This window comes from Populus nigra, chromosome 1 (genome assembly GCF_951802175.1).
Source record: "Populus nigra chromosome 1, ddPopNigr1.1, whole genome shotgun sequence".
In the NCBI taxonomy this organism is placed as follows: domain Eukaryota; kingdom Viridiplantae; phylum Streptophyta; class Magnoliopsida; order Malpighiales; family Salicaceae; genus Populus; species Populus nigra.
The window spans coordinates 39,053,946-39,115,992 of NC_084852.1; the positions used below are offsets into that span (position 1 = coordinate 39,053,946).

Here is a 62,047-nt window from a genome sequence, read left to right on the forward strand (position 1 = left end):
CTTTATGAAACTGGACAGTAAGGGAGGTTTGATTGAGCATAAAATAGATGAACAAATCCAGGAGTTCTGATAGCATCGAGGAGAATTAAAATTGAAGGAATATAGACAGCTCCCCACTTATGAAATAATTACTTCAGGAACCAGAACAATAACAAGAAAAACAACATAGTAAAACACAAATCTGACAATGTGTGCTATGATATTTCTAACATTTAAAATCTTGTTTAGAAGTGTAGTTACGATTGTTTTTTAAAGTATTTTTAACTGAAAAATATATTAAAATAATATTTTTTAAAATTATTTTTGATACCAGTACATCAAAATGATATGAAAACACCAAATTTTTTTAAATTTAAAGTAAATAAAAAATAAAAAAAATTGATTTTTTTCAAAAACACTTTTGAAACATAAAAACAAACAAGGTTCCATAGTTGCACTTTCTATAATAAATTGTTTGCTATTACTTAAAACTAGAAGGTGGGTCGACTGTTTAGTCTTGTTTTCTGTTTTTTTATTTAAATTTCCAGATCAAAAAGAAAAAAAGAAAAAATAGTGTGCATGCATGCAAACAAATGGATTTAGAAGAAATAAAAGTAGAGGGTGTTTTTAAAGTTAAGAGTAAATACAGAAATAAAATTTCATATAGGTATACAAAAGAGAAGGACAAAACATGAGGATTTAGATCCTCATTCTATTTATTTTGGCAACCATTGTGCAGTTCCATTCCATAAGATGAGATATCCAAGTGAGAAAGCAGTCAAAAAGGAAGATGATGAGAATGATTGGTGTTTTAAATGCAAGATGGCCGAGTTATCGAAATTTTCTAAGAACCTCATCAACAGAGGCTTAGTTAAAGTAAAGAGCAAGGGGCAAGAGATAGAATGAATGTAAAGCCAACATTCACATTTAATTTCCACTGCATTTTTTTTTTTAGAAGGTAATTATGATATGGTGAGAAGCTGGAGAATTACAAGAAGGGAGGGAGGAAGAACTAAACTATAGATTTTCCCAAATCTTTTATTTTTTTCTTACACAATTCCTGATCTTAGATGAAAGCAGGGGAAAAGGGGAAAAATTACAAAGAAAGGCAGAGCAACTAACTAATGTCGCTGGGCTAGCAAAAACTGAAGGTGTTGAATAGTCTTATGGATATCTACCACGGCCAGACTATGCAGGTTTGCCATAAAAAAATACACTGACAGCCTAGTAGATGATTTCATGGATTAATGGTATAGTGTTAAATTTAAGAGAATATCTGATCGTGTAAAAGAAATATAGGGGTGGTCATTTTCGGTTCGGTTCGTTTTTTATTAAAAAAAATAATCAAATTGGTTTTTTTTTAAAAAAACTGAAACCGGTTCAAACCAACCAGTTTCGGTTCGGTTATTTTAGAACAAAAACCGGTTTTTTCGGGTTTGGCTTGGTTTTTTTGGTTTTAGGCTTATAAAACTGAAACCGAACCGGTTTTTTTTTTAAATTATAATAGATTTAATCGGTTTTTTTTTACGATTCAGTTTTTTCAATTATTTTATTTTTAAGTTTTATTAATTTAATTGATTTTTTAATTTTTTTTCTCACTCCTAGATAAATATAGAAGAATAACTTCTCATTCTGTTATTTGTTGGGCTCATATTTTTTCAAAAGATTTTTTTAGATCCAATAGAATAAAAGAATGGTCCTACTTTACCAAACCAATTTTGAAAGACTTCCAAATCAAGCTCTGAAGATGTTGTTTGAACAATTTTGTTTTTTTTTTATTGTTTTTGGATTTCTTGTTTAATTTTGAATTTTTTATTTTTTTTTATATTTATAAATTTTGATTTTTAGTACCTAGTAGGGATCAAGGAGTTTTTGTCTCATAGTAAGTTAGAATACATTAGACTATTATTTGAGCAATATTACTAGTAAAAATTGAGGTATGTTTGAGAAAATGGTGCAAATAATGTTTTTTAATTTTTTTTTTTTTATTGAGAATGAAATTTTTTATTATATTTTTAGATCGTTTTGATGTGTTGATATCAAAAATAATTTTTAAAAAATAAAATAATTTTATTTTAATATATTTCTAAACAAAAAATATATTAAACTACCACTACTATTACAATCCCAAACATGCCAATGTTCCAACCAAAATAATATTTTATGTGATTTTTCATTGTCTTGTGCTTTTGCCTTATCAGCAGCTCAACCCATATTTATAGTATATATAGTGAAAAACATAATTCGAAAACACCATCTTATTTTAGTTTTTGTTAATTTTGACATTTTAGTTCATGATTGTCCGTGTGGCAATGTTTTTTCTCATGCATTTGCAGGCGTGGGAGAACAAAACCATTTTCTAAAACTTTTTTATTTTTTGTTTCACGATAAAAGCATTCATTAAATCAGTTTTAATTATTTTTTTAACAATTTTAGCATACACACATTTTAAAAATAAATTCTTTTAAATATTAGTTTCATAATTTAAACTAAAAAAAAAAGACTTTCTTATCCGTTTTAAGATTTCACTACTTCAAGTTGTTTAAATTCGCATTTATGGAAAATTTCTTGGTATGTTGGGCACATTAACAGACTTTCTGCAGTCATCTGTGGTCCATCTCAGTAATTACCGGTAATAAATTTTAATTAATATGGAAAAGGTATGCCTACAGTTATTTCTCCTGTATCACCCACTGGTTTAGCTAATACTAGTTATTTAACCTGTATTTTATTGCAGATTGGATAAAAATTTTTTATAAAATAAAAACATGTAAGCTTTTTAAATGTATTTTTTTATAAAAAAAATTTAATTTTAAATTAAATAAATTAAGAACTATATATACCAATAAATATAAAAAAATATTAACACATTTACTCGCCTAGCTGCAAGTCAAATATTTTTTTTTTCTAATGCAAAATAATTAATGTATAAGTGTTATTAACATGTATTTGATATCGAGTAAAAAATATAATCATGAATCAAAAAATCGATACATACATATAATAAAATATAGTAAAGATCATATTCGTTAATAAAAATATGTAACATTTCAAGTTAATTTTTAACCTAGTAAAAAAATAAAACAATATTATCATTACTATAATGAAATATTATTTTCTTAGTCTTTGTATAATGAATTATTTTTTTAAAAAAAGATGTAAAGAAAAAAAACACAAATCACAAAAGAATGAAGATAAAAAAAAATGGTATAAAGTGATAAATAATCGAAGTGTAAATAATAATAAAAAATTTTTTTATTAAAAAACATGTAAAGGAAAAACAAAAAAAAAATATGAAAAAAATAAAGATAAGAAAATAAATTAAGAGTAAAATGATAAAAATAAGAAGTATAAAAAAATATAAAAAAATGAATTGTTATCTAAAAAGAAAAAAATTAAAAATTTGACACTGCTACAGTACCGTTACAATAACAAAATTGAAGAAAATTACAATTTTGTCTTTTCTACTGTGAAAATAGAATATTTTTAGTGCATGTATAATTTTTATTTTAAAAAATGGACTAAAAACTTTAAGTACACTAGCGCTATGCCACGTGACGTGACGTGGCCTAGACCTCAGTTGATAGAAATTAAAAGTGTGAAGGTTGACTTTTAGCTTTACCACATAAGGTGGGGAATGAGAATGAGCTGTAGAGGCAAGTGAACTGTCGGGCAACATTTTTTTAAATAAAAATTTTGAATTCTTTTTTTAAATAAACTTTTTTATATATTTTTTCAATGATTTTTAAGTGTGGTTAAAAATAATTTTAAAAAAATAAAAAAATTATTTTAATATATTTTTAAATAAAAAACATTTTAAAACACTACTATTATTACAATCTAAAACACACCATCAAGAATAATACGTGAAGTGAGCAATTCTTACTTTAAAGATCAAGTCAGCGATGAATGAGTAATTAAAAAACTAATTTAAAATAAAAAAACAAAAAAATAGGTCAGTGAGTCATATGCTATTCATTATATTTATTAAACTTGTCTGGGAGTTAACCCAATCAAAAAGTTAAGTTCCAGTTCAACCTAAAAAAATTAAAAAATATATATATTTAAAGTTTTAATATATATATTTATATAAACCTGGTCTTCTCTAGATTATACTAGTCACTTGAGTTTTGAATTAACCGGTCAAGTTATCCAAGTTTAGTTTGTTATATTATAAGCCTAGATTTTTTTTATTTAAAATCCGGTCAAGATCTCGAATACTCGGCTCCGAGCTCCACCGGGGATGGTCATATTTGACAACCATGCTATACAGTGCTGTGCAGGGGTCACGTGTACATATAATAGACTAGCATCCAGTCAAAAGCAGCATCATAGAGGGACAAATTTGATAGGCGGACATAGGTAGATAGTGATAACAAGTTGACGATCCATTTCAAATGATTCCTGCATTATTTCCATCTCTTTTTGCTGGCTTTCCCAATTTCCTTTTCAGATCGCCCTCGGCCACCAGGGCCACCACCACCACCTCTCTCTCTCGCCCTAAATAACAATAGTATCTGCTTGGAGAAGGGAGCTCAAGCAAGCACTAACTTTTTTTGGATCCTAATTATGCTCTTCTCAACAACAGAACTATAGCTTATGTTCTCGAAATCAATCATACCATCATCATGTAAGTACGTAAAAATTATATTATCCAATATACCACTGCACTTTTATAGTTCATGTACCAACGTGGTAACAAACAATTCAGTACATATTCTTTTTACTCTCTCTCTATCTCTCTCTCTCTTTCATTTTTCTGTTTTCATGTTTAGGGGAAATGCTAGATTTTGATATGGACTTTTTGCCAGAGGAAAGAAAGACGATTTTGCCTTCTGTTTTAATTTTGACTTTTAAAGCGGGATTGATTTTACCTAAAGTCTGATTGTTTCCTGAGAAAATTTCTTTCCTGAGTTATTGACAGGCTTTGCAATAATTTTTGTTAAGACTCGCATCGACAGATCTGCAATGAGCTGCCGTTTCTGTTTTCTCTTTGTTTATTTTGTCGAAAAAAGAAAATTATTTTGCTTGATTTTCTCGTCAACAAAACAGAGCAGACACGGAAACCCATTTTTATTTATCTACCGTGAAGAAGCTTCCTTTGCTTTGAAAAAGTCTTCTACGATGAAAATACTGTCATAGAAATAAACTGGGAAAAAGCCTGCTTTATTCCAAAAATACTCGAAAGTCTAAAACTCTTCTTTCTTTTCCCTCATTTTGAATCAGAACCCATTTGTTGAATCAAGAAGACAAACAAGTGGCAAAGGATTTCAGTGTAGTAGTTGAATAAGGAGAGTGGAGTGGGAGTCGCATTAGTACACAAAAAGGATGGGTTCTTTCAAGGGTCATGCTTTACCAGGAACGTTGTTTTTATTGGTTGGTGTGTGGCATATATGGAGCTCTTTGGTTAGATATTTATCGAATCCAAAGTCATTTAGAGTCAGGGTTTGGAACCCTGTGCCTGGTTTTGATGGGAAGCTGAAGTACTTAGAGCTGTATCTGGTGGCGGGCGGTGCCTTTATTGATATGTGTATTGAGCTTTTGTACTCTACACACCTCAAGTTTTTTGTCAATGGAGTCTTGAATCCTCATCATATGAATGATTTTGAGCACGGCGGAATGCTTCTCATGTTCTTTATTTTTGGGGCTGTCGGTTTGCTATCAGAGAAAACAAGGTTGGTCATTTATAATTTCAGTGTTTGTGGATTGTTTTTTACTTTATTAAAAAAATATTAATATTTGATATTAATAGCTATCAGTTTAATCTAGGTAAAAGAGATTTAAAATTTTCATATCTGGGATTGGTTGGTTTCATTCAATTGAATCCGAGGCAGAATAGCATAGGACTTCAATTTTTATTTTCTATGCATAAGAAAATGGTGTTGCATTAGGCCAAATCATATGATTGCTGTGCCTGTACCATAATTAACATTTAACTTCGTCATCCTCGTTCTGCATGCCCTAGACCATAGTGTTCTTGTGAGTCTGGTCTATACTCTGCAGCCATCGTGATCATTCATGTTGACTTGTCGTGAAGTTTGGACAGTCTGAACTTTAAAACGGTACATCCTGCTGGAGGCAAAACGAGGTCTAGATAAGAGCTTATTTGCACGAAGCAACTACTTTGTGAAAGCTAAATGTGTGGTTAGCAATAGTTCGATTACATACCCGTGAAGAGTTAAAGTGGATAATAAAGATGCTTTTGAATTATTTAGCAATCATAAGCTCACAAGAACTTTAAACTTTATGAATTTCTCATGATGTTTGTTATAACTTTCACGGTTTTGTTCATAGGATCATGAACACAGAAATACATTTCCTTGGTAGGTTGCAGTTACGGATAATGCAATAATGGCAAAAACATGTGCTTAACATTTTCTACACGGTTAACTTAGGTACATGGAAGACCACTTACAACCATACATAAGAGAGATTAGTTCTGAATGCATAGTTGCACACTGACATACACACCAGAAATTTAATTTCTGTTATAGTTCTCAAAGAGGAAAAAAATAATGTTCAGTAGACTTCTCTGAAGGAGCTTTCTTGCTGATTTAACTGTTTGCTCAGATTTCTACCCTTGCCAGAAGGAGTCCTCTGTTTGGTTGCTGCAGCAGCATTTTCTGCAGAGTATCTATTGTTTTACTTTCACTCAACAACCCATAAAGGTCTTGAAGGGCACTACCATCTCCTCCTTGTCCTCCTGATTGGCCTCTGTGTTTTATCCATTGTCACGGGGGCTCTTCTCCCAACCAACTTCCCGGTTGATTTATCTAGTGGCATTGCAATGACTCTGCAAGGCCTCTGGTTTTACCAGACTGCCTTCTGTCTCTATGGTCCCATGATGCCGGATGGATGTCAGCTTAAGGGCAATCAGATTATGTGTCGATCCTCGGAAAGTCAGATTCGAGGCGAGCTGCTTGCAACCTTTCAGCTCTTTTCCATGGTCTTTGGTGTCCTAGTTGCAGTTGCAGCAGCATATGGTTTCGCAGCTTCAAGATATGGGCATTCTGATCTTAATAGCTCGCGTGTGGTTCAAGATGGATTAGACTGAGGTAAAAATATGGGCTTCAATCTCACCCCATTTCCAGTTCCTTTTATTTATCTGCTATAGTTGTACTGCTAGTCATTGTTTTATCTGCTTCACGAGTAATGTGGATCTCCAGTGAAATGAAAGCATCCTATTCCGCTCTTATAATTTGAAGGAACATTTTCTTTCTAATTTGCCTGTACCCTTGGAGGTGCATATCTGTCATTCAGAATCCCATCAATGGAAACTAAGCTTTTTTTTTTTTTAAAAAAAAAAAGAAGTCTTCTTTAATGCAATGTCAAAATGCTACACAATGCAGCCTGGACAGGCTTTGGAAACAGATTCTCTTTGGATAAAAGGTTCCGGTGTTTAATGAGATAACAAAATGTACGCATCTTTCATTGATTAAAGGGATCAATTTTGTGGCTTTACAGGTTTCTAGCATGAGTGCTACCGGAGGTTAGTATGGTTGGAGGGTCTCTAAAAAGTACATGGCACCTTTTGAAGCTTTGGTCTTGGATTAGAAGGAAGCATCGCGAGCTCTAGTCTGCAAGCTCTGTACGTGACTTCGCATTTGGTGCATCAAAATCAGTGGTTAGAAAGGCAAAAAACAAATAGATTGAAACGGGGAGCATGGTGGTTCCAAGGAGGCACAACAACGACCCATCAACTTGATTTTTTTATTTTTTTTTTACAGTTTTGCCTTCCCTGCACCTTCTTCAGTTCATGCATCATTTGATTTTGAAAATTCAAGAATAACCTTGTGCAAATAAGTGCAATGTATTTGTCTCCTCCCTTCCCCTTTGCAGGGGAGAGTGGAGGGGGTTGAAAATTAACTGGAAAGACAGGTTTCATCCAAGAGAAGGGTTCAACATGATGCATGGGTATCGCAATGGCATTTTTCTAGAAACTAAAGGGTTTTATATATATATATATATGTATATATATATAAAGCCAGATCATACTAATAAGGAACGCCAAATTGGAGATAAGATATTCTAGAAATTAAAGTTATGTTTCTTATGATTTTCGTAAGTTGTGTTTTTATCTTTTGATTCAAGGAAAAGTTATTAATAAGTATGGTTAGAATTAATTTAAAGTGGATAAAGTCATGTCAAAATGACTCTAATTTATAGAATTTGTTCTTAACATCAAAATCAAAAACATTTAGAACTCGTTTACGAAACACCAACGACACAAATTTTCCTTACTAATCCAACAAATGGGAAATTTTGTTTTAGGTATTAGCCTCCCTCTAACTTGAAAAGTTAAACTTTTAGCACCAAAAAAATATATTTTCAACTATTCCTCAAAGTACCCGATAAACACTCCAGAGACAGAGACCTCAAGGAACTCATTTCTAAACTTTGATAAAAAATAATTGGTCAAAAACAAAAAACAAAAAACTTGAATCCAAAAAACTTTTGAGTCTTGGTCTTTTTTTTTTCAACAAGATAAAAGATAAAAAAAAATATCAGTGATATCAAAATTAATAATCATCTAGTTATTTTATCCTTTTCCTCTTATTTTCAGGTGGCTTTCTCTTCCCTTTCAAACTCAAGAGTTGAAAAATAAATAAAATGAATTTTTAAATTAAAATAAAATTTTTAAAAACTAAAAAAATCAAAAAAGAAATAAATGAGAAATAGAAGAATTAAAAAGTGCCTTTTCACTTGAATATGAGATTGGCCACACTATTTTCTAGCTTCATCCCTTTTTCTTTTAATTATATATTTTTACTATAAATTTAAACTTCGTGTCATTAAATTTGCACATTACCAGAAAAATAACAAATAACAATAAAAATATAGATATAAAATATTCCATCAATACTTTTTAACATAAATAAAAATGAAATTTTTTCGTTGATAATTACCAATAAATATTATCGGCGGAATTTGTTCTGCTACTAATTGTTAATTTAAATTTCAATGGAATAGAGAAAATAATAAAAATTATGTCAGTAACAAAATATTGAATTATGCCAATGTTTTAAAGAAGATAGGAGCTTGTTATGATTATATTAACAATTTTTTTTATGAATAATTATGTATTAGCCTAATGGACATCATTTTTAAAATAATTTGTTCATTAATATTGAATGAGAATAAAATATATATTATTTCTTATTATAAATTTCTTTATATAATTTTCTCATATTTATTTTTCTCATATAGGTGTGTAAAAATAATCTAATAATGATTTACTTTTCTCGTGTGTAAAAATTATCTAATAATGATTTTTTTAATTGAAACTTCCTTTCATGATCATAATAAGTATTTACTTGAAAAAAAATACATCTCATAAAAAACATGTTTCCATCAAAACCAAAAAGAAATACATGAATAAGAAATTAAGTTTTTGACTAAAAATATACATTTTTCCTTCTAATATTTTGCAAATATTTTTTTGTAGTTAAACCATTATAATTTTTGCAAATAATTTTTTGTAGTTGCCATTAATTTTTATTCAATAAACCATGTTGCTAATAAAAAAAACATATTGTAAAAAAAATCAAGAATAAGAAAAGCTAATTTTGACAAAAATATATATTTCCTCCATTATTTTATTTGTTGTCTTGCCTATGACAATATATGTGTGTGTGTGTTATATAATTAAATAAAAAATAGATTTCAGAAAAATATCTCAAGCGTGAGAAATATCAATAATTATATTACAATTATAAATAAACTAAGAGATTTGGTTTTCTTATTGTTCATCTACTATGACTTCTCTCTCATTTTACTTTTCACATTAATATTCATAGACAATTTTCTAGGTCCCTAAATTCCTGAGCTTTTTTCATTTTAATTATTGAATTTCATTTATTTTCAATTACATCCTTATAAGCTATGTTGACATAGTTCTATTGTGTTATTATATGTTTTGATTTGCACGGTCTCACATGCTTGATATGTCGTTAAATATACTCCAATGTTGGGTTAAAGATCAATTTTACTAAATTAAATTTCGTTCTTAAAACTAAAAGTGAAAGATCAAAATTGATATTTCAGAAAAATAAAACCTTTTCACGTGTTGGCATAGAAAAGTTCATTTTGGTCCATCCAATTTTATTTTTTTCATATTTGATCTTTTTTGTTTAGGATTTTTATAGTTTGATTCTTAAGTTCATTTTTTTATATCACTCCTTGAATATATGGAGAAGAAAGAAAAAATTATCAGAGAAAAAAGGAGATAGAACTATCAATGACTACATTTCAACTATCAATAACTACCATTTTGGTGTTTTTAAATTTGTTTTTAAAATGAAATTTAATAAAAATGGTTTTTATTTTCAACTATGCATGACAAAGTGATCAGGACTCAAATAAATTTTAAAATTTTATTTGATTTTAAGTTTTTTTATTTAATTAAAATGTGTTTTAGTGTTAGGAATAGAGTTCTTAGAGGTTCATACGATGATTTGTCCATGTTTCTGGAAAAAAAGAAGTTAAAATTTAGATTTTTTAGATACAAACACTTGAATCTTGATTTTTCAATTATGAAAGTCACCTTTAGTGATTGAAAAATATTGATAATGGATAGTATTGTCCATGCTATTTAAAAAAAATATAGGGATGAATAATATGTTATCTATTTTTTTTATATAAAAAAAAAACTAGGTTTATAAATTTAGTTTTCCAAATCTAAACACGCCTAGGCTTTATAATATTAGATCGAGAGCGCATGCCAATCTCTCTAATCGACGCATGCCTAGCCAAAAGAAAATTTTACCCTATTTTGTTTTTGTACATTTTATAACAAGATTGAATTTTAATAAATTTATTTAAATAATTATTTAATTGTGTCATAATTTTAAAATAATAAGTTAGCTTTTTATAATAATATTAACAATTACTTTCTTAATAATTATATATGAATCAAATGTGTTTATTAAAAAAAAGAGAACTCAAAATCATTTAATACAAATAAAATATCTATTTTATTATTGTAAGTTTTTTTTCTAGATTTTATATTTTTTATATATATTTAATGTATAAGTTATCTTCTAAGATTATGATAATTTTTAATTTAAAAAGAAGTATTTTTATAAATAAAAAACACTGGAATAAAACAAAGAAAAACAGTTTTCTTTAAACATATTTATTTTTATTACATTTTTTTCTAATTTATATTTTAATTGCTTTATTTCTTATTTAATAAACCACGTTGCTAATGTTTTGTTTTTTCTTAAAAAAATATGAACAAGAGGAGAGAATTTTAACTGAAAAATAGATTTATTCCTTAAAATTTAAATTGTTATTTTTTTTACGGATATCTATTTTTATTGTTACTCAATTGAATAAAAAATCGAAACATTACATTTAATTCCCTCCATAATATTCAATAATAATTAACAACTATTACTGTGAATTATGTTCAGTTCTCAAATTAAAAATTAAAAACTTTCATGATAGCAAAAGAAAGATCCAAAACAGAATTTATGACAGCTCTGCAGGTCGACTTTTAAAGCCGACAAGAGCATCCCATGCCATAAAGTAACCTTGAAACAAATCAGAAATTTAGTAACTGCTGTTTGCAGCTCTCCTGAATTTAAAAGGTGCCGATTGCCGGCAATAGAAGCTCCAACCAGTAATGCCTTTGTGGCTGGACATCCACCTCATGACAAGATGGGGCCTATACAATTTTTACCAGTCCCCTTCAGACAAAGGTTCTTTAAACAGTTTTCATATTGTACCAAAAAAGAGAACAGTTTTTCATGATACAGCCAAGAAGAGTTACTATGGAAACACTTGAAATATATAAGCATGTGGCACATGCAATGCACAATACTTGATTATTCAAAGCAGCAGCAAGGAGACTGTTACATCAATTTCTGATTAGCAGTACTTATTTGGTTTTACCATGCATCCTTGTGATAAAATCTAACACACCCCTTTTAGTACGGAACGATAATGGATTCTATAAGCTCTTGAAGGGGAGCAAGCTCCTTCTTGTCTATTAGCCCAAATTCCTGCACAAAAACAGTATAATGTAATATAAGAACAACTGCCTGACAACAAAGTTCTGCATGAAACTGGATTGCAGCTTTTTTTAAGAACAAATAGAACGGCAACTTGACAGACACAGTGATGCAGACAAAACAAGTAGAATTATTGTATTTTGCAGTGATTGTCAAAGATAGGGATATTTCTATGATTTCCAGATATGTTGGAAATTGTCTAGGTCCAGGTTTTTATTTCATGTTTCAGTGTTTTATTTGTCCTTAATCAAGTAGGTTTAATGCAGGAAAAGTAATATTTTTATTTTTTATAAAAGAGTCTGTATCCTTGTTGTTTAGGATCTAACTACCTAAAGCTTTAGGAATATGTTTAGTCTATAAATTACCTCCATTTACGATGCTTTATTTTGGAGAATCGGGTGTTTGAATAGATTCTCCAGCATTTATGCTTTAAAGGCTGTGCTTAGATGTGACTCCTCAGAACCCTATGTGTGATGCGTAAATTTTTCTTCCTCCATGTGTTATTCCTAGAAAACCTACTAGTAACTTTCATCCTCAAATCAAATTCCAAACCGTAAATCCCTTTTTTTTTACTTTAAAATCTTAACCCTTACAACCCCCAATTTCCATGCTCTGATCCTCCATAGAACCTAGTAGGGCAGACGTCTCAAATTTTTGCTGCATCACTAAGGAAGAGCATGAGGGGAAAAAACAGTACCAAGCAAACAGTAAATAACATTTTTTCAGGAAAGGAAATAAAGAATAAGATTTTTTTTAATAAAGAGGTTTAGAATATGTGCTGCATGGAAAAAATAATATCACATCAAGTTAATTGAGCTTGAAAAAAAAAATTCCCTCTTGATTAACAGAGCAATATAAAATTATTTGAAATATGCAGCAAGGAACTCACATGGGTAAATAGGATGAAATGCTTGAAGCACGTGTTCAGATGGGCTTCCTCTTTGAGGCTCACAATTTTCTGAAAATGAGAGTGATAAATATGGGCATATACACGGAATAGTCGTTTGAAGATCGTCTTAACAACCTCCTTGAAGTTGGGAGGAAATGGTGCACCTGCAAAATTGAAATTACGAGATGTGCTCTTTTTTATGACAGCAGGGAATTAATTAAAACATGCAGACTTCTACAGTTTACGATCATCCATGGCCCAAAAACACCATAAAATTATTAATATAGTAGTTGTAGACTTTCAATTACAGAGGCGATGGTGATGATGACATATCTGTAATGGTAATTAAACCAGCATCCCCAAAATCATTACCCTTGCTTACAATATCATGCATGAAAAACTCCAACCATTCTTATATTTATTATTAGCAAAGATTTGAACCCAATCCCCAACACAACCACAGCCTAACAATTTGTCACTGACCTGAATGTGTCCTAGGGCCAAACAAGTCAACTACGTTACCTTCATTTCGCAATAGTTTGGAAAAAAGTACAAGTCTAATGATTAATTACCAAGTCTTTGAGGAAATATGGATTCATCGTCAAGCTGAGCTTCAATCCAGTCCATTAAATATTCAACATATTTTGGAGCAGAAACCTCAATAGGTTTCTTGATCTGTACCCCATCAGCCCATCTATACTCATACCTGTAAAATTTCATATGCATCAAATCACATTTGAAATACAAACACATAAGGCTAAAACTGTTTGAATACACTTGGAATTAGCTTAATATGGATAGAAGCCAAATCCATAATAATCAGCTTGGTCAATTATCCTTTGTAAGCAATCTGGAAAAAGGTTGAAGAGAACTCTCGCCTTTCATTTCAATAAAGAAAAGTCAATGGTTTAATGTGCTATTTGCACATTCATTTGATTTATGGGAGCCCAAGTTGTAAAATTTAATATGCACTGGTGATCTCAAAACTTACAACTTAATCCATTGAAGATGAATAGTTTGACAATACATGAGTAGAATCCATGTGGAAGACTAGGTGATGTGGGAGCACTGGTGATAGAAAACATCAGGACTATTAATTCAAGAAATTTAAATATCTAATTATTTTAGATATTTTGAATAAATATCCTTTTTTGGCAATATTCAAAATTAACTATCACACTATTTTTGAATGAACTGCACAGTGACTGTGAATGGAAAATCACTTGCCTGGTTTTTCAAAATGTTGAAAATACCATATTTCCTAAAGTGCTAAAACAGAGGGGGTTTGGGTGTCATATAATTCTGGCCGTGTGAAACATGAGCCTTTTATGGTAACTTCCTAGGTTGTTAGTCTTAAATTTATTTGCTGCCTGACAGAAAAGGAATTCCAGCCACCAGAAATGACACAGAATTCTTCCCAAATACCCATCCAAGATGATATTTTGGAACATCAATACACATAAGCAAAACTAACAAGGAAGTACAAAAAATCCATACTTGGGGCCTGCACTCATAGTAGAACAGTTCTCAGGAGTACAGAACTCTGTGAGGGTACCAAAGAGAAGATTCACTTGGTTGAAGAAATCCACAGCTGAAATCAGAAAGCCAAAAACTTTTCAGATTTGAATTTACATAGAAGCTTGCACTAAATTAGCTCTCTAAAGAAAGAATAATACAACAGTTCAACTCAATATTGCAGTGCTTCAAGTACCACACAATTTCATTATCCACACTATAATAACTGATTGATGATGGTAAAAAGAAGGTGCCAGAACTTGTTATTCTAAGATCACAAACAGGCAGAGAGAGAGAGAGAGAGAGAGAGAGAGAGTGCAATTACTGTTGACAGCAAGCCATTCATTCAAATCCTCTCCAGGAGGAAGTCTTACTGCTTCCCTCAGGTTTCCACTGCCCAAGGTCGCATCAATGTGCTTTCTAAGTTGCGCACCCTGCATCATGACAAGTTGGAGATTCAACAAGAATATTGCCACTGAGGAGTCTGTTTATCCAAGGCCTAATATTATAAATAAGTGATAGAGGCTCAGGCCAGACCTAACTGCGCTGTATATTAATCATTTCAATGCTTAAATTGGTATGTGGTCTTGCCATTTTTTTGAGCAACTGGATATAGATGATATTAAACGAATGTGTTTCGATGTCTGGGATGCTCTTGCTATTATGTTAGCTTTCTAAGGAAAGTTTGGTGCGGACATTAACTTTCCAGTCTAAGATTGGTTTTGCTAATCATATACAGAAAATGCATCGTCATGTCCCAAAATACCTTCCATAAAACTTCTATTGCTGTCTTTGTTATTAATGAATACCACGTGTTGAGACATACACAAATAAATTTCCCTATATGCATGTCTATGAATCACTTTACATTCTCAATTTATTTCCTTTCTAAAGTTTCCCAGCCCCTGGAACAACCTAAATCACTAATTCATTGTAATCCTACTCATTCATATCAATTATTTTAGTACCAAGTAACAATTGCTTAAGTTATATAATTCCTAGTTTTACTCTAAAATCATAATTATTTGGTAAAACAAAAACTATCTCCTACACTTACTATTTTGCACGTTTTAGAATTGTAGTATGCTCTTATGTCTCAAATCTCTTTGAAATTGTTAATTTTCTTAAAGTTCTAGATTTCTCATTGATGACAGAAAGGAAACGTTCATCGACCAGAATACACTCTTCAAAAATTCATGTGCCTGTATTATATGCTATGTCTATTCTAGTCATGATATAGTTCATTTATTTAAGTATAAGATAGTGTTCCTTCGCTGTTGCTCTCCCATTCCTTCTTTAGCTCTTGTGAACTCCTCTCAACTGATTTAGAGGTCTCATACCTTTCAAGTTTCAACTCTTTGTCTTCTACTGTATATGCAGATAACATAACTCGGACCCATTGTTCTTTCTAAATCATATTTTGCATATAATATAATTTCTGTGCATCTTTACCACTCAATTATTCTTGAATTTTCATATTTGTTTTAAAAGGCCTAGATCTAGTAAAGACAGCGTGGAATGCCAAAACAAATAAAATCTAATAAGTGTCCCCATGTCATAAACGTTTAACAAGATATTCATCATATTCTGATGGGGAAGTATCAAATTCTAAACAACAATTTTTCCCCGCTGTCAAATGATCAGAAAGTAGAAGTTGAAAAAGACTACGCATCTCAAGAGACCGAACGGTGAAAATATCCTAGGAGCCAAATGTTCCCTCAACATCCGGTCGTCAAAGACATCTAAAGGCCATAGAGATTCAACATACCCTGGTATGAGGTCATACATTCATCACATTCAAAGACCATATTGAATATAAGCTGAATTATAAATCAAATGAAGAAAGGCAACCTTACTCCCTGATGGTGCACTCTTCTTTGGGCGGAATGTCCTTTGATTTCTGTTTTCAGGCAGCTTATTAGACAGATTAACCAGTAGAAAACGTAACAACGAAATTCCTATGGAATAAACAACAGCTTTAAATCCACGCAAAGAAACACTTTTTTTCACATAATTGGCATGTATATCAATCAATTAACAGCTAAAATCTGTCAATTAAAAAAGATCCATCCTTTTTTCACATTTCAATGTACACTCCATGCAGCAAGGGACCCAAAAAAACACATTCTTGTATTGATAGCTGCACATGAAACTAACTTGCAAGCTATCAAGGTTGATGCTTGAAGAGTAAACGAGTGCTAAGGGTGCAAAAAAATGGTGTCTTGATAACTAAAGTTAGGTCAACACAGGAAGAGAAGAACACGGCAGATCTAATTAATTAAAAGCGATCAAGAAATAAGAGGAACTAGTTAAAATGAACCCACCAAAGTAAAAAGGTTTTCACTTACCTGCCCAAACCAAAGAGACTGCTCATGGCTAGAGAGAGAGAGATTGCTTTTCTTTCTTCAGGGGTGTTTGGGCAATCAACGAAGAAGTAAACTACGGTTCTCTTTTGTTTTATAGCTTTTTGGGTTGGGGTTTCTTCTCAATTATTAATTATCATGGTGCGATGGAGTAATTGGGAGGTGAGAGATGATGGCATAGAAGAGAGGAAATACGAAGGAAAAAGAACTTGTACCTTACCTCCTTTCTGTAGATGTATGGTACCTTTCATTTATGTGTATGGGAATGGAAAGTTCTATTAAAGTTTTTCCGAGATTTTAATATGCTTTTTATCCATTCTCTTGTGTTTTTCATTGCTAATGATGATTATTGTTGTTATCACTGCCTCTCTCATTTGGGTTTGGAAATGGTGGGGTGGATTGATGATGAGTGGGGAAATCATTCTCGTTTGCCATCATCAACTCTAGCAGGATTTTTTTTTATTATATGAATAAAATCGAGTTAAATAAAATATATCCCAGAGAGAGTTTATACTTTATTTTGTTTTTTATACCATGATGAATAAGTTTGAGCTTTATATATTTTAGATGATTTCCCTATAATTCTAATAACCGAAAATCAACTAAAGAAAACATAATATTGAATCTCATTATTAGAAACGACAAATAAAGAAGGTGATGGTGTTTTAAAATCCAATATGCTAAAGAAAAAGGGTTTTTTAAGTGTTTGAATAAAAAGTAATCACATGTTTACGTTAATGTTTTCTTGACCAGAGTTCAAGAAGTTGATGATTGATGATAGAAGATCCAATACCTGCAAAATAGTTTTTTTATGGAATTTAGAGATCATTCGATGATAATGTCAGTGATTTTTAATTAAAAAAATACAATAAATAAGAGAATAAACTTTAAATTATTGAAAATAAGAATGTTTATTATTAGTTATGCATGATAAATGCTTAATAAAATAAGAGTATGAATATAAAATAAAAAAAAGTGTGAACCATTTACCTGATTAATTTAAAAAGTATATATAGTCTCTAAACTTCGTTATATTGCTTGAATAAAAGGGTTGGATCTTTATTTTATCCTAGTAACATTAATGAGAGATAAATATCTCTTACACAACATCAATGAGGGATAGATATCTCTTATAGAAAATTAATATTGATGGAAATGTTGTTAGTCATTTGGAGACTTTTATACACCTAGGGATATAGAGAGACAATCATTATTTTATGTTAAACGACATGAGAATAAACAAACAAATCCATATGACCTAACATGGGGTCTAAAAAAATTATCAACTTCATATGTATTTAGAGGGTGTTTAGCTTGGAGGTGTAGTGACTTTTTTGGTGAGACCCACATAAAAAAGCATGTAATTTTTTATTTTCGTGAGGTGTGGTGGCTTTTTTTAAAGGTACAACTCTCTTAAAGTACAAACCACACCTCACCAAAACAAAAAATACATGTTTTTATGTGGGTCCCGTAAAAAAATCAACCACACCTCTAAATCAAACACCTCCTAGTTTGTAATGATTCCAAACCCAAGGGTTATAGGTCAGACATCTTGCAAAACTCATATCTATTTGGGCTCTGCGTGTAGCTGAACCCAAGACAGTTGAGCCTAACATCTTGTTAGATCTACATACGCTTAGGCTCAATGCATAGTTAAACCCAATGATATTTAGATCTAGCATCTTTCTATACCCACATGTACTCGAACTCAATGCGTAGCTGAATCTAAGAATGTTTAGGTTTGGTACCTTATTAGATTCACATGTATTTGAGCTCAGCGTGTAGCTGAACCAAGGGTGTTAGGTCTGATATCTTGTCACACCTACATATACTTGGGCTTAACATGCAACTAAACTAAGGATACTGGGTCTGATATCTTGTCAAACCCACATGTACTTAGGTTTAGCATGTAGCTAAACCCAAGAATGTTGAATTCGGTACCTTGCTAGACCCATATATACTTGGGCTTAGCGTGTAGCTAAACTCAATGATGTTGGCTCTAAAAGCAAGTCGGAGCCATATTATCTGGGCTTGACGTTCTGTCAAGACTAGATACATTGAGTTATTACCTTTCATTTGGCTCTCATCATCATGAGCTTTTAAATTCATCTAAAAAAAAATAAAGAAGAAAATAGACAAAACATTTATTTTTCAACATATTCTTGAATTATTTTTTTCATGTTAACTAGAATTTGGAATAATAATAGATCAAGATGAAATTTTAACATACATGCACTTGATGGAGAATGCCCGACAATCATCAACTGCTCCCATAATGATCTAGGTGGGTTGGGATGAGTGAAGGGCTTTGTCAATTAATAAACATAGATATGAAACCTGATTTAAGGTAATGCCTGATTTTTTCTTCTTTTATTTTTCTTCAACTTGGACCAATTCAGACCTTAGAAAGGCCAATTCATGTCGGTCTAGGTTTTATGACTATGTTCGTGAGGGTATACAATCCAATGGTATTTTTAAAAGAAATTTTTTTTATTGCAAATCATATAAAATCATATCCTACAAAATAAAACATAAAGGTAAATAAATCTCAATTTTAAATCACAATACCATATGATGAATTTCCTCAATAAAACATAAAATAAAATAAAGTTATGAGCACAACAACATACATAAAATTTTATATAAAGATCAACAATTTTAAAAACTTAGCCTAATAAGTCAACATTAAAATCTCTCAACCCAACTCTTTGTATAATTTGGGTTTCAGTAAACTATGTGAGAGTTATCATGACGTAACACATTTGATTGGGCATGTCCAAAAATAACCTCGATGATCAGTAAAAACATAATTTGACTTAAAAATTCAAGATGACACCTTTTCAAAGAAAATACCCAGACGACAAAAAATATTAGATCAACCCAAGTTTCACAGCTTAACATGCCAAGCTCACAACTCGAATCATAGACTCCACTAGTTTTTTAAACTATTTTTTTTAATTATATGATTACAAAAACACATGCTCGTAAAATCAAGTATCAACTCAATGCCAGGATATTTGTTTGAGACCACGATAATCTCATGGAAGCAAACTGAAACATATTATAAAGCCCAGTTCCTAATAAGCTCAAGCTAACTCATCAAACTTGTGACTTGAGTTATAGACTCTATTAAATTTAATAACTTTTGTTTTTTGAAAACTATTTTTTATTTTAGTCTATGATAACAAAAATAAACACTTGTAAAATTCAATATTGACTTAATATCATGTTGTTTGTTTGAGATTGTAACAATCTCATAGAAAGCAAACAAAAAAAATATAAAACTCAATTTTCAATCAACCCAATTTAATCCATCAAACCTGTGATCCGAGCCATGAACTTCTATAAGTTTTAATAACTTTGTTTTTTCTGAAATTTTTTTTATTTAATAATACGATAATAAAAATAAATACAAGCAAAATTAAGCACCAACCAAATATGAGATAATTTGTTTGAGATCGTGATAAACCTAAAAAAAAAACCGAAATAAATTATGAAACCCATTCAAAATCAACCAAATGTTAACTAATGAAACTAAAAAAAAAAAAATAATAAAGAAAAATTAATAAAAACTCAATGTTGAAAGATGTAATTAAAAAGAATAAAAAAAAACTAAAGGAAAAAAATGTTATGTGCACGTGTCTAGGTGGCCCAACAGGGCTGGGGCATGGTCCACATACTAAGAACTTTTTTATTTTTTATTTTCTTAATAGGCAAATGACATGTCATCGGCCCTTTTTTTTTGAAAATGCAAAAATACATTAGCCAACACATCACTTGTTGTTCCATGTTTTTCTTATTGTAGAGGCACATGCAAAATCATGCGAGGTGTTCTTTTGATCTAAACATTCATTTTCAACCCAAAACATAATCCCGAAACATAAAATCAATTTGAAAAAAAATCTCTCCCAGCCCCGATTTACATTCTCTAGGAAGATGAAGGTTTAAAAACATCTCAATAGGACCCCTCATCGAAAGGAACCTTTTGACACCAATATTAATCTATTTTGTTGTCGAAATATGGCTAACTAATGGTTTTTTTTCTCGCTCATCATTATTCGACGATTTTATCTCTTCTCCCTGCAACTCAAGGATTGAAATTTTAAGAAAATATACTTTGTACCAAAATTAAAATTACAAAAACTAAAAGAATTGTAGAATAAGGAAACAAGTAAGTGGACTAAACATAACTTTTAATATATCATTTATCATCTAGAAAAATACAAGAGATGTTGCATATTTATTATGGCATTTTTAACTTGTTGGATATTTTCATGGTATTTAAGAAAGTGTGGATCTTGTAAAAAAAAAAAACGAGTCTCGTTGATATATTGAAGAAGTAGATTTTCATTTGTATTAGTGGCTTGTATAATGCTTCGGACCAGGTCAAATTTTTATCAACGTAAAAAATAGATGTCGATGCAATGCTAATATTTTTAAAGAAGTACAAAATTTTTTTATGAAACTTGAGTAATTGACTCCAGTTGGTTCAATAAACACAATTAACTTAATAACATGATTAAGAAATCAGGCAACAATAGTAAATAAACCAAACCAAAATAATATATAATAATCAAATTAAAAAAATAAATATTTTTCAATATTATGGAAATGTATTATCTCAATATTTAATAATAAAATAAAAATTAAATAAAAATATAATAGTCATATAAAAAATAAAATAAAAAAACTTAAAATTTAATTTTTAACCAATTAAATATAAAAAGATAAATAAACCGAGTCACAACTTATTATCTAGTGTCTCTATAAAGTTAATAACATTTTCACCTACCAAAAAATTAAGACACTTAATGCCATCCATGCATCTCTAATTTGTACAAGTGGACTAAAAATCTAATGAGCGCGTAGCTTGTAACCCCAAGCATTACTCAAATAAATAGATCTCATGCATTCCTCTTGGTGAATCCTTCTAACAAGTGGGGAAAAAAATCATACCAATTTTAATATTACACTAATGAATGAAACTCAAACGCATTGGATATTGTTGAATTGTATTTTTTTTTAATTTTGAATTTATTTTAAAATTTAAATTAATATTTTTTATATTCTAATATAAAAATATTATTTTAATATATTTTAAAGTAAAAAATAATTTAAAAAGTGCTTGCATCGTAATCTCAAACACCATGAATGTATTTGTTTTGATACTATTGTCGAGTATTTTTTAAAAATTAAATATTTTTTATTTTAAATTAATTTTTATCGTGTTTTTAAATTATTTTAAAATAAATATAAAAAATATTATTTTAATATATTTTTAAATAAAAATATTTCAAAAACTAATTATCAAGTACCATAATTACCAAGTACCAAAAGCATATGTACTCCACTTTCGTTGTCTTCCCAAAAATCGAAGCATTAATGCCCAAAATTCAAAATTCCAAAAATAAAAAGCCATTTCTCCACCGAACACAAAAATTTATTAGTTCTCTCTCTCTCTTTTACATTTAACTTTCCCCCAACTATGTCCAAACCCTCGTCTCTCATCTCCCATTCCAAGGTAAAAGCAAAAAATAAAATAAAATAAAATAAATCCTCTTTCTTTCTGATTCCTGGTAACACACATGCAAGGATATAATATCTCACAAACTAACCCTGAAATTTCCTTCCTTTTTCCAATATTTGTTGAACAGGGTTGCTTAAAATAGTAGCAGAAGAAGTCAGGACTCATACCCAAGTGAAGTTGGAGAGAAAACTGAAAGAAATGAGCAACTCATCAGTCACAGTGGCGGCGGTGGGGCCAAGGGCACAACCAGGTTTCACGGTGGCTCAGTGGCATGAGCTAGAGCATCAAGCTCTTATCTTTAAGTATTTAAAAGCTGGATTATCTGTCCCTCCTTATCTTCTCCTTCCTATTCGCAAGAGTTTCCAGCTTCTTTCCCCTGGTTTCTTGCACCCATCAAATTGTAAGCTACAAAAACAAAAACCCTTTTGGCTTTAGTTCTTTTATGTTTCATTTTTCTTGGATTTATCTTTTCTTCTTTGTTATTGTTAGTTTTTCTTTAGTTTCAATTAAAGTTGGTGTTTTTAAGATTTATAAAGTTTGGTGAATTTAGGACTTGTTTGCTTATAATGAACGAGGCAAAAAATAAGCTGGAGATGTCAATCTGATTTGTGACAAATTTTATTGCCCTGTGTGATGGTGGCTACTCTTTAACTGATCCAAATGTCAAGAAGGGCTTTTATCAGAATTGCATCTCTAATTTAATATCAATTGAAGTTTGTGTCTTAAAATTGAAACAGATTGGTATTTGTTTAAAATTAAAGTTGGCAAGGTCAGTCTAATTTTTTATAATTTTAACTGTTCACTGTGATAGTAGTTTTACTCATAAACAACCCATATGTAACTATGGATTCGTTCTCAAAATTTTTATCATCTTAATCAATTCAATGAACTGCTTATTCATTCAAATATTTTGAGACTGGTTAAAAACTGCATTTTGTTTCTTTTTGCTACCCCTTTTGTCACGTTCAGTAATCTGTTTTTATATTTGGACTGTTAAATGCTTTGACAATGAGGTGAGAAATAGTATGCAACGAGACATCCAAATAGCCTTCAAGTAACTGAATTTTACTCCAGGTAAATGGTTTGGAGGAAAATTTACTGGAAATGGGTAGTGCAGTTTTCTGACTTGTGAAATTATCTTAATTTGCAAGTCGTCCTGTGTGTGCTTGTGCTTGCATGTGTGCACTTGTCTTGTCAAATGTCTTGGTGATATCCAGTTAATCATATAATCTTAAAGTTGCAGGTTATGTTTTGTGTTTGTTACATGCTATATTGGTCTTCTTTTGCAGTGAGCTATTGTTCCTATTTTGGGAAGAAGATTGACTCAGAGCCAGGAAGGTGCCGGAGGACGGATGGCAAAAAGTGGAGGTGCTCCAAAGATGCTCATCCAGACTCCAAGTATTGTGAGCGGCATATGAATAGAAGCCGTAACCGTTCAAGAAAGCCTGTGGAATCACAAACTACTTCTCAGTCCATGTCAACTGCTGCGTCAGAAATTGTAACTGGGAGCAGCAGCAGTGGCAGCAGAGCGTATACGACTATGCCTTTACCCACCATTGGTAATCCTGGCCCCTTAGGCTTTGGAAGCAACATGTCACGTTGGCAGATGGAGTCTATGCCTTATGGTGTTAATAGTAAAGACTACAGGTGCGTGGTTGTTATTTGTACTAATCAAACTGCATGTCAAGCAAAGGTTGTATTAAAGTATTTGTGCTTGATAGCAATCTATATTTATATATTGGTACATCTATGGGTGATGCGGTATATCATTAGAGTGACATGTGATATTTGATGCACCCTGTATTTTTGAGTAACATGCTGAAGCCAAGCCATTTAAACATTACATAAAGCATTTGTCAACCCTTATGCTGCATTCAGCAAGCCAAGGTGCTCGAGTCATGATGTTCCAGTGCTTAAAGTTTATATTTGCTACTGTCAATATGTTTGCATGAATTGGTGGAAGCACCTTGGTCATTACAGTGAGACTGATAATTAACTTCATATTAATTATTAGCTTTGTAAAAAGAAGGGCTATAGTGATGGTCTTGCACATTAAGGTAAGCAATATATTACTGCATTCATTTAAGTGCTAAATGTATTGGATTAAGTGGTGAAATTGATGACTTGTTTTGAAATCATGCTCAGAAAGCACTCCAACATTTTTCATTAACCATTGACTTCAATGGAAACCTAATATCTCATTTTAACAAATTAGGCTGACATAACAAGTTGAAAACTTGGAATATGTTGAATAGGTTCATCTTTCCCATATCGCTCTTCGCTGTTGCTAGCTTGCTGTGGCTTGTAAGGAGTCTTGTTGTCATCAATAATATTTCTTAAAATATCAACTTTAGTTGGTTTCTTATCCTTTATTTGGAGCTGGCAGTAAGCATTTTTGGCAACCAACTAAAACCCATTAGCTGCATTGCTAGCCAGTATCCATACCATGACATACAAAATGTGGCCTGTCTTTGGATTGCCTCTATTCTTTCAGATTAATACTCAGATAATTTGGATGCTGTCACAACTTTAAGAAATATAGTTCAGACTTGTCTAGAATTCTTGTTTCTTTTACATCAAAATATAGTATCACATTTTCAGCCTGTCCAACGGGGATTTTATGAAACAAGTAAGAAATGAGGTTCAAACCTTAAAATCCCCTCCTTTCCCCACTCTAGTTTGTACAATTGCTAGTGCAACCAAATTTAGCTATCATTGGTGACGGGTGCTCATGTACACTTTATGGTCTATGATTGTGATCATGGATTGCTGCAGTGATATCTCATTTTGGTTTGCTATCATATATTTTCAAATCATAACAGTGATATATTCATGGTTTAATGATAGATGGAGGTATGCTGATGAGATTTGGACTTTTGGCTATATAAAGCTACACATCTGAAAGTGTTGGAGTGATCTATTCTTGTGTTACCATAATATTTTTCCTTTTTTTTCTTGCTGTCTCTCTCTCTCTCTGAAGTTTGCTGCACCAGTTTATCCATTTATACATATTTATCATTTGTGGATCTCCGTTTTATGATTTCTTAGCTTTCAGAAGATGGATTGAATTGTTCCCGCATCCCATTTCCATGCTTAGATGCAATGTGTAGGTTTGTTAATTAAGAAAGAAAATGACTGTGAATTTTATAATAGTTTTGAAGAGAATGGAGTGGGTAGCTTACATCTGACTTGCTCCCCACTAAACGACAGCATCATGATCTTTTTTCCTTTTTTTTTTAAATGTACTACTACATCGTGATCTTGGTTGCACTTGAATATGTAAAGATTAGCTTGGATTTCTTGGAGAGTTTGATCATGTGTTGCAAAGGAAAAAAAGGTGTCTGTGATCCTTTCAAAGCATACTCTAAGGCCATGGAATTTATTTATAAAGAAACCAACTGGGCATGTTCTTTCAAACTGGCATTGCAGGTCTCTCCATGGACTGAAGCTTGAAGCAGACGAGAAAACTTTCTTACCAGAAGCTTTGGGAAATACAAGGAGCTTCGGGATGAACTCTACTGTGGACAGCACTTGGCATCTCACATCCCAAGTCCCTGCAAGCCCTGTGCCAGAATCAAGAAATGATGCTCTGTTGCAAAACTACCCACAACTACGGACACTGCAGGATTTTGAGCCGCTAACTGTTGATGATGCACCATCAAAACAACAAGAAGAACAATATTTATTTGGAAGGGAGTTCAGTTCATCAGGATCTATGAGGCAGGAAAATCAGTCTCTTCAGCCTCTCTTTGATGAGTGGCCTAAATGCAGGGATATGGATTCCTATTTCACTGATCAAAGATCTAACAAGAGCTCTTCTGGTGTTCAGTTATCAATGGCCATTCCAATGGCTCCTAACTCTGCTCCGAGGAGTTATCATTCCCCAAATGGTAAGTGTGTTTCCCTCTGGAACGTGCTTTCCACAACCTCCCATCCTAGGCGACCCAAGACTTGATGGAAAACAAATAGACGATTTCTAATTATACTGTATGTTTTCATGCAGATGCTTAAAAGGAGCATGGGAATTTCTTGCAAGTTATTTTGATGGCTTCATCAAGAAATGCCATCAAAATTTCTCTACGTGGTTAGGAGAACATTCCTACTCTGGTAGTGGATTGACAATGTTGTTGTGTTCGGGTACTTTAAATTTACTACTATGGATGGTTCTTATGGTAGACTTGTCTGACTTCTTTGAGATTGCGTGCTTAAGTTCTCCCTGTCCAGCATAAAATCAGACATCATAGATGTCTTGAACCTTCATGGTTATTACTAATGTTAATGTTAATTTAGTGTTTGGCATGTTGATTTTGTTATGATCAAGTCGATCTCCACACAACTTTTTATGCTCGATCCTATTATATCTTTGTAAAGGTCTACTTATAAAATTGATAGGTTTGTTCAATTTGATACCCGCATTATAATTCATCACGTAATGATTAATCAAGTAAATTAGACTCGCCCTTGCAGTGTAGAACTAATAATCATTCAGAAAAGAAAATAAAACTTGAAACTAGTTAAAGATCGTAGATAACTAAATCCCACAAGCATCAATCTAAACCCTAAGCATTACTCTACAGTATAGCCCAAAGATGACCGTCTACGTCATCCTCACGTTGGAAAAGCTCGTGTTTGGATTCTTGTTGCCATGGTTTGGATGCTGAGCCATGAATTGCTTCACAAGGCCTTCATTCTCGATCTCTTTGCTTGTAGGGAGACCTAACTGCTTCTGTCGTTGATCAAACATCATCTTTTCCACAGTGGACCTTGTTTCTGGATCCAAATCAGACAGCTTGCTAGGCTCTGGTTCAGCTTTTTGAATATCAATCTCAGAACCACCCTTGAACAAGGACTTCCACCAATTCATCCTATCGCACTTCGTCAAATGCACAGAAACAGTCTTTTGGTCCTCCAAATTCCAGAGAGAATCATCAACCTTGATTGTCTCAAATAGTTCTCCTTCGAGAATTGAAGGCTGACCTTTGAGTCCAACTTTCGCAGATTTTTTCTTCATCTCACACACAACGTCCCTAGAGTTTGTTCCAGGAGGGACAGGCACAGTAATAGTAACCTCTTGAAGTGTCTGTGCCCATGAGTAATTGTCCATGTCAAGACCATTGTCTTTGTTTGGAACCCGTAGCCTTTTCTTCTCCTCCTCTCTCTTCTTCTCCTCGGTACGTCTTTTCTCTTCGGCTTTGATTGAATCCTCTTCAGCCTTGATTCTTCTCTTGAACTCCCTAACTAGGGCAGAGACATCGGTCTTGAGGACATCAGACTTTTGAGACAAAAAGTTGAGGGCAGACTCCAATAACCCTAGAGGGTTTGAGGGATCAAGTACTACGTTGAAGGACAACGAGGAAGAAGGAGATACTGGGGCTTGCTGGTTTTGTTCAGGCTCTTCGTAATCGGAGAGAATGGCCATGATTGAATTCCTAGATTTCTGCGCAAAAAAAGAGAATTTAATAGTTTTTTTTTTCGTTTTTCTTTATAGAAGGAATTAGTGAATATTACTATTCTTGTGAAATTCCTATCCGATTTCGTAACGAAATTCATCCTCAGTAAAGGACTCGGATTTTTTTTAATTATTATTAATTAAATGCCACATATATTTTACAATTAATAAACGGATTTCATGCTTGATTAGGATTTGATTTGATTTTTCCTTAATAATTTGTTTGGAACCCTTTTAATGATAGACAAAAAACAAAACAGAGGAGTGACTCTGATTTGCTAAAATAATTCCAAATAAATCATACTATTCCAAGAAAATCCTTGTGTTCTTTTTTTCTCAAGAACCCTAAAACTTTTCTCATACTCACCAAATCCAAGAACTTGTGTTTACTTGAAAAAGAAAAATGTAATGGGAAAAATAGACGTAAATAAATAAACTCTTGAGTCACACACACACACACACACACACACACACATATATATATACATGAACTGAAGCAATTCCACAATCTCAAATGACAATCAACCAGGTGCTATAAGAGTAAGCCCATTTCATGCTCAAGCTGGCAGTAGCACCTGAAGCAACAAGGACTAAACCTGGTTTTCCTGTTTCAACACGTGAAGAAGAAATATTGACGCTAAAAATTGTGATATTTGAAAGAAGCATATGCACTCTGCCAAGCAGTGAGATTTTGACAGATTTTTCAATATCTGGTAGTTGAAGTGGGATTATGGTGGATTCTGCCTTGTTTATGAGTACATATTTAGCAGAATCAGCTCTTTTGCTGGATAATAGTAGAGAGAGGTGTTCTTTTTCATTCATTGGATTGAAGATTATGGGCAGTTGCAGCTGGAATCAATACAAGACAGAAAACTAAGAAGAACAAAGGGTGTTTCATGAAATTAAGTGGAGCATTGAATGATTTTTCTATGGTAATCCTGCCGATTGAAATCTTTGTCTCTCTTTTTTTTTTCTTTCGATGACTTTTTATCTTTTCTTTCAAAATATAGTTATTAAAACACGATAAAAATAAGATTTTAAAACCAAAATATAAATATCTAAAACTACAGGTATTATAGATGTCAAAATTAAAAATTTTAGAGATGAAATTGTACATTTTTGTTACTAAAGATTGCACTATAATGAAAGAGTGCAAATGTGCAATCTATAGTGGAGAGCTGCAAGGAAAGTCCTAGCTTTCTTTTGAAAACAAATGTCGCGTACGTTAATTACGAGAGTGGTGCGGTGCTATGCTTGTTGAGTTTTCTATGTTTTTTATTTTTTATTTTATTTTTTATTGAAAGGGTTGTATAATCAAAATTTGATCAAATAAGATTTCTTGTCATTTATAGTACTCTTTTTTTTCTTCAATTTTCTCAATTATAACAGTTAGTTTCAAATTAATGATCTAGATTTCACAAACATGCTTTACCATATTTTTTTAGAGTATGGGAAGATCCAAATCTCTTATAATTATGAGAAATTATCAACATATGGAGTCATATTCTCCCATCTTATATAAATATCAAATTCATTACAAAATTATTCATAGATCTCACCTTTACATGAAACAAAACAAAAACAAAAACAAAAATACAATTTTGAATGTATGAATAATTCCACCCAAAAACGTAGCAAAATTCTCCTTTTCTTTCTAAGTACTTATGTAGTTGTACGATGTATATGTTATCAAGAGACAATTTCAATAATTCACATCCTATAATGAGTGTGGTAGTCAATTTGATAATGCCAATCATTGGCAATGTGTTCCTTGCTACTGGAATATAGATTTTACTTTGAGTTGTCATCCAATCAAATATCTAGGTCGTGAAATCAACTCATAGATTTTCACCAATCAATGGGCTGTCTAGTTTGATTATAAACCCAACTTAGTCTAAGTCAAGTTGCAATGTTTTTCAGACCAATTCAGGCTGGGCAAGGTTTGATAGCCACTAGTTATAACACATCCTGGAGACAAAGGAGAGAGTAGAATCAATCAAAGCACTACGAGAACAGTAAACCCACCCCACAAAACAGAAAATGAAGCTTTGCTTTACTGGAAATGTAAGAATATTCTGCGTTGGTTATCACACAAATCAGGTCTCTAACAAGCAACAAAAACAAGATGGTATGCAGGTCTTTTTTTTCCTGTTTGTTTAATGTTGTTATAGAAGACAGCTGAAGTAGTAATCTAGCACACGGCTCTAGCAGTAAACTTAGCTTGTGTGTTCTCGTTTGTCTGGCTGATACAACCTGCAAAATCCATAGAAAAAAACTGAAGAGAGCTAGCTTTTCTTTCTCAGTATCTCCTTTTCTTTCAAGAGGATATTGAGGCACAGGACAAGGTTAGGCACCCCTTTGAGCTTTTCAAAAAGAATATGACAAAAAAAGGGTTCAAATTTAGTATGTGAGACAGTTAATAAAAGAGGAAGGGGGGCATGATAGGACCTCTCATTTATGTTGCCAAAGCACAACCAAGACGAGCAAACAGAAAGGAGGGAAAAATTACTGTTTTCTTTTCAATTGATGGTAATGCCACTATGCTTATAATGGTAACAGCGCTTACAACTTTTTCAAGCCATTATGCTTATAATGGTCAAGCGCTCTGCCATGTCAATCTTCCGTACCTGCAGGAAACAAGAGATCGTTATTATAATAGAATCACTCCTACAACAGAAGGGGAGAGGGGGAGGACTTGTGGTCTGAACCAGATGGGCGCAATATAACACATAATGGACGATGCTGACATCACGGAACTCAATACTACAGTAGAGAAATGGCTCAATCCTGAAATATATCAGAGCATAGATGTTTAAAGTCTGATATTATCTCCAACAGCAATTAGCTGAAAGTAGCAGGCGTAAAAACTCTTACAATCTCGCTTTCCTAAATGAATTAGGCTAGTGAGAAATCAATCCTCCAGAACTTGTGAGTAAACCCTCATGAATGATTCCACAAAGTCCGTAGAGACGTAGAATGCAAAACAGAAAACCCGGAGTCTAAGAGACCCCCCCCTCCCCAAATCACCATCTCTCCAGGATTTGTGGGTAAACCCACTTCTAACCAGCGATTCCCCAAACCTCATAAAACTGGAGTTAAAAAAAGACAACCACGAGTCTAAGAGACATCCCCGCGTTAATTCTTGGAAACCTTAAAGCTTTGGAATTGGATATGATTTCAACTACTCTAAAAACCTTTTAATCTATCACTATTGCCCTGATACATTTTCCAAAAAATACAACGCAATACTTGTGGCAGCATATAGTAGGCTAAAAACGTGATGGAACTTAAAAATGCTCTTAATATCTCCTCGATGTCACATTGCTGCTAGATGTCAGCAATCAATACGACAACTATAAGATTTTACATTCACTGCTTCTTGGTTATTTACTACCAACCTTTTCCTCCTGATGAAAAATTACAAAAAGGATTCCTATCACCATAAGCAACAAGTCCTAAATATCCAAAGCCATTCCCATGCCAGCATATACACACATGCACTTTGAAGTAACATCAACTTCAGCACATCAATTTCAGTTAAAAAATTGTCAATACTTGATGCCAAGCCTAACACCAATCAATAATCCCCATTAAGCAGCAAGCCTTGATATTAAAAGAAAATAGCACCACTTCAAGGCCTTTGAGATTATGCTAGACATCAACGTTAATAAAAAAAAAAGAGAGAGAAAGAAAATAGCACCATTACATATAGCCAATTAAATACCAGAATGATGAAAATGAAAGTTTGCAAGCTACGAGGAAAAGAACAAGTTGGAAGTAGAAAAAGGTCAAACAATATAGCAAGCAGCAAAAATAAAGAAATAAAAATATCCAAACACTAAAATCATTACAATAACTTAAAAATGCTCCCACACCTTTTCCAGGAGGAAAGAATCGACTGGAAAATGTTTCCAAGACTTTCGACAACGATCCAGCATTGACAGACAGTTTGCTCTTCATGTCAACCAAGTCAACCCCATTATCCAATAAAAGCTTCTTATTAAAGCTAGACAACCTTCCACTGGTTTCTCTTTGCAATAGAGAAGCGCGAGATGCAACATTATTCCACCCTTCCCCCGCAACATCTCTGGCAGAAAGAAGACCATTTGATTTGGCAATCGCCAATGCGCCACTTCTTGTTGCCACAATAGCTTAAAAAAATAAATAAATCAAGCATTACATCAACTTCAACTGGATCAATTCCATTCTTTTTCGAAAGAATCATTTATAACTATCTTTTGGGTAAGAATAAAACAATTTCAATTACTAAGCAAAAGGGAAGGAAAATTTCATATGGTACCATTATAAGGGACTTGAAAGAGGTAATTAGCAGGAAGCCCGATACCAAAACCAACAAAAGTGATGCCCACACTAAATCCAACACCACAACCAGCACCAACATACCCAATTGCTTCTGGACCAAACCCAGGACCCCATCCAACACCACAGCCAATGCCTATCCCCATACCCCAAAATGCTCCAGATGTTGGATGCACTGGGTTCCATCTTTCATATCTCCTGCACAGCCCTTTTATTATCATTTTTTACCTGAGAAAAACACAAGGACAAACAATGAATCATTTTATGGTTGAAACATAAATAGAATAATGATAAAAGAAAAGGAAGAAAAAGAAAGAAATGATTGTCGTCACCATAGACAAACACTGCTTGCTGCAAGTATTGTCTTCCTCATCCTCTTCTCTTGATTCCGTGACCGTGAGCGAGTAAGGGGGTGGATTTGCGAGTTCTTGTGGACGGTGTTAAGAATCAGAGATGCCGTGGGCTCGTTTCAAGACTCAAGTTCGTTTTCTTTCCTTATGTTGGGCTACTGATACTGGGTTTTAAAATGGATTGGTTGCTGTTTCTTGAGCCACATCCTTTTGTTTTGTTTGGCCATAGCTTTTGATTATTTGTCCAAATTTTTTTCTTGAAAAAAAAAGAAGAAGAGTTGATTAATGAACTATATATTGTCCTCTTATGATGGAAGCTTGATAATTGCCAACGCAGGTTGGATTAAAATTTTGGTGAATGTTAAAAAAAACACCTAGGTGTTATTAAGGTGTTTTCTAGCAAAAAAAAAAAAAAAACTATAAGGAAGTTAACTCGACGTGATTTAGTTGATTTTGCAGGTTCAAAAATAACTTGAATGATGGGTAAACATATAATTTGACCAAAAAAAAATTAAAACAATATCTTTTATTAAATATTAAGGCAACGATATATTGGATAGATTTATATTTGCTCGAATCAACTCAAATTTATTTGATTAACTAAGTTTAACTTGCTATATCCCCGACCCAGTTTATGAGACCTTGTAGAAAGCAATTAATTTTTTTTATTAAGCTTAATTTTCAATTAACCTAATATTAAAGGATGAAATTAAAAATAAAATTTAATTAGAAAAAATAAATTGAGTTAACCCAGGTTAATCTGTCAAACCCAAGTTATGAGATTGGAATAACCGCGTATAAATAAAAAAATATTATGTTAAATTTTCAATCAACCTAATATTGAATGATAAAATTAAAAAAATAATAATTAAAAAATATATAAAAAACCACTTGAGTCAATCGACCATATTTGTTACTCCGGTTATAAGATTATAAAAACAAATTAAAACTAAAACTAAATGACAAAACATTGTTTACTAATCATTGTACATAAACTCACAAACACTAGTCTTTAGTTGTTCATCTTCACATTGTTTTGCACTTTAATCCATGTAGTTTGCAGAATTTACAACTTCGTCATAAAACTTTTTTTTTTTATTTCACATTGTAGTTTATGGAAATTGAAAGAAAGAAGGGAATGTCATTGAAAAGAGAAAGAAATATTTTGATCAGTCATATTACAACTACAAAAAAATCAATCTTGGTATTTATGGGTTTGTTTTGACAAGGAAGGTTCAATAAAGGTGCATGGTAAAAGTTTTTTCATTTTCATTTTGATTTTTTAGGCCTTTAGATAGTGTTTTAGGGTTGTTATTAAGGTTACTATGATTTATTAAGAATTGAACTTCATGATTTTTCAGATAGAATTTTTCGAGTCTAATGACTTAGATCGTAAGTTCGAAAAGTTAACACAAGTTTTTTTTCTTAAAAAATACTTTATAATTCTCTTTATTTTTTTATCGGGTTATTTCAATCTCATGATCTGAACCGTGGATTTGAAGACATATTCCAGATTAGCTCGACTCTAATACCGAGGTTACATATTTGTTACGTTACCTCGGGTTGATTAGGATTATTTTTTTATGTTTTTTTTACTATTTTTTGTTCTTTCATATTTAATATGCAGTAAACTAAGATACATTGTTTGTCCTATATTAAAAAAATATTTTTTTTCATGTTGTCCTGATCGCTTTTCTTTGTAAAATTAATATATTTATTATTTTTTTATTTTTTTATCTAATTAAAATAAAATAACTTTATTTAAACCTTATTAGGCCTATAACTCAAGGTACGTATTTTTTTTCTTTAATGCGCAGAAAATTAGTCCACCTTGGCGGCAAAACCGGACACCAAAGCTAGTTTGTACTATTCCTTTTGAATTATATAGACACACATGCATGCATATACACGTGTGTGGGTGAGTAATGTTTAGTATATTAAATTAAAATGTGAAAATCAAAAGAAAAAAAAGAAAGAAGCCCAACCCGTCCCATAAAATAAATAAATAAAAAATCCAACAGCACTCCACCGAATGTAAAATGACGGAGGGAGACTAACTGGGCACAAGTTTATTTTCACCTAAGCCAAGGAGACTATTTCGTCTAGGAGTCTTGATGGCATTGGCTGACAAATCGTACAACTCACTGAATCCAACGTCTGGTTGGAGTTGTACAAAAACCCCTGTAAACTTCTCGTAAAGTCATCAATTAATTAGTTCTCTTACCTTATTTTTCCATAATTTTTGGCTTGCTCTATCACTTTCTGAAAAATCCTTCCACGCATTAATCTATCGCAAGCTAAGAAGAATATTGACCATGTTGTGCCAATACCCTGGGGACAACAATAAAATCGTTCCTTCATCTCAAAAAACCAGTGTAAGCAAGAGTTCAGATGAAAAAAGCATGCCTTCATCTAAGAAGATTACACTAGGAAGTTCCGACGGAGAAACCTTCGAGGTAGAGGAGGCAGTAGCCCTCGAATCCAAAACCATCAAGCGCATGATCGAGGAATCCTCCTCGAGCAACCAAGAGGTCATCACGTTGCCTATTGTCTCCGCCAATATCCTAGCCAAGGTCTTGCAATACTGCGAGAAGCACATCGAAGATGACAGAAGCACCGCTAAGGAACTCATGACATGGGATGCCGATTTTGTCAAGCTCGATAAAGACACGCTCTTTCAGCTCGTCCTTGCTGCAAACTATCTTGGTATCGAGAGATTGGTCGATTTGGCGAGTGAAGGTGCATGGAGCAAGGTGAGGCCAGAGATCGGAGGTTTGCGTTTTCGCAAGATGTATGGAAACAACTGTAGTTCTTATGAAGATCAAGAGATTGAGATGGGGTACCTATGGGTTTCGGGTAGTTATACAGGGTAAAATGCCCTCATCATACTCTATCAGGTTACTATGAGAATAGTGGTTTTCTCTGATTTTGTTTTACATAACTTCTACACAACAACAATTAGTTTTCTTTCCTTTTCAAGCATTGTTATTATTATTTTTTTTAAAGAGAGCTTGTGTTTTTTTTTTAAAAAATTTTATTGTTATTTTAAAGAAAGCTCTTTGAATATTTGGGTTGGAATTGGATGATACCTGAGTTTTTTTTTTTTCATCGTACAAGATTAGAATATAAGAAGAGACAATGTAAAAGAGTTTTTTCGTACATTTATTAATTGAGGATTGAATAATTTAGCTGAGTTAATTTCTTTGATTTTTAATGGATATTTCACCCGAATTATACAGTCACAAATTTATGACCAACATAATAGGTCATAAATGTAAATTACATTTAGAAAAAAAAATTTCCGTGTCCTAATAAGAACTTCTTGATTCAGAATAATATATATTAAACTCAAAATATCTCTAAAAAATCCAGCCTTATCTATAATATATAGCTAAAAACAAATTAAAATTGAATTTGAAGTAGATTGTAGTTGAGGTTGTTTGTCAAAACATTTTTCATTTGAAAATGTATTAATTAAATAATATTATTTTTTATTTTGACATAAAAAATCTAAAAATAATTAATTTAAAACTAAAAATAATTTAAAAAACACAATCCAACCAGACAAATAAACAATTCCTTAAGAATAAATCATGCATGATGAACACGTCCAAGTAGAAAACCTATGCAAGCCACCAAATATATATTAAGTTGGTTAATCGATAAAATCCATCCTTTTTGTTAAAGGTATATGTATGAAAAAAGTGGTATATCAATTTTTCTAAAAAAAGAAATTACATGGAGTGTTTTAGATAATCATCCGTATAATTAATGATTAATCTGGTGCCCAATAATTAGGAATGCTCAAAACGGCGTAACCCAACACAAAACCAAGATGGACGTTTATGCATGGGAACAGAACCAAGATGGACGTTTATGCATGGGAACAGGGGCGAAGACAACGGGAGGTTGGCAGGGATCCCGACCCCTGTAAAGAAATTTTTTTTCATGTTTTAAGTTCATTCTCAGTATTTTTATAAAACATCGCACAAATCACAACATTTTAGCCCCCCTTAATTTTATGTTTTGGTTCCACCCCTGCATGGGAACCGTATGTGAAATCCGAATCCGAATCCAATTCCTAAACGAACATTAAGCTGGTCGAAGTCCGTACGTGTTCGAAAGTCATATATGTAAATCTCGCTTCTGCATATTCTGGGTTAGGGTTTTTTCAATCTCTACCAATATTATTTTGATCAAAACTCTCACTAAACAAAGAACAGAAACGCACACCATGTCTTCATCAAAGAAAATCGCCCTCGGGACTTCAGATCGGGAAACCTTTGAGGTAGAGGAGGGAGTAGCCCTAGAATCTGAAACAATGAAGCATCTGATTGAAGTTTGAAGACTGGGCAGCGTAATCCCATTACCAAATATTACTGGCATGATCCTTTCCAAGGTCATTGAGTACTGCAAGGAAGAACACGTCGGTAGTCAAGCACTGATGGTCTTACAAACGGGGAAAGCACGCCAAAAACAAATTCCTACTAGAACTTTACCGACGGATGTATTTCATCTGTATTTCCAATGGTAAATCACCGACGGCTAGTCCATCGGTGATGGTGGCATGTGCCGTAAATATTTTCAGAATTCTCTGTAAAATACCGATGGCTATAGTCTGTTGGCAATGTCAATGATAAATCACCGACGGACTTGTTGTCATTGATTGTGGCATGGGCCATAATTTTTTTCAACTCTCTGTGTAATACCGACAAACCTATTCCGTTTGGAAGGCTGTCGTAAAAAAATCATTTAGAATAAATATTTTTTTTTCAAATATTATATTGATTAATAGTAAAAAAATTAATTAACCAAATAAAATTGTATTAAACATTAAAAATATAAAAATAATGTTAAATAATATTCATCCAAATATTCATTACAAATTTAATGTGTTTCAAAAACAAAATTAAACTAGAATAACGACGGAGCTGGAAGAGGAGGAGGGTGTTTGTTCCCGGGACTGTACGACCAAAAAAGGGTTGCACATGTATCATCACCCATCCTTGATCTAATGTCCATGATCATTTGATAAAACTGATCATAATCCGTCGAGAGTCGTTCATATTGTTGTTTCCAGGCAATGAACTCCTCAGACTAGGTGCTTGATACTGATGGAGAGCTCCCAACGGTTGAGACACTACGGGTCGTCCGCAAGTTTTCGGCCGTAGTGATGGAGAGCCCATAGACCCGATTTTTCGAGTCCACCAGACAATCTTACCTCCATCCACAAATCCGGATTGAAATCTGGATGGTTCAAAGGATTGTCCTCATATCTCTCCCTCAACCGGCTATTATAGGTCTCCTAATTTTTTTTAAAAAAATTATCATATTCAATTTAAAAAAATAATAACTTACAAAATAAAATGATTGAACGAACATACCACGAAGTGCCTTGAATTTACAAACAATAAGTCTTAATTTATAAGCGAACTTCACTTCGATCCCAAACATCTGGCGAAATATATAGAATGGATATGCCTTGAATAATTGGAAATTAAGAGTGGTTTTGCGGACCTATGGATCTAATGGTTGTTGTAGAATTACCATGACAATAATTTAACATCGAAGGTAAGCCTCAAAGGCAGGTCTAATCTAATTTCTACAAGAGACATGCAATACTGAAAAGTGAAGCACACAAAGATATTGTATTTGCTATGAATCAGATATGGGCTAGATCTTGCACCGATTTAAAAGGGTGTTGGATATAGCATCGTTACTCGGAAGATGATCATGGATGAGCATGTTCGGAGACCTATGATAAAAGTTGCTGAAAACTAACGCTAAATATAAGAATGTAGTCGATAGATGCTATATATGCTAAAATATTTAAGGACAAAGATAGGGTGACAGTGTTTCTACACACACACAAAAATAAAATTCTGAATAGTGTTGTATAGTAAAATATAGTAGAAGATATATAATCCTTATACTATAATAAAAAAACTAACAATAATACTTATATTATTGATCTCCCAAATTATACGAGTATTTCCATAACCTTCAATGTTTTCAATATTTTATTTTTTATTATGTGTTAAGCCTTTATATATAGAATTTGGTGTTGACTTAAGGCTGGATCTTTCACAAGTAAAGGTAATTGATGTGCAAATATATTTATGGACTAGATAAGGCAAAGTTTGTGAAGAATCTTGTATTCTTCAAATGCACAATCCAACAAAAATAACTATAAATTTAGATTTAATAGCTGGATTAGGCTTAAATTTTATCAAATGAATATACTGATTCACTTATGTAAGTGGGCTGTCTGGTTATAGCCAATCGAGGTATGAAAAACCCTCAAATTAGCCCAAGAAAGTATTGCTCTTGCTATTATAATTATTTTCCCTGATAGTTTTTATTTGAATTATTTTTCTTGCTTAATTTTGAATTTTTTTTTTTTTTTGAAAAAGGTCGATATATTGAAAGGGCTAACCAAAAAGTAGCAAAAAACAAGATATACGGAAGAGAAACATAAAATAAAGATAAGAGAATCACAAAAAACAAAAAGCAAACACAAAAAGAAAGAAAAAGAATGCTAACAGATACATAACTAAAAAAGAACATCAAGATTGAAGGAGCTGATACGCCACACTTAACGCCTTGATTTGGTGTTAGACAAATCTATAATACCTTCAGGCCTCATAATTAAAGTAGTGTCAGTAGTTATAAAAAACTTAACTGTAGATTTGAGCCAATTTGAGAGGCGATAAAGAATTAAGAATAAACTGTCTTTGAACGTCGCAGTTTCATCATTAAAGATTACCTTATTCCTCATAAGTCATATACTCCAGCTAACATAACAAGAAAGCATAGACCAAGCCTTACGCTGGAATTTTCCAAACACTAGATAATTTTTTTTGATTAGTTTGATTTTAATTTTCATATAAATAATTGGTGTATTGTTTTTTATTAGATTATTGATATTCAATTTTTCTAAAAATTATTATAACTTTCTTTATCTATTTCTATATAGTTTATAGCCATAACTTTAGGGTTTTAAAACGCTAATTTTACAAGTTGTGTCCTGACTCTGTTTGGTTACATGGTAGCATCCACGTTTAGGTGCGTAAACAATCAACAATGTGTTTAGTTAACAGCGGACCACACTTTTTGATACATGAGTCCCACACAAATGTGCGTTCCAAATGCAGGAGTAGGAAAAGCAAGTCTGCTTAGATTGTTTGTTTTTATGGTAATTATTGTGGTTGTGGTTGACAAAAAATGATTTTGAAAAAATCACTTTTTCTATAATTGGTGCATATATAATGTGTGTTTGGTTAAAATTATGGTTTGATTTTTTTTTTTTGATAAAAATCATGACATGATATATTTGGTTAAAATTATGGTTATGGTTGATGTTATATATAAAATGACTAAAAAGAACATAAATGAATTTATTCTTTGTTTTAAAAGAAAACAAAATATTTAATCCAAATAAAAAGCACTAAAAAAATTATTTTTTTATATTAAAAAATAAATATTATTATCCCATCAAACTATTCCCAATGTTACCACCAACATAATCAAAGCTCTCTGTTATTAAATGCTAAAAAAACACACCAGCAAAAACTGCAAGCATTTTTCAAAAAAACTCTTAACATTAAAACCAAGTATTACAACATAGGTTTCTTTATTGCATGTTTTTTACTCCAAACGAGTGAGCCACCAGTTAGTCCCTCGAAGAAGATGGCCTGCATAATATCTTCTTGCGCAGCTCTTTCATCTCACTCACTTCTTTCCGCTGACTCACTCCCAACTAGCTCAACTCGCTAAATCATCAAACCCAATTCCCTTTCATGGGGCTTTTCATTTCCCACCATACACATCTCCATCAACAACAACCACCCATCCTCTCTCAACAAGGTTTGCACACACTCTTCTTCAATCTCTCTTTACCCTGGAAACTACTTTGAAAAGGGAACAAATTTTAAGACGATGGAAGCTTCGTTTTAGGAGGAGAAGCAGTGGAGGAGGACAGATGATGGAAGCCACAGTGGAGGAGGAGAAGCACTGGAGGGGGACAGATCAGGCTAATTATTTTTTGGATAATAAACATTAATTGTTTAGCAACGTTTTCTGAACAGCAGCCACGGCAAAAGAGACATGAGCAGCCAAGAGCTTAGCAAAAATTGTTTTTTTAGAAAAAAAACCTTGATAAATGTGGCACGAAACAAACAAGTGGCACGTAATTCCCATAAGCCAAAAATCTACTCGAGTATTTCCCCTATAACGCACAGAATTCCAAAATTCAAAAACCCCGCCACTATAATTTTCAAAATCCAAACAATCAACTTTCTCATTCCTTTACACTCTCATAAATTCTGATTTTTTTTTTTAAAAAAAGAAGAAACACTCATCCTTCCTCTCTCTCCCCCAACCAAGATGAAGAAAAAAATGAAAAGTCGAAAATCGCCATTGCCTATGGCATCGCCACCATCTCCATCGCCACCAAAATCTAGCATTCTCAACAGCAACAAGAAAAAGAAGCCGATCGCATCTGTTGCTGCCGCCGCTGGTGTTTTGAGATCATCACCACCGCCATCTCTTGATAAAACCCTAGCTTCAATCTCCGATCTCAAGGAGTTAGCCTCTTCTCGCTTCGACGATATCAAGAGCCGTCTCATCGATCGCTCTCACTCTGAGATCATCAAAGATCTCGAAGCCTCTCACTCTCGTCTCCACAAACGCTTCAAGGTCCTCTTCATTAGACTCTTTTTATTCAACCGCTCACAAATTTAGTTTTCTTTTAAAGAATTATATCTCCGTTTGGTTTAATTGTGCCACCTTTTATTGTTATAGTTTACAATTTAGCTCCAGTTAAAGGAATTCATCGCTTTGTTGTTGAGTTTAATTTTTTCCGATTAATGAACAGTTTTTTTCTTTTGCATGTTTTTTGAGGATCTATTTCTTTGGTTGCTGAGAAATCAAAAGAAAATGAAATTAGAATCCGAGATCGTATGTATCAAGTTCTGATTTGATCTGCTATAAACACAGCTATCTCTAGAATTAGACAGACAGTATTTCACCTTGTGTTTGATTTAAAGGCGTTTGCGTTTTGGCGCTATCAAATCCTTTTTCCGCCTTGATAAACTAACCGGCTGCTTCTATACGCATGCATATTCTAATTCACCAGATTCAGAGCCAAACATGCCAGCAGATGATGGATGAATCGGAGAAGGATTTTAAGAAGATGACTGAACGGGTTACTGAAACCACCGAAGCAATGAAGGTAAAGAAAGCTTTACTCCTTTGTTTTTTGAATCACAAAGTAACCAGTTCTATACTCCTGCTCATGGTGATTTCACCAGTTTTATGTGTGTGATGTAGTGATTCTCTTGGTCTCTCTTTCTGTCTGCAGGAGACATACACAGAGTTCATGGCAGAAGCACAAGCCACCGCATCTCGTGGTATGTTTAAGTATCTCATCGTTCTTGTTTATTGCCTGTGTGATAGACCAACTGTAGTTCTGAAGTTGAAGAAGACTATATAAACTGTATATATGATGTACCAAATCTCTTCACAAAGTGGCTGGGTTAGTTTTGCTACCAAATTTGCAGGTAATTCCCCAAAGCAAAAACTCACTTTCTTTGAAAGCGGTTTTAATTGCACTAAAAATATTACGTACTTACAAACACGGCTGCCCAGAACTTTTTAATGAGAGATTACTATTGACAATATTTGGTGTTTGTTGAAAGTAGCTTCTAGTTTGACATTGAATCTGATTACTTGAGTATGCACCCTGAATCCACTGACAAGCATGACATTACGAGTGAGTTTTGTTTGTTTATTTTTCCGTGTGTAATGAGACTTGCAATCTAGCACTACTATCTTTGTAGATCTAGCATCAAGTGAGAAGTTCCTACCATTTGTAAATATTAGTGGAAGTTTTGCAGGTTACTTGGAAGGGTCACACTAGTAGGTTTCACCAATGCATCACATGCCATCTTATTCCTTTTTACAATCTATTGATTTTTTTCTCAGTGTGCAAAACCACAATCCCTGAGCTTGCAAAGTCCTTGGAGAAATCCATTGGTGCTCTCCAAAGCCGCTTCGGTATTCCATCAAATTGATCATTTGCTGTGATTTTCTCGGTAATTATCCTTCGATTTTCTTTCTTTCTTTCTTGATGCCACTTTTGCTACAGGTAGATGATGAGCATTTGTTCTACTCTTGAAATACCACTTATCCTATATTTGTAAAAAGAAAACGATTTTTTCAGCAATTTCCAATTCGAAGAGAAGTGGATGACGCATTTTTTGGGGGGGAGTTACGCTACACTGGCGTGCAAAGAAATATTTTGTCATGTAATTTTAAGTACGAACCCTGGACAGACAATAAATCTACGAACACGTAACAGATTGGTGTGTTGGTTATCACAAATCATTTTGCTTGGCTGGTTGCTATAGCTATTATTAAAGCAGTTTTACTGCTTTGTTTAACTTATGCGGATCTTTTTCTTCAATTAACATCATCTTACTATTTTTGCAGTTGATCTTGTATTCCGTTTTAATTTTTTCTGCAATTAATATATCTGATGATTTTCATTTCAGATCGTTTGTTACTCAATTGGATGCCGTCATCAAACAAGTAAAGATGTACAGATTAAGCACCGTACCGGTGTTGGTTAGGGATGAAATTTAGAAGGACAATGATCTGCAACTCTCAGCCATTTCTTATCCTCACCTGATAACTAATGAATGTTACATTTAGAAAGACAAATCTAGCTGATAATGGCTTATAGTCTATAATATACCGGAAGAAAGGATTATCTTTGCTTTAGTGGTTTACCCATTTAAGATGAATCTACCAGTGCAGACTGTCAAGTGAGCTAGGCCTCCAATCAGTTTGTCGAAGTGATGTGTCTTTCCTTGTTTCCCTTTTCTCTCTTTTTCGTAGCTGTATGTGTTCCCTCTTGGCATTGTCGTGGTATTATTTGGTTTGGGAGTGAGATTACATTTTCAACTCTAGGGGAGATAATAGTCAAATAAACTATATACTTAAAACCAAGCAGAATAATGACTTTCCGATTCTGAGATAGATAAGTGAAGCCGGAAAGATGATGTCCAAGTCCGAGTGTTTGGACTTGTCTCCGGTCATATATCCATCTATCAAGAGAAAAATATTAAGCTCCGATCACTTTTACCTTTATCGGGGATAGGGATCTGGATCTTAAAGCAGGAGTTGCCACAGGATGGAAATCAGTTGTCGTTCATGAGCTGTTCGAAATTCAGACTTCGTCAGTGACTCAATTATTTATGTATTAAGGTTAATGAGCCAATGCATATCTATTTTTAAGCTTTTATAAAATGGAACCAAGTTTGGGCTGAACTCATGAGTTGATTTGATTAGACTTGTGAGGTACACTTCTAATTTAGAACCTTTGAGAAAGCCCACATAAAAACCTATGAACATTTATGTGAGATCTATGGGAGAAAAAGTTGTGTCAGATCTCGTACGTAAAACAACCTAATTCTACATACTACTAGTAGTTTTGTATTTATATATTATTAGCCTGTTTTTCAATTTAATGATTGCTCTATAAGGCGACACATATTTGAATTATAAGTTAAGCTCGTCCACAGGTTCATTCAATACCTACCGAGATCTCGGTCTTGGCTTTCTGCTTCAGTACTCTTTGAAAACAAACAAATCCTAACACTACTGTCTCCTTAGTTTCCCCCACATCTCCATAATTTTACGTTTTTTAACGACGCTGCGGGAACTCGGATCATGCTTTTACTTTTTGGATGCAGGTCAGATGAACCCTGAAAAGCCACGTAGGCAGCTCGGCTCGTTAGCTTAGCTAGTGGTCATGAAAGATGAAACTTGAAATATATATGGTCTCGTGAGTTCTTATCCCGTTCCCTATTCAATTAGCCACGCACTCTTATTAGTTACATCTCTAAGACTCTGCTCTCCTTCAAAAGAGTTCAACAACCTTTCCTTCAAGTATTTAAACCATGGATCATGTGACTTGCAAACTTATGTATCGAACTAAGGACCCTTTACAAGCTTTAGCAAGACTCTCAGTGTTCATTGGTTTTGCAGAGAAAACTTTCAGAGAGAATTTCTGGGAGCATGAAAGAGTTTATTAAAAAAATTATAAGGATTTTCATGTTAAAATAAGTATATATATATATAAAAAAAAGGTTTTTATGGCCCAAGAACCTGGGCACAATTGGCGGTGACCAAAAGAAGTTCCATCATGCGACAGGTCACCTGCCATAACTCATAAGAAAAAAACTAGAGCAGATGATGTCTGCTCTTGAGAAAAAATAAAAACAAATTCCATTTGCGCATGAGCTATTTGATTGTAGGTCAGGAGCTTAGGCCTAGCCTGCTACAGTACCCCTCAATGCCTGATTCTTCTTTTATTTTTCTATTTAAATATTTAGTAATGCCCTCTCCTTATTCTTTTAACTTTTGGGTTTAACTTTGTTTTTAAACAGTGATTAGCTTTTTACATGTTTTTTTTTCTCCGATTTTCTCCTCTAGTATTTTTTTATAAATTAGTTGTATTTATATAATGCAATATTTTGTTTTGTTATTAACAACAAAATTAAGCTCTAACATAAAATACATAAAAACATGTTGAATATAATGAACAATATGTGTCAAACATATATATTTTTGAGTTATCTTTTTTTACTAAGGAGGTCAGCTTCCCATTTTATTATTTAATTAGCATTAATAAATTCTTTTCTATTTAATTTATTTTGTTAAGCATGCATCTTTTTGTTTCCCAGTTAGAAAAATTATGATACCCATTTTTTTTTTAATATATATGTATACATACTCATCTTTTACTTGAAAATTAACCTGAAATCATGCCGTAGCGTAACGGAATATAAGGCTGGCGAGTACTATTTAGGAGCACGTACAGCAATAGAATCTGTTTTTTGTTTGGTTAAGGGAACAGGTATATTGGCATCTATTTTATTTTTTCTGGCTTGTGTTTTTCTTGTGTTAAACCGAAGCATCATCAATGTTACAAAAGGATAACATCTCGTAGATGCATCAAGACCCTCTTATATAATTTTTCTCCCCTTCAAAACTCTGCACTGTCTGCTGTTACAACCTTCAGATGCAAGAAAACATCCCAAAAAATAAAAACAAACAGCAATTCCTCTCTTAGATTAGATTAGATTATTAAATAAGGGCCAGGGTTTGCGGATCAGAAGAGGCTTAATTTCCAATTCTCTCTGCAAACCCATCTGGTAGCCCTGATCAAATGTCCTCTCAGACCCCAGATATTTCCCCTTCTTATGATAATAATGATGATATCCATGATCTCGCTTTTGCCAAAAGAAGGTGTTGTTGGATACCATGTTTAACCACAGATCCAGTACCGTCGTCCAGTGGTACTGCTGGACCAGGATTTTGGCAAAGAATCAAGCCTGTAGACCGCACAACGAGCCCAGAATCATGGTGGTTTCGGGGATGGATGAGAATCCGGGATTGCTCAGAACTACTTGCAGGCCCCAGATGGAAAACATTTCTGCGGAGGTTTAATAAGAAGCCAGGCGGTGGCACTCAATACGGGAGATTTCAGTATGATCCTTCGAGTTATGCCCTTAACTTCGACCAGGGTTCAAGACGACGTCCCGAGGATGATGATCTTATGGAGAGGAGCTTCTCATCCAGGTACTCCCTCCCGCCTTCTCGTAAGTCATCTATTGATTTCGACAAGGAGGGGTTGTTGATCACATGATCACGAGATATGTTGTTCACCTTTTATCCTCAAACCCTCATATTCAAATCTTGAAAAGGGTAGCATGGAAAAATGGGAGGTTTTTCTTAATTAATTGCTTTGTTTGATGATTTCTTTTAGTAATTTTCTTATATATGTTTCATTATATGTTTTCAGGTATTTTTTTTTTCTGGAATGTGAGGAAAATATGAAAATCTCGTCATGTTGTTAAATTTTTATTTCTCATAGTTGGATGATCACCAATCTTTTCTTCCAAACCAATCCATTCCTACTCCTTATGCGCTTCTCCTTTGTGTGCCCTACCTGTCACGGATATATATATATATATATATATATATATATGCGCTTTCTTGCAACCGAGTTGTGTGCCTTTCATATCATTTTGTGGAATCCAACAATTAAATATGTTTTGAAATTTGCAGCTCCTGCGTTGCTTTCATTGTGCTTTATGCGAATACTGTTTGCTTTGATACGCGGAGTGACGATGATAAAATTGTTAGAAATCTGTATACATTATATAGGAAACACAAAATCCAGCAGCTTTTAATGTATGCTGGACATGACTTTTGAATTATAACTTTAGTTTTGAATTATAATTCAAAATTTAAAAAAAAAAAATTGAGGATAAGAATAAGTTAAAGTGACATTCACGGACTTTGAAATCAAAATCATCACCTAATAATTAAATTAAATTAAATTTTGTAAAATAAATATTAGTCTTAGAAAATCAGGTAATGAATCAACGTTATCATTATCGCAGCCTTTCAAATGATAAGTAACATTTACTTAGTATTTTCTCATAAATTTATTCTATCATACTAAATTATTTCTAGGCTTATTTTGTGATTTATTTTTCATAGGACATCAAAGATTTTGATGTTAATATTTCATCGATATTTGATTTGGACAAAAAAAATTGACATTAATCCTTAATAAAAGGAGATTTCATTGATTTTTTATTTTTTACAAAAAAATTGATATTAATCCCTAGAAATATAAGATGTTGTTGATTTTTTATTTTTGACCAAAAAAATTAATGTTAATCTTTAAAATAAAAAATTTCATTGATTTTTTTATTTTTAATATTAATCCTTAAAATAGAAGATTTAATTTATCGTTTGGAAATTTTTATAATGGGCATGGACCCATATGGATGGTAAACATTGGATTTCGTAACTACTCTTTTAAATATGAAAATAATCCTATCATTTGTTTTATAAATTTTGAAAACTAGTTGAAAATTAATATCTAAGCACAAATTGTTTTTGGACTAAAAATTGGCATATGATCCTCACATAGAATCTACACATCCAATAATAAATAAATAATCCCTCGTTAAAAAAAATCCTTCCATAAAACTCAAAACTTTTATATATAAAAATCAAAACACCTTAAATAAGATTGATAACGTAGCACAAATCATTCAACACAAATAAGTCAATGCAACATATGTTATTTAACATAAATAAATCAACATGATCAAAGACGTCACACAAATCACACAATTCGTTGAGAATAGATAAGTTAATGCATTAGGGTTCGAAATCGACCTTCTAAAATTACAGGAATCGACTAGAGATTACTAGAATAGTGAGAGATAATGGTGGTGCGTGTTTGATATGTGCTCGTGATGGCAATCATAGGTGGCACATCATTGTATACGTTAGCAAGGGATAGAGACACGTGGATCACCTTGTAGGATGCATCTCTTCTTCTTCTTTCTTGTAGTAACAACAATTTCATCACCTTATAAGAGATCCTTTGTGTGAAACTTTCAGTTCTCTCTCTCTCTCTCATTCTTTTCTCTTTGTTTTTAGGTGGTAGAGGTTGGTCTGTCAGGTTAGGGTTGATCAATGTCGAGGGTTTTATGCCTACCATAGGTGATAGAAAAAAAAAGACAGAAAAGTTGTCCAAGTTTAATTTGGCTAAAATTTTCTATGTTTGCTGATGAGTAGATTATGCTATTACTATCGGTAAGATGAAGCTCCGGCAGTGGTGGTGGGTGTGGTTATTGTCTTAACCCAATCTTTTACTTCTATTTTTGTATATATTTTAAAAATTAGAAAAAAATTCCAAAAATATGTGATTTTAGTAAATTTAGTTAGTTTTTAATCGTTTCATCATTTTTCTTTGTGTTAAGAAAATAAATCATGAAAATAATAATAATAATAAAAGAAAATGGTTGGGGTTGAAATTAGACTAATAATTGAGCATCCCATGCATAAATGAAGTTTGAGAATCCTTAGGCAACAACTGAGAGTTTTAAATTGAAGAGGAAATTGAGAAAAAAATTTAATTTGATTTCACTTGGCTAAGAGTGAAAAAACTCTAAAGTTCAATAATGATTCTGAAATAAATTGCTAAGCTAGAAGTCAATAAAGATTTTAATTGAAGAAGAAATTAAAAATGGAATATTAGATAGATTTAATTATTGGACTAAATTGAATCAATTGAAAACAATTGGACAAAAATAGAATTAATTTGAGACTGAATTGAATTAAATCAATTCGATTGGACTTAATTGGAATTAATTGGATTATCAATGAATTAGTTGGACTAAATCAAAACAAATGGATTAAAAAAAATAGGACAAACATTTCCTCATTTCCAATATAGTTCTTAAGTTTTGAAATTTTTAATTTTAATCAAATTAGCCCTACATCACATTTTTCTTCTTATTTATACCCCTAATTGAATCAATTTAGGCCTCTATATTTAATAATTTATTGCAAATTCATCATCGGTTCTCAAAATTGTGCAATTTTGACCAATCGAATTCCTAACTTTGATTTTCTTCTTCGATTAAGCTTTTTATTGATTTTTAACTTGATTATTTGTTTCAAAATCATCATTGAACTTCAAACTTTTTTAACTTTTAGCCAAATTAAATCAAATTAAGCTATTTTCTCAAATCTCTCTTCAATTTAAAACTCTCAATCATGGCCCCAAAAACTCTCAAACTTAATATATGTTTGTGATGCTCAATTATTTGTCCAATTTCAACCCCTACTATATGTTTTTTTTTGTTTTTTTTTAATGATTTTCATGACTTGTTTTACACACAAAAATGATGAAATGATTACAAATTAACTAAATTTATGAAAAAGACATATTTTTGGATTTTGTTTTCTAATTTTTAAAATATATACAAAAATAAAGGCAATAAATTAGGTTATGACAATTTTCTTATCTTTACAATGTTTACAATCCAAAGTCACGTAAAAGATTTTGTGCAGTAAGTTTGCAAAGAAAATGGTGATATTTGAAAAGGATCTAACACCTATAGAAATCACATATTTGAAAGAAAAAAAAATGTGACAAGCTTAGAAATCATATTATGATCTCATTATAATAGACAACCTACCAAGATGGTATTAAATCTAAAAATGGTTAATTAGAGAGGTGACCTATCTCATGGTTTAGAAATAACTTACATGGTTATAGGATTAGGCCTGAGATATCCTAATTGCATGATTGAATATGAAACTTCTTAATAGTAGGGTTAGCTATTTTTTCTTGATCATAGGATCGAAACTGATATTTCCTGATGATAGGGTTAAAAAACAGAAATTCTTGAAGACAATGTTGAATTTTCCTGATTACAGAGTTTAAAATGAAAATTTCTTGTAGCAAGGTTGAATTTTTCTTCTCTAATAAAAATTATTGATGGAGTATTTTTCATAGGTATTTTTGTTGTTATTTGCGAATTTTCTATTAATTTATATCAAATTTTAAAAACAAAGAAAAAAAATAAAATTGATTAGAAATTATATATACAAGGCTTTCACTAAATTTTGTTTTGCTTACAACTGGAATTTTTCATTGAATATTAATAGATTATCTTTTGATTTACAAGACTCAAACGATCACAATTTACCCAATTCGATAGAATTTGTTTGCTTTCAAAGAGATCTTTTATGATTTGGCATATAATGAGTTGTTTTTTGATCTTTTAGAGATGTCTAATTAAGCTCGTGTTAGTTAGTTTTTGCACATTATTTCTCATGATCGATGCATTCGTGAGGAAATATTTTTTTGATAATTTTTTTCCTATATTCGAAATCTAAATGATAACGTTGGAAGCATAATATACACTGACTTCATATTTAATCCTTACAAACATCGGTTTCCTCGAAAGCCAAAAGAAGAACAATAGTGAAGAAAAATGGAGTTCTTAGTAAATGAAAATGAAAAGCCTATATAGTAATAAAAAGGGAAATATTTTAGTGGTAAAATTAAAAGAAACTTTGCAGTAGAGGATATAATTTGGAATTCAGAACACATGGGGGCCTTGGGGGACTGATTTGTAGTTCGCTCAGAAGAAAAATCAACAAGTGTTTGTTTCTCCATGAACATGCAAGTAACCTTATCCTCTCCCAACTTTAAACTACACTGAGCCCCTCTGGTTTTCTGAGGAAGAGCTAAATAATACTGCAAGCATGTCTCTACTCGGAAGTTAAGGTTTAGTGTTAGCTAAATTGCCTTATCTACACTCAGGACACAAAAGCAAGAAAGAGAAGGAGATAAAGAAGAAGTGAATGGCTGAAATAGCAGCTGGAGTAGTGAGACTATCATCCTCAACATCACCATTTTCTTGGCCTTACAAGCTCTCTTCAACATCTCTTTTTTCCAAGGTAATAACTAGTAAGTATTGAAATTTATCTTCCTGGCAATTCTATAATCTGTAGCCTGTAGAGAGAAACTGGTGTTATCTGTTTATCGAGCCCAATAATTGTTTTCGTCTTTATTGTTGGATACAGTAAAGCAATTTGAATTTTTGTTTTTAATTTATTGGTTAGAATTGTTACTAGGTTCATGAATGCGTCTCTTTCTTGTTCAGATCTGGTGGGATTTTATGAATTTCTTACTAGGAAACAACTTTTATTGAAAAGGCTTTGCAGTCATTCTTTTTTGCATTTGGGTTCTTCAATTTTCAGGGAAATGGTATCTTTAGTGAGTGGAAGAAAATACGCACATGTCATACTTCAGAAAGTCCAGGATTCTTAAGATATATAAATGTTTTTTTTAGTTTCTAAAAGTTTCTGTTTCTGCCTCTCTGCAATCCCGTTTGATTAGATTAGATTAGATCCCAATTTCCATTTCAATTTATACAGTGTATCACAATGAAATGTTAGAAGCACAACCAGTAATTGAGTTAAATAGTACTGCTAAGCATTTCAAGAATACTACTTTGTGAGAGAGGATAGAGAAAATGTTAGACAGCATTTAAGAAAAGACTTGCATGGGGTGCTTTCTTGGTTAAAAACTTTGGACAAAATTTGATATTACAGCTTTGGTTTGGTTGAGCTTTGTGCACCAAAAGTGTTCAGGGAATACAATTGCTTTGCATAAACTGCAATTTGCGAAATTGTGGTGGACATAAATGTTTGACGAGGTTTAAACAATTAGTTTTTTCTTCTAGGACAATTCAGCTCAGTGTGATTGAATTTCTTAATCAAACAGCAAGTTTCATGTTTCTTGTTTAATTGTTTCAAACATCACTTAGATTTGTTAGCCTGCTGATTTCTTTAAATCTGCGATGGTTTGTCCATAACAATTGTAGTTTGCATCTGGCTTTTAGATTGATCGTATTTGTGAACGAGCCTCAAACTCCCCTTCTTCGCTTGTTCCAGCCAAACAAACCTTGCGATTTCCAGTTCCCATACCAGGTTTTTTCCAAAATCAATCTCGCTTGTCACATCCCTCATCCCTATATGCAACCTTGAATAGCCCAAGAGGCTTTGGTCAACCTCCGAAGAGAAGCAAAAAGACCAAGAAATCAAAGCCAGGCAATGATGAAGATGACGAGGACGACGAGGAGGAGGAGCAAGAAGAACCAGATGCCGGGGTAATACCCGAAGTAGTGACTAACAGGATGATGACCAGGATGGGAATCTCGGTGGGGGCTCCCTTGTTTGTTGGAGTGTTGTTCTTCCCATTCTTCTACTATCTCAAAGTTGGTTTGAAGATTGATGTGCCTACATGGGTGCCTTTTATTGTGTCCTTCATCTTCTTCGGGTCTGCCTTACTAGGTGTGAGTTATGGCATTGTGTCCTCCAGTTGGGATCCAAAGAGAGAAGGATCATTTTGGGGTTGGAACGAGGCTCAGAAGAACTGGCCTGTTTTTTGGCAGTCTCTACGGGGGAGACCTGGCAAGCAGTAGGCTCTCTTATCTCTTGCCCTGTTTCTGCTTTCCTTGGATATTCTTGTGCTAAAAAAATAAAGACAATTTTGGTAGTCTTGAATGAATCTGTAAATTCTTACTTAACATATGCTTTCAAATAGAGCTTTTTATTTTTTATAATCCATATGGCCGACCACTATTTGAACTCAGCATGTGCTCTCTGGAGAGGCCTTATGGATTTGATGTGGCTTTCTGCAAGGCCTTTAACATATCAGTCATATCAAGCCTAGAAAATGGCCCACACGGGACCTTACCAGCATGAACCTCATCAATGTTCTGGCTTGTCATGAGCCCAAAATTCAATTTTATAATGCGTCCTTTCACGTCTACTTCTTCTCTTCAGACATGGGCCTCTCTCATCACTAAATTCCTCCACAGAGAATTTGAGTCGTCGAGTTTTATGGTGGTTCGATCCTTGGAAGCGATCGATAACCACATTACTTCAAACTTGTTAAAAGTTGTTTTTTTAAAATAATAATTATAAATAATCAGGGCTTTACAGCCCTAAAGATTAAACTAAGCTTGTGTTACAGGATCCAATTGGATCATAGTATAAACTTAAATACAAACTCATAGGAAGTGAGGTTAAAATCCAATTATTCTTATTAGGAGGATTCATTGATAAATTAAAATTAGCTGACTGAATTTGCTTCTCGATAAACACGTTGAATCTTCACCTCCCAGAATTACATTGATCATTATTAGCCACAAAAACCTTTTTTCATATTTTCAGTAATCACCTGGTTTGTATAATCAATTAACGGTCACAATCCTACTAACTAATTATCCATCCAGAATTGCGCATTTCTACCATTGCTAATTGACCATCTAGTACCTTGAATCACAAGAGACCATTTCATTAAAAACAACTTTCTAAAGAGGAGAGTCTCTCTCTCTCGCTTGAACCTGAGTAGTGGGTTACTGCGCTCTGATATATTTGCTTATCACAAACTTGTCTTTCGTGAATGGCCCCCCATCCAATCTTCATGATAATTTGCTTTGTTTACTGAGTGCATTTTCCTTATTCCTATACCACCATCCAATTTCGGTTTGCAGAGCTCATTCCACCAAATTAGATGGATCTTATTCTTGTCCTCTTTCTGACCCCAGATGAAAATTCTGCAGATTTTCTTAATCTCATAACGGGTGGACTTCAGGATAAGTGAGGATTGCATAGAATACAATGGAATAGCTGCTAGCACAGACTTGTAAAGAGTTGCTCTCCCAGCCAAGGATAAATGTTTTGCTTTCCGACTGGATCCAACTCCCAAACCGAATGCATCTTCTAACATCCACTAGCATGACTCTCACCTTCTCAGTAGCTGATATAACTTAATTGAAATCTCCCAATACCGACCATGGAGATGAAATGGACCAAGCCAAAATTGAAAGCAGTTTGAAGCATTCCCTCTTCAATTAATTATTTGAATTCACAGATACCACAATGCACAACCAAGTTGAGTCATCAATCACGTTCACCTTTGTATGGATGAAATGCTGTGAAGATTGAAGAATCTAAATATCTACTATGCCCTTGTTCCACAGTAACCATAACCCCTCAAACCTTCCCTGGGCTTCTATTCTAAAACAAGAATCAAACTTCAATTGTTCTATAACCTTGTCTGCTTTTTTCCCACTTATCCTTGGTTCAGCAATGGCCAATATATTGAACCCATAGATTCTCTTGTAATCGTGAATAATAGAGCTAAATTGAATATTCCCAGCACCCCGACGATTCCAGAAAAGAGCATTCATTAAAATAAATAGATAAAAGTAGAGAGAATTAAGACCAATATCATAATGACTTGGCTTAACTAAGATTTCAAGCTTCACCATCACCCATGGGGGTATCCTCCCTTGCTGCACTAGCTAGCCACGCCATCTTGCTGATTTTCTATGAAAATATGCTCACCATCTTCTGCCATAGCCTCCATATCTGGGGGCGGGTATCATGATGTAAAATATCACACCAGCTTTGAATCTGTTCACTAATTTCAATTCTGATGTATATGAATTGTCAATAATCTTATTCTTCTCCTTGTCTCTATAATTAATATTCAAAAGTCGGTTGTTAATTATTATTTTAAGATAAGTTTCTGGGTTCTGAAAAATTCAGTAACCGAGTTAGCAAGGGAAAACGAAAATAGGATGTTCGAAACTTCATTGAAGAAAATGAGAATATGTTCTTTTATTAATATTTTGGCCAAGGATATCTGGAAGGCGACTTTTATATGGAAGTTTCCTGCCTTGGCTTCTTGTAACCTCACCATCGTTAGCACGTGTTATCACAAGGATTCCACGGTAAGGGAATAGAGCAACGTAAGCATAATTCAGATTCTTGAATTTAGATGATTTTGCTTCTATGTTGTTAATTTGATATTATTTCTGTTTGTGTTTTAAAAAATTTGAAGATAAAAACAAAAGCTTGTTTTTTTTCTATTTTTTGTTTCCGAAATTTTTTTTAAATAAAAAACTGACAATTATTGGGCAAAATTTTTTAAAATCAAAGCAGGCAAGCAAGTTTTTTGTTTCTGTTTATATATATATATATGAAAGAAAAAAGGAACCCCACAAATGACACGAAACAAGCCTTGTTTTCCTTTTTCTTGACTTTGTATTTTCCATAACTTAAGGACAGAATGACCGTTAGTGAATCCAAATATACTTTTTTTTTCGTTTTTCAGTAGCTTGTGCGTGCAGGGAAGACGTACGGACATGGTGTAAAAAGCTTAGTTTGATGGAAACAATATTCAAGATGGTCTCTTCTTTTAACATGCAGCATGGGTTAAGCAAAGCATATGTTTTGATCTCTGAAAAAACAATAAATCAAAAGAATCAAATGCAGAATCAAAGTTAATCAAACATTGGAAACAGGGAAAGATCACTTGGTGATTGAGAGAGAGCTTGCTTTAGGGAGAGTGGATCGCTGAATTAATAGCTTTATAATATTGATCACTTTTCAAAGTACACATCAATATTTATATGATCATGGCTTCAACGCCCCATCATTCCTAACGTTAGAACAAAGCCTAAACTCAACCTTACCTTTCATGTTCCCCTTCTTTCCTACAATTTTTTTAATGCTTTGGAAAGAAGAGATTCAGGTGCCTCAGTCGTGATAATTTCATTTTGGGATGGGAGGGAGACTTCTCCATACCTTCATCATTGACTGGTTTTTAAATATATAAAACAGGAATTACATCAATCGTCCCCTTGCATAAATTGACGGTTTCGATCCTTTCCAGCAAAAAAATTGTCCTCCTTAATTGGAAGATTTACGTGATGCCTTTTTGTTCTCAGAAAAGAGAAAAATGATTTGTGTCTCGAATATAAGAATCGCTACATAAGTTGGCAATGTGCTAAATATTTCTTGGGGAGGGCCGGGGAGCTTAATTATACATCGCATGCCAACCACCTTTTTACAGTGTGTTTATTCTTAGACATGGAATGTCGACTCAAAGTACAATATCCATTCAGGTATAAAACTTTCGATTTGAGTTTCTGTATTCAAATATTGGATGAGAATGATCATGGAGATCATGATTATTGAAAAAATGTATATAACACTTGAGGATATATATTACGCACGAAAAACATAAGAGCAACTCTTCGATCTATGAGGGATCAAATGAGAACATCATGGTATATATGATGCATGCATGTGTTTCTCAATTCTATTGTTCAAAGGGGTCTCGCCTACTGTACTAGTAAATTGGCATACCTTTGTTTTCCCAATATTCATCTTTTTCTTTACACATAGATACTAGATAAAGATATGTGAAAAAATAAGAAAGTTGTAATTAAAGCGCTGGGTTTTTGAATTTGTTTCCAAGCCAAAAGAAAAGAAGAAGAAGAAAAACAACTTGCGTGTTCATGGGTGGGCGGGCATGAGGGGGTGGAATGGAGTGGCTTTGGACCTTGACTATGCTTTTCTTGCTTAAGAAGATCTTGCAGGAACCTCTTTAGGTAAAGGCTATCTCTTCATATCCTACCACGTGGCAAAAACACACTCATTATAGTGAGAGAAACCATATTAGCAACCCTAAAAAAACAAAATAAAGAAAGAGAGGAAGCCTGTTTTGATGACAGTCTAGCTAGAGAGAGAATGTTGTCTAAGAGTGGTTTCTTAGGGAGAGAAGGAAGAGATTGTGAGACGATAAGGGCTTGTTTTGTTGTCCCTCTATTCCAGGCATTCTTTGCTTAAAGACAAGTTAGCCCCAGCCCCAGGACAGGAATAAAGCTATGGACAAAAAACAGAAGGGGGTTAAAGTTAAAGCGATGGAAGCACAAGCATACAGATAGAAACATTGCACAAATTAACATACATGCATACATACAACATCCAGTAAACATACATACATACATATGTATATGTATATATATGTATATATATGTATATATATGTGTGTGTGACAAAGCAGCAAATAGCCAGTACGTACTGCTGACAACCGACAACAGCCAGTAAACATCTCCCTGAGGTAGAGGGCACTGCCCAAAATATACAAACACAACGCCTTATATGTGTAGTCACCGCTCACAGCCAGTTTTAGTCTGTGACCAAATGTTTACTGACCGTACTAAATTTCACTGTCCAAAGATTTAGACTTAGAAAGCTGGTTCTTTGAGTTGCATGCACTGACCGTATTATATTGTAGTCAGATTTAGAGTACAGTCAATGAGACATCTCATGGCAAGCTAATACTTGATCTTTGCGTATTCTTTTATTTTTCTCTCTGTTTTTTATTTGGGCCTTAGATTCTCGGAATCTGCTGTTTGTAATCCTTTTACAGGATCACAGATTCTGCATGGTTACAATTTGGATGTTTTAACGGTGTTGATTTCCTCCCCTGTGCTGCACAATATTGTGATCATGAGTGGACTTTCTTGAGATTTTAAGGGAGTTAATTTTTATAGGAAAATAATTTAACTTCAATCTAAAAAATTAACCTATCGTGACCGTTCATATTTTGATAAATTGTTTGCGTGCCAAATTCGAGTGGCGACGACAGGAATAAAATAGAGAACTAATAATAATTAGGACTAGACACATCATTGAATTGCTTCTCTTTCTAGTGTTTCAGCTGATAAAAAGTTCTCTCTGATCAACAGGCGTGCGTCCCCATGGTCGTCCTGTCCTCGCCTCTCCCAGACGGAAACCTACTCTTCCTCTCCTTTCAGTACCCCTCCATTGTACGTACGAAGAGGAGCGTCAGCCTCTACCTTGCAGGAGAGGATTCTTGTACGTGCCTGGACTTTTCCTGTATCTCACTCCTCCATTGCTGATGAATTTTCATTAGGGACCGGTTTTTGGTGTGGATTTAGGTGGAGGTTGAGGTTGGATGTGGGACCTATTAAAAAGCCACAAAAAACAAGAAAAATTAGTTTTTGTGGTTGAGTTTTGTTTATAAATGGGTTGTACCCTACCACAACCTCAACCACAAAAGCTAAACCAAACACACCATTAACTTCTCTTACAAGCCAACTTTTGCCCCTATTATATGCGTGGTATTGTGATCGAGGTGCTTGAGATCATTTTGATGGATCTCTCTTTTTTCTAATCAATAAATGAACTAGGAACCTTTACGTGAGAAATCTGTCAACAATAAATTCGTGAAAAAACTTCACATGTAAATAAGATTTTCCAAGCCTCCTTCTAGATTACCATTGGTCCGCAGGCTTCTTTTTATTTTGTCAAAATAAGAGACTTTCTTACACTTAAATGAACAATTATAAAAAAAAATATAGTGTGTATAGAATAGAATGCAAGAAAATTATATATGTTAGAAAATAATATAAATCATATTTTAGAACATCACCTAATAGCTTAAGCTTAGGGTTAAGATAGTTTTTTGATATGATATCATAGCCTTAGCAACCAAGCGGTCACGAATTTGAATCTCATCATTCTTATTTATTTAATAAAAATTAAGTACAAGGTAGTGTGAGTTTGTGCAAGTTTTAAGACCAAGGGGCTTTCACTTGAAGGTGTGTGTTAGAGAATAATATAAATCATATCTTGGGACCTAACCTAATAACTTAAGTTATTGGGTTGAGATGGTTCTTTAACAGTATTAAAAAGAAAAAGTCTATATGCTTTTTGGTAACTTTTATAGCCTAAAATGGCATGCTAGCTTTAGCTAGCTTCAATTAGCTTTTATGGAACTTAAATGGCATTTATGACTTTTCATTGGTTCCTATAGCCTAGAATGGCATGTCTGGCTTTTATATCTAGCTTTTGACTGGCTTTTATAACATAAAATGTAGGTTTATATTGTCAGGTTTTCTATGGCTAAGTGGAGTTCTAGCCATGGATCATATATTTATTTTTGCCTCGTGACTAAGTGTATTTATACATTGAAATTATTTAAAGAAGAAGAGATCATATCATTGGAAAATAAATTGGTGCTCAACCTTGGTTGTGGAGCTAGTAATCAATTTGAGGAAAAAATAATACTTTGTCAATGTTATCTATATTTTTGTATAGAAAAAACCAATAGCTAGTCATTGTTGTTTGTTGATTAATGTGTTATGTCATAGTTATTAGTTCAACTATTGGTAACGGACAATATCATTGATATAGAAAATTACGCTTACTCTGCATAGAAAAAGTCATGTATGTGTAGAAAATAATATGTTGCTATGAACCCCAAAAAAAATATAAAATGGTGTGTCAGGTAGGATTGGATAGATCAAATCAACATCGGGTCTACGATGGAATTTTATGCTGAAATCTCAGCCCAAATGGCTGAAAAAATAATTTTTCTTTTTTTAAATGTTACATTTGTGACCTTTGTTAACATGAGAGTTTTTCCATAAGGAATATGAGATTTTATCAAGTTCTACTAGCAAACATTTTTATCTAAAAGATGAAAAGTACTTTGGAATCATAAAATATTTACTAGGGTTTCTTGTGTTTGAACCATTTTTCATAAGAGATGGGTATTATATGAAGGTTTTTTTTCCTTGATGACAACTAATACCTCATCACATGTGGAGTTGAGAGGTGTGGTAAGGAGCTCAAAGAATGTCAGGTTATCACAAATATTCCTCTTGATGTTTTTTTTATACTATGGTAGGAGACTGATGGTATGTTGTGAAGATTTTTTTTTATTTGAAAACAAGTGTATCCTTATTTGGTGGCATTTTCTTCTTTTACTTGAATATGATTCTTCATTACTTGTTTTACATTAAGAAGAGTCATGTTAGGGAGTGTATATAGGCGTTCCCATGATAAATAGTTATAAACTCCATTGATTAAAACCTTAATGACAACTGTTTTAAGAAGATTTTTCATATCTAACATTTCCTTATTAAATATATAAAGATAAGTTATGGTGCTTTCATCTTTTTATTAGGTGATGGAAAAAAGTTTAGCCATACTCTTTTTAGCTAAAATGTTAGTGCTAAAATGAGAGATAAGCTTCACCCATAGATCATGAAGGCAAAGAATAGAGTTGGCTTCAAGGTTGTGATATTATAGCTTAGTAGATTCGCAAAAAGTTATTGTAATATCCCACATTAGCGGGTGAGAACTTGGGGAAGTGCCTTATATGAGCATACTCACCTTGACTAGTAAGACGCGTTTTGAAGCCATGCATGGCTGCCAAGAACAAATCTGTGAGACCACGTAGGCCAAAACGGACAATATCTTGCTAGTGGGGTACAACACCCCACCCCACTATACCCCACTAGCAATGACACAATCTTTGAAAAGATGAGTGTGTAATACTTTATAATAAAATGAAGAGTCTTTATAATAAAGTAGAGAATCTTTCACTTGGTGAAATGGTGTTCATTCTTAAGATCTTGTCTTGTCTTGCATCCAAGTCTTTTTCATTAGGGAGCATGTGAGTGGGAATCATAATAGGATTGATAGATATAGTCATACTTGTAGCTAGGATCTCGTTTCGTGTCTAGGTCTTTTCATTAAAGAGCATGCGAGTGATAGTTAGGGAAGAATTGATGAAGATGGCCAATAGTCATGCTTATGGCTAGGGATCTGTGGAGGAGTGTTCTTCATGGTAAGAGTGATTTCTTTACAGAGTTGAAGTGACATGCATACTTTGCACATTATTTTTCTTATTTCTTCACGAAGCTAGAGTTGTCTTTATGCATCTAATGCATATAATAGAGTTGTGTGTTGATTTTTTTTTATTAATGGAATGGAAGAGAGAGTGGCTATTCTTGTATGACTAGAAAAATATTGTTAATCACTTGCACTTGATTAGTGAGTTGATGGAGATGTACAAAAGTTTGAGTTGTTATGGTAAGGAGATTAGTTATTCTTCTTGTCTTGGAGTTTTGTTAGCCATGAAAAATATTTTTAATGAGATGTGAAAAGAAAATGGATTAACTTTTATATTGTTTTTCATAGACGATGTCACTGATAAAGTCATGAGAGAACTTCACGTAGAAACTAGGTTTTTCATGATTGCATCCTGAGATGTTGGTATGATTGGGCTTGACTACGAGTCCATGAGATTTCTTGTAAAACAATTCTCTTTTTGGAACAAGGGGCCCTCCAATACTTAAGTTAGCAAGTGTAAGAGGAGTTTAGTGTGTATGAAATGAAATGAAAGAGAAATGTGTGAACGAAGATAAAGAGTCTATAGCCTATGATATTCCTGGCTTTTATGACCTAGAATGGCATGTTGCCTTCGATTGATTTTTATGGTATTTGGTTGGCTTTTATTTCATGAAAATAGAATGAGTTAGCTTTTGTTTAGTTTTCCATAAATGATGTCATTAATGAAGTCATGAAAAAACTTCACATATAAATTGATTTTTCCATGGTTACATCTTGGGTTGTTGGTGTGACTAGATTTAAATGAGTCCACAAGATTTTCTATAAAATAATTTCTATGTTGGAATAGGGTACCCTCTAATACTTAAGTCATCAAGTGTAAGAAGAGTGTAGTGTGTATGAAACGAAATGAAAAGGAAATGAATGTATGAAGAGAAAGAAGCTTATGGCTTGTGACATATCTGACTTTGGCTTACTTTTATAGCATAAAATGACACTTTTATGGTTTTTTATTGGCTTTTATGGCATAGAATAACATGGATGGCTTTTATGTTTGGGTTTTTTATTTGTAACGGTTTCAATAGTTAAGTGGAGCTTTAGACAAGGGTCAAATCTCTATTTTACATAGTGATTGAATGCATTCAAGCTTTGAAATTCCTTTATCGGGAAGGAGATCATATAATTGATAGAGAAATTAATGCTCAACTTTGGTTGTGTAGTTGGTTATCAATTGAAGAGAAAAATAGCTCTTTGTTAGTTTTATCTATGCCTTTTGTATAGGGAAAAATTGTTGGCTAGAAATAGCTCTTTGTTAGTTTTATCCATGCCTTTTGTATAGGGAAAAACTATTGGTTAGTCATGGTTACTCGTTGATTAATGTGTCATGTTATGGTTGTTGGTTAGAATATTGGTGATGAATAGTGTTATTGATGTAAAAAATAGTGTATAGTCTGCATAGAAAAAGTAATGTGTATAAGATAAATTATCCACACAACTGATGAAAACCTGAAAAAAAGAGCATAAAAATGTATGTTAGGCAGAATTACATAGACCATATCAAAACTTAATCTAGGATGAAATTTTAGACTCAAAAGCCTATTTAGTATTATGGTAACGGTTGTTTTTTAAAGTGCTTTTTCTTTGAAATGTATCGAAATAATATTTTTTTATTTTTAAAAAGTTGTTTTTTACATTAGCACATCAAAACAATACGAAACAC

At 32.9% G+C, this 62,047-nt stretch overlaps 9 protein-coding genes across 12 annotated transcripts; 6 read left to right on the plus strand and 3 right to left on the minus strand.

The window, feature by feature from the left end:
• Positions 1 to 4,263: 4,263 nt before the first annotated feature.
• On the plus strand, positions 4,264 to 7,883 carry LOC133680957 (uncharacterized). Of its 2 annotated transcripts, none has more exons than XM_062104022.1 (4): positions 4,264 to 4,613; positions 5,206 to 5,654; positions 6,550 to 7,034; positions 7,444 to 7,883. In XM_062104022.1, exons 2-3 carry the CDS (start codon positions 5,308 to 5,310, stop codon positions 7,031 to 7,033), a joined length of 831 nt encoding a protein of 276 aa, XP_061960006.1. In that variant the 5' UTR covers positions 4,264 to 4,613; positions 5,206 to 5,307; the 3' UTR covers position 7,034; positions 7,444 to 7,883. The 2 variants fall into 2 exon arrangements, with proteins under 2 accessions (XP_061960006.1, XP_061960005.1); XM_062104021.1 differs by having other exon boundaries at positions 4,267 to 4,609.
• A 3,799-nt stretch (positions 7,884 to 11,682) lies between these two features.
• LOC133675481 (MOB kinase activator-like 1B) lies at positions 11,683 to 17,005 on the minus strand. Its single transcript, XM_062096877.1, has 7 exons — positions 16,746 to 17,005; positions 16,249 to 16,297; positions 14,723 to 14,831; positions 14,380 to 14,473; positions 13,455 to 13,588; positions 12,883 to 13,046; positions 11,683 to 11,984 (listed from the first exon to the last, which is right to left on the minus strand). The coding sequence occupies exons 1-7, from the start codon at positions 16,769 to 16,771 to the stop codon at positions 11,910 to 11,912; spliced, it is 651 nt and encodes a 216-aa protein (XP_061952861.1). The 5' UTR covers positions 16,772 to 17,005; the 3' UTR covers positions 11,683 to 11,909.
• A 5,149-nt stretch (positions 17,006 to 22,154) lies between these two features.
• LOC133692481 (growth-regulating factor 4-like) lies at positions 22,155 to 26,586 on the plus strand. Its single transcript, XM_062113468.1, has 5 exons — positions 22,155 to 22,281; positions 22,415 to 22,687; positions 23,577 to 23,934; positions 25,717 to 26,177; positions 26,291 to 26,586. The coding sequence occupies exons 2-5, from the start codon at positions 22,486 to 22,488 to the stop codon at positions 26,296 to 26,298; spliced, it is 1,029 nt and encodes a 342-aa protein (XP_061969452.1). The 5' UTR covers positions 22,155 to 22,281; positions 22,415 to 22,485; the 3' UTR covers positions 26,299 to 26,586.
• A 156-nt stretch (positions 26,587 to 26,742) lies between these two features.
• LOC133692487 (protein BOBBER 1-like) lies at positions 26,743 to 28,135 on the minus strand. Its single transcript, XM_062113480.1, has one exon. The coding sequence runs from the start codon at positions 27,704 to 27,706 to the stop codon at positions 26,885 to 26,887; it is 822 nt and encodes a 273-aa protein (XP_061969464.1). The 5' UTR covers positions 27,707 to 28,135; the 3' UTR covers positions 26,743 to 26,884.
• A 1,632-nt stretch (positions 28,136 to 29,767) lies between these two features.
• LOC133690686 (cadmium-induced protein AS8) lies at positions 29,768 to 32,563 on the minus strand. Its single transcript, XM_062110935.1, has 4 exons — positions 32,389 to 32,563; positions 32,037 to 32,284; positions 31,612 to 31,887; positions 29,768 to 30,363 (listed from the first exon to the last, which is right to left on the minus strand). The coding sequence occupies exons 2-4, from the start codon at positions 32,275 to 32,277 to the stop codon at positions 30,350 to 30,352; spliced, it is 531 nt and encodes a 176-aa protein (XP_061966919.1). The 5' UTR covers positions 32,278 to 32,284; positions 32,389 to 32,563; the 3' UTR covers positions 29,768 to 30,349.
• Positions 32,564 to 34,808: 2,245 nt separating this feature from the next.
• On the plus strand, positions 34,809 to 35,279 carry LOC133681830 (SKP1-like protein 1A). The gene has a single exon (XM_062104991.1). The coding sequence runs from the start codon at positions 34,809 to 34,811 to the stop codon at positions 35,277 to 35,279; it is 471 nt and encodes a 156-aa protein (XP_061960975.1).
• A 4,789-nt stretch (positions 35,280 to 40,068) lies between these two features.
• On the plus strand, positions 40,069 to 43,376 carry LOC133702389 (uncharacterized). 2 transcript variants are annotated; one of them, XM_062126728.1, is made up of 5 exons: positions 40,069 to 41,103; positions 41,543 to 41,638; positions 41,768 to 41,816; positions 42,391 to 42,500; positions 42,960 to 43,376. In XM_062126728.1, the coding sequence occupies exons 1-4, from the start codon at positions 40,792 to 40,794 to the stop codon at positions 42,477 to 42,479; spliced, it is 546 nt and encodes a 181-aa protein (XP_061982712.1). In that variant the 5' UTR covers positions 40,069 to 40,791; the 3' UTR covers positions 42,480 to 42,500; positions 42,960 to 43,376. The 2 variants fall into 2 exon arrangements, with proteins under 2 accessions (XP_061982712.1, XP_061982721.1); XM_062126737.1 differs by lacking the exon at positions 42,960 to 43,376 and adding an exon at positions 42,629 to 42,896.
• A 2,264-nt stretch (positions 43,377 to 45,640) lies between these two features.
• Positions 45,641 to 46,120, plus strand: LOC133681839 (uncharacterized). Its single transcript, XM_062105003.1, has one exon. It carries the CDS (start codon positions 45,641 to 45,643, stop codon positions 46,118 to 46,120), a length of 480 nt encoding a protein of 159 aa, XP_061960987.1.
• Positions 46,121 to 50,405: 4,285 nt separating this feature from the next.
• On the plus strand, positions 50,406 to 52,424 carry LOC133691199 (protein PAM68, chloroplastic). 2 transcript variants are annotated; one of them, XM_062111613.1, is made up of 2 exons: positions 50,406 to 50,764; positions 51,754 to 52,424. In XM_062111613.1, the coding sequence occupies exons 1-2, from the start codon at positions 50,659 to 50,661 to the stop codon at positions 52,281 to 52,283; spliced, it is 636 nt and encodes a 211-aa protein (XP_061967597.1). In that variant the 5' UTR covers positions 50,406 to 50,658; the 3' UTR covers positions 52,284 to 52,424. The 2 variants fall into 2 exon arrangements, with proteins under 2 accessions (XP_061967597.1, XP_061967589.1); XM_062111605.1 differs by having other exon boundaries at positions 50,417 to 50,754; positions 51,702 to 52,424.
• The last annotated feature ends 9,623 nt before the right edge of the window (positions 52,425 to 62,047 follow it).

Bases quoted from the DNA above. Each gene is read 5' to 3' on its own strand.
- LOC133680957 (XM_062104022.1), top strand. From the start codon at position 5,308: ATGGGTTCTTTCAAGGGTCATGCTTTACCAGGAACGTTGTTTTTATTG. The intron at 5,655-6,549 runs GTTGGTCATTTA...CTGTTTGCTCAG, and splicing joins TTGCTATCAGAGAAAACAAG to ATTTCTACCCTTGCCAGAAG.
- LOC133675481 (XM_062096877.1), bottom strand. From the start codon at position 16,771: ATGAGCAGTCTCTTTGGTTTGGGCAG. The intron at 16,298-16,745 runs GTAAGTGAAAAC...GCCTGAAAACAG, and splicing joins AGTCTCTTTGGTTTGGGCAG to AAATCAAAGGACATTCCGCC. The intron at 14,832-16,248 runs GTTGCCTTTCTT...GTCATGATGCAG, and splicing joins GTGCACCATCAGGGAGTAAG to GGTGCGCAACTTAGAAAGCA.
- LOC133692481 (XM_062113468.1), top strand. From the start codon at position 22,486: ATGAGCAACTCATCAGTCACAGTGGCGGCGGTGGGGCCAAGGGCACAA. The intron at 22,688-23,576 runs GTAAGCTACAAA...CTTCTTTTGCAG, and splicing joins TTTCTTGCACCCATCAAATT to TGAGCTATTGTTCCTATTTT. The intron at 23,935-25,716 runs GTGCGTGGTTGT...CTGGCATTGCAG, and splicing joins GTTAATAGTAAAGACTACAG to GTCTCTCCATGGACTGAAGC.
- LOC133692487 (XM_062113480.1), bottom strand. From the start codon at position 27,706: ATGGCCATTCTCTCCGATTACGAAGAGCCTGAACAAAACCAGCAAGCC.
- LOC133690686 (XM_062110935.1), bottom strand. From the start codon at position 32,277: ATGATAATAAAAGGGCTGTGCAGGAGATATGAAAGATGGAACCCAGTG. The intron at 31,888-32,036 runs GTACCATATGAA...TATTTTTTTAAG, and splicing joins CTTTCAAGTCCCTTATAATG to CTATTGTGGCAACAAGAAGT.
- LOC133681830 (XM_062104991.1), top strand. From the start codon at position 34,809: ATGCCTTCATCTAAGAAGATTACACTAGGAAGTTCCGACGGAGAAACC.
- LOC133702389 (XM_062126728.1), top strand. From the start codon at position 40,792: ATGAAGAAAAAAATGAAAAGTCGAAAATCGCCATTGCCTATGGCATCG. The intron at 41,104-41,542 runs GTCCTCTTCATT...CTAATTCACCAG, and splicing joins GTCTCCACAAACGCTTCAAG to ATTCAGAGCCAAACATGCCA. The intron at 41,639-41,767 runs GTAAAGAAAGCT...TTCTGTCTGCAG, and splicing joins AAACCACCGAAGCAATGAAG to GAGACATACACAGAGTTCAT.
- LOC133681839 (XM_062105003.1), top strand. From the start codon at position 45,641: ATGTCCTCTCAGACCCCAGATATTTCCCCTTCTTATGATAATAATGAT.
- LOC133691199 (XM_062111605.1), top strand. From the start codon at position 50,659: ATGGCTGAAATAGCAGCTGGAGTAGTGAGACTATCATCCTCAACATCA. The intron at 50,755-51,701 runs GTAATAACTAGT...TCTGGCTTTTAG, and splicing joins CAACATCTCTTTTTTCCAAG to ATTGATCGTATTTGTGAACG.